This window comes from Camellia sinensis, chromosome 12 (genome assembly GCF_055761805.1).
Source record: "Camellia sinensis isolate YWXY chromosome 12, ASM5576180v1, whole genome shotgun sequence".
NCBI classification, from domain to species: Eukaryota; Viridiplantae; Streptophyta; class Magnoliopsida; order Ericales; family Theaceae; genus Camellia; species Camellia sinensis.
This window is the reverse complement of record NC_138972.1, coordinates 55,275,579-55,347,667: the sequence shown is the minus strand read 5'-3', so window position 1 is coordinate 55,347,667 and position 72,089 is coordinate 55,275,579. Positions and strand designations below refer to the sequence as shown.

Genomic DNA, 72,089 nt, shown 5'->3' with positions numbered 1-72,089 from the left:
ATGGTTCTAAGATGATCCTAGGTGTTGACACTCAACGTGTCACACCCTCAAAATATAAGATAGATTAATCATTCATAAAATCCATATTCATAGGAGAAATACTACATTTCCATTCATCAGAGTCTTCTTTACAAAAGATATTACATGCATTACATTTTCATAAACATCAATCTTGAAGCTATAGCATGTAACTCTCATTTCTATCCAACAAAAATAAGTGCCCAAAGGGCTTACAGCTTCCAAGTTAACACTTGATTACAACAAAAGAAGAGTTATAAGTCTTTACACATAAAGCCCTTGACTTGATATTTTACATTTAACACCAAACAAAAATATACAAAATGGAGACTTAAACCCTTAAACCTTCCAAGCTATGTCCTTGGAGGTGACATGTCTCCAGTACCTGAAAAATGGTGTCCCAAGTAGGGTGAGCCAAAGCCCGGTAGAGATACGCTAAACAGTATATGAGAATTAACTAAAACATTAGCATCCGATAAATGTTTAACACTTAAAAACCAACTTACACATTTTCCATAATCAATTAACATTGACATCACACTTCCATTCACTTACACTTATTTGCCCAAGCCAATTCATGAACATAGTTCATCATCATCTAAACCATTCCAAATGAGACTACAACTCACTTATTAATACTTCAATCATAAACATTTATTCACACACTTCCATTTCTTTGCCATTTTACGGAACTACGTCCGAGGGAACCGGCACCCAAATATATATAAGATTTTGGGACTTTCACCCTGGACACTCCGGCCAACTTAATTATCAATGGAGTCCATGCCCTATCTCCTCCCAAACAATGGAGTACATCCTCTATCTCCTCCCAAACAAAGATACATATACAATGTATTTAAACACGTTGTCATATACAATGACTAATTAAATTACATATTCAATGCTTTAATTCGACCGTCATATTCAATGACATAATCCAATTGATTAGTTTCAATTCACCCAATCATAATGTAGTTTCTACAACAATCATGGCTATCCTCCACCGATAGCCCAAAACAAATATTTCTAAACAGATAAATAAATCTATCAAAAGATAATTTATCACTTTTTCAAAGATGAGTAATTCATTAATCCAACTTCACCATTTAATCACAAGTTCCTTCAATTCCATAATTTCCAAGCCAATCTTGTTATTTATGCACATAACTTATTTAATCAATTTATGGTAAATCTTCCCCTTCATCAAATATTATACCGAAGACCAAATTTCATCAATTCTTCTCAAGCCTTAACATATTCAAGACCCCTCATGCCCATAAAGGACTCAAATAGGAAACCCCTCTTTATATACATAGGAACCAACCAAAAATTTACTAAAAACCTTCTAAAGTCATACCATCTATACAAGATGACAATATCTATGTTAAAACCTATATAGGAGAGTAGAATATCTCTACCTCAAGCTTAGAAGAGGAAGAATGAAGAAAAACCCAAAAGTCGACGAAGGAGAAACCAAGCTTTGCTTCGATCAAAATGAAGCCCTTGACAAGCTCAACACTTTATTTCAAATGAGCAAGGTGAGTAGAGGCCTTCAAGCAAGTAGATCTAAGGATTTATAAGTGAAAAGTGCCTTTTGAGAGAGAGAGAGAGAGAGAGAATGTTTCACGGTTTAGAGAGAGGAACGAGAAGAAAAAGTAAAGGAAAAGGTTAAGTGAGGACCTATTTATAATACTAGGTCAAAAATAGGAATAAGCCCCAAAGTCAACCCAAAATATCTAGTCAAAATATCCTCAAAAAGCAAGTCCAAACCGGCAAAAAAAAATATGGAAAAAGTTGTAGGTGTCGACCCTTAGACAGGAGGGGGTCGACCCTATTTTCCAGCAACCAACACACAGACGTAAGAGGGTCGACCCTCTCCCAGTCTGGTGTCTACCCTATCTTTCAGTAACCAACACACAGACATAAGAGGGTTGACCCTCTCCCAGTATATTGTCTACCCTATCTTCTAGCAACACTACCAGAACTTCACCAACAGGTAAGGGTCAACCCTAGGAAGGCTGGTGTCGACCTTAGAATGGAATTTCTAAGTCTCCAAGGAACTTTTGACAATAATAAATGCAAACAACCAAACCCAACAAGTTTAAATTGGATTGTACTCCTCCAAAACCAACCCAAAACAACACCAAAGGTTCCCAAAATAGAATAAAGAGTTCAAAAACACTTACCTAAAGTTTTAAAGGACACAAGTGCTACACAACGGCCTAAGTGTAAGAGGTGCAAAGGTCTAACCTAGGTGCGAGGCAGTAAAGATAGATGGCCTAGGTTCAACACACAAAGCAATGAATAAAGCATGAATCTAACACTTAGGCAAAACATAATAGTATCAAGATAAGACATAAACCTTTACTTAGACAAAATGAATCAAAGTTTGCAGATGCAAGGTTTACAAGACAAAATCATGTAAATTCTCATAAACATGACTAAGATAAGAATGAGGATTGTTATAGCCTTAGAGCATTTACAATGGAGTGACTAAAATTGTATATTATGTGACAAAAAGAAATAAAAGTAGAATTCAAAAATGTATGTTTAGAATTTCTAAATTTAGAAATTGAATGGTATTACAATGAATATGTTAGAATGAGTGTCAAAATGTGTGTTAAAAATTTCTTAATTCAGAAATTGAATGGTATTACAATGAATATGTTAAGAATGAGTGTTAAGTGATATGTATAGCGCAAATGGTTGTCCGTGTAATTTACCTCTTGTGTTATTTTGGTTCATGTATTTTTAATTGGCTCGATTTTGACCTTAAATTTATGACTTTGTTTTAATTTGATCCAATTGATTACTACTCTTAGCATTTTTTTTTTATGAAAAACACGTACATAAGTGTCACTTGTCATTTTTTTGGAGCAAAATTATAAACTTACTCATCTCAATTAGTTAATCTCAACTAGTTTAATAATAATTTTTCTTAAAAAACATTAACAATATTATTAATTGGACCAAATTGAAACAAAAAGGTTTAAAATTGAGTCAATTGAAAGTGTAGAGATCAAAATGACACAAGAAATAAAATGTAAGGACTACCGGTGTAATTTGCACATATATGTGTATGTGTGTGTGTGTGTATTACATACAAAGAGAATAATAAAAAAAATAAGAAAAATGTCAGAAATCCCAACATTTATATCAAGAGTCTTGCCAAATGTCTCACGTGAGTGTGGGTAAAAGATTTGGTAGTTTTCTTTGTATCCCTAGCATTGTTAAAAAAATTCACTATGTTTGGTTTCAATTTTTTGAAAATTGAATTTTTTATTTTTTGTGTATTTTTTTATTTTTAGTTAACATGTTTAAAATTTTAAGTAATTTTGTTACTTTTTAGATACACCTTACTTAGATGTATTTAAAAAGTAAAATATTTGTAAAAAAAATATTTTTAAAAATTAATAAATACACAAGAATACGATTTTTTTTTTTTTTTGTATTTTTTGATATTTAGTGAATTTTTTTAAAATTTCAAAAATATTATATTTTTTAAGTGTATTTATATTAAGTGTATTTAAAAATTAAAATAAAATCAATAAAAATACAAAAAATAAAAAATTTCAATTTTTTAAAAAAAATGACTCTTGAAAATTCGAACAAACAAGCTCATCGCATAGTTTTGACTCTCTGTCTTGGCCTTGCTTTTTTTCTCACGCTTTTGACTTTTCTCTCCTCCCTCTCCTCTCTATCCCATTGAGTTCACTTGCTCACTCGTCGCAGTTGACTTCAAGATGGAGAAGATTCGTGCCTTGTTTTGTTTTCTCTTGAAAAACAATTTAAAAAGAAAAAATTAAAATTTGTTTATTTGAACTTTTTTTCAAAAAAAATTAAAATTACTTTTCTTTCTACAATATATCAATCAATTATTTTTTTCCTCTCTTATTCTCTCACATCTAAGACTACAAACAATTCAAGTCGAGTCAAACTTTCATATTTTTAGATTGTTTATTAAGATTTTAATGAGTCTGAGTTCAAATTTGAACTCAATGAAATCTTAACAAATCGAATTCAAGTTGAGTTGGCTCAAGCTTGACTTGAGCTTGAGTTTGTTTATGAACTTTAACGAGGGAAAGAAATTAAAAATTTATTCTTGCGTATAAGATTAAAGTTACAATTAAAATTTTAATTAAACAATTATATATGTAATATATACAAACAATTAAAAGAAAAGTCAATATTGGATATTTGAAATAATCTAAATAAGTATACTTTTTGACTTTTTATAAAAAGATATGTAAAAAAATAAAGAGGTGATGTGACCCAAATAAGTGTGCAACTAGCTGAGTCAATGAATCGAATTTTAAAATTTTTGGGCTTGTTAATTAAGATTTTAATGAGTTCGAATTCGAACGCAATAAAAAATTGAAGAATCGAGTTGGAACGAGTTCTAATTGAGCCGAACTCGAGTTTGTTTATGAACGGCCATGTTCATTTGCAGCTCTACTCATATCATATAAATTAATTAATCACTTTTTCTCTCACATCTATATATTTAACTATCAAAAAAATAAAAAATTAAATCATCCCAAACTATAAAATTCTAAAACTATTTACAATACATACGACCAAACAAATTTTTAAATTTTATAAACTATTTTTAAAAACTAATTTTTCAAAATTATTTCATAAATACAAAGGACCTCCATTTTTTGTTTACTTACTTTACATCTGACATTAAAATAGTTTTGAATAGAAGAGGGGGGAAAAAAAAACAAACAAACATTAAAATAGTCACAAGCATATCCATTACTCATGCTCTTACGTTTCTATCTCCATTTTTATAGAAAGATGGTAGCCTTTTCTAATGTACTTACATTTCTTCAATCACTCATCTTCTTTCGTTTAATTATTTAAGTTTTTATTATATTTTTTTAATTATTTTTAGTATTTTTTTTACTATTTTAAGCAATTTTTTTTATTTTTTAGATACACTTAATATAAATACAAATAAAAAGTATGATATTTATGAAAAAAATTAAAAAATTCAGTAAATAGAAAAAATACAAAAAAAAAAAAGAGGATTCAATACATTTTCATATTATTGTGTATTTATTGATTTTTCAAATATTTTTTTACAAAAAATTATTTTTTAGGTACATTTAGCTTAGGTGCGTTTAAAAAATAAAAAATATATATTTTAAATATTAAAAGATTTACTAAAAGCAAAAAAATATGTAAAGATAACAAATTCAAATTTTAAAAAATTAAATTCCAAAAATTAGAACCAAACAAGGGGAATAATACTCCTCCAATTTGGCAAAAGAAAACATAACTTGAAGGATATTCATAGGATCCAATTTTTATTGCAAAACAAGTGAACCAAACAACTAAACCCTAAACCCAACAACTAAACAAGCCTAATTATAATAATAAACTTGAGTTCTTGAAGAGTTTGTTACAGATCAAATCTTGTATTCCCTTCGTCTCAAAATATTAGTTCTTTATTTTATTTTTTGTTGTCTTAAAATATTAGTTCATTTTAAAAAATTAATGACTAAAATAACATACAATGTGTTTGGTTTCAGTTTTCTGAATTTAAGTTTTTGAAAATTGAGTTTTTTGTTTTTCATATTTTTTTAGTGAATATTTTTAAAATTTTAAGCATTTTTTTTACTTTTTTAGATTCACCTAAAAATTAAAATATTTGTGAAAAAATATTTTACAAAATTAATAAATACACAAAAATACGAAAAATAAACTATATTTTTTATATTTTTTGTATTTTTAGTATTTAGTGAATTTTTAAAAAAAAATTAACAAAAATTATACTTTTTAAGTGTATTTGTTTTAGGTGTGTCTAAAAATTAAAAAAAAAATTGCTTAAAATATTAAAAAATTCAGTAAAAATAAAAAAATACGAAAAATAAGAAAGTATAATTTTTTTAAAAGTGTTTTTAAAAAACTGGAAACAAACATGGTGATAAATTTCTTATTTTGCCTTTATTTTAAATTCATTAACATTATTTTTGAAGTGTAATAATTGTACTACCAATAGTTTTTTTTTTTTTTTTTGTTGAAAGAAACCAATGATAGTTTTGAAAAGTTAATTAGATGTAATTAGATTATCTAAAAGTTTTGAAAAGTTAATTTTAAACCAATGCGATTGTAAAGTTTTGAAAAGTTATTTTTGATAGTTTTGATAGTTTTGAGATGTAATTAGATTATCTAAAAAAGAGTAATATTTTGGAACTGAAAGAATAACTATTTTAAGTATAGAAACAATTAAAGTACTATTTCTATGTTGGATTATAAAATGTATATCTGACGACAATTTGTAGACTTAGGCTTAATTTGGAAGCTTGATTAAAAATTAATTTTTAACTTTTTACTTATTTTAGATCACATCGTCTCTTTACTTTTTTAAATATTTTTAAAAAAAAAATTAAAAACACACTAAAAAATTAACTTTTAATCAACGTTCCAAAACAAGCCTATAACTAATAAATAATATACACATGACTTAGCACGTTTTGTAACATTTGACTTAAGTAGCTAGTAAATAATATACACACGACTTAGCACGTTTTGTAAGATTTGATTAAAGTGTACTTAATATAATTCTTAGTAGATGAAAGCATGACTTAGATTGTTGTTTGGCATGTTCTACAGTAGTATATTTTTTATCTTTTAATTTTTTGTATATTTTTTATAAAAAATTTAAAATTATATTTATTTAGATCATTCTAAACAATTATATGTATAGTAATTGCTATCTTCTTAATATTAAACTATACTAGTGAGACTAAAAAAAAAATATATATGCTCATTTTTTTTCTTGGAACTGATGAAGGCCACTAAGCTTGCTCTACGTGCACAACATAGAAGACACTGGAGTTCGGATGAGAATTTCTCCCAATAAACTACTTCTGAGAGAGAGTTCTTGATATTTGAATGTTTAGATATTACATATGCTTCCTTTCCTATTTTTTTTTTGAAAAAATTAGAATATATTTTAATACATAACTTATTTCATGAATTAGGAAATTTATTGAAAAATTAATCTAATTAGGATTGATTTGCTGGTGGATCATAATAATATTTTTTAAAAATTTGAACATAATCTTCAAAAAGACAAATATTACATAATTATAATTTTGTCAAAATATAATTTGCATTGTCTTACAAATTAGAATCTCCTGCAAAACCACAAAAATTTTCTTTTATGATTTTTGCAAACTCGGCTAAGATTGTATCAAGTGTGAGAAAATTAGCCAACAAAGCTATTTTTTGGCCTTTTCCAATTTTAGATTTTTTTTCACTGTCTTAACCATTGCAACACATAATATGGTAAAAACTGTTGTGATAAAATTTTAAAAGAAAATTGAAAAATTGGTTATAATACATTTTCCAATCGAAAAGGCTTTTCCAAAAAACGTAGAAAATATAAATGAAAATCAGGAAAAAAGAACAAAACTTTTTTAAAAAAGAAAAAGTATATTCGAAAAAAAAAAACCAATAAATGTTGCAAAAAAAAAAAACTTATAAATGTTACATTTATAACGAAGAATGTCACTATGCACCCGAATGTCCAAAAGAGGGAAAAAATGCAAAGAAAATGATCAAAGTTCTTGAAGAATAAGATTTTGAAATAATATATGGTAAAAAAAATTCTGATGAAAAAGAAATCTTATTTACAAACTTCGGAAAAGAAAAAAAATTTACCGAAGAAGAATTAACAAAATTCGAAAAAATACAATAAGTTGTTATGCCAGAAATTTACAAACTTTCAAAATTTAACTTTTTTTCAATAGGAGTGTTTGAACAATACAGTGCCAACACTCAAGCAAAATGGTCAGAAGAAGGAAATATTGATATTCTTTTTTTTAATAAGAAAAAAGTTGCAAGATGGAAAAAGAAATATCCTGAAATTCAATATATTCATATTGGATTAATACAAGTAACCATAACAGCCTTATTCCACCAAGGGATAGATACTCCTATTTTGACAGTAATTTTTAATAAAAGATTTTCCGACCCAATGAAAGCCATCATTGGAGGAATTTAATCTAATTTGGCAAATAGAGCAGTTTAGTTTAATGTTAGACCAAATTTCTTTATTTCCATAAATGATCCTATCTTGAAGACACAATCAGAATAAGAATTAAAATACAAGGATTAGAAATGAAATCTAATTCATATGATTTTGCTACTCGTTGGAAAACAATTCACAAATTGACCAAATTTCCTGAAACAAAAACAAGATCAAACGATAATAAAATCGTTGAAATCTTTGAACCTAGACTATTTGACACGGTAATCCAACCACGTCTAATGAATTAGAGTGATTTAGAAGTCCCTTGCCAATGGTTAATCCATGACCTAGTGGAACAAGGAGAATCTTCTAAAACAAAAAATTCAGCACAAATGCAAATACAAGCATCAGGAAAAAATTTATATATTTAAATCATTGTCAAAATTAAGCATTGGTGAATCAAGTAATAATTCTAATCAAAAATCTATTACTTTAACAAATGTTCAAATTCCTATTTTTCCAGGAACAAGAAGACAATCTGAACATATTAAATCTGCATATATATATCATTTTCAAACAAAAAATGATGATATTATTTTTTCTCCTAGCCAAGTAAAAAGAAGATAGACATATGTATTAAAAACATTTAATTTTGCAGTTTATAAATCCTATAGTCTCAGTGTTCTCATAGACACAGGAGTTACAATCAGCTCATATAAATGGAATGTCATACCAAAAGAAAAATGGACATTAATGAAACATCCAATTTTACTGGAATTGATGGCAACCATACTTCCATACAATTCAAGACTAAAAATATAGCTATTTGGTTAAATGATAGCAAGTTCATTATACCAAAAATTTTATGTCTTCCTTATATGCATGGAGATTTCCTTCTTGGAAATAATTTTATCTATAAATACCTTCCAATGCAAATACAAGAAAAAGCCATTTCATTAAGTATAAACAATGTCTTAATTCATATTCCATTGTTAGAACAACATAAATATATTTGTAATAAAGAGTTTGCGCCCGTTCCGCGTGGTGATTTAACTCCAATCATCAAAACTATTGATGAATCACATTGGATTTATAGAATTCTAGAAGAAAATTTTAGTGAAAATCCATTAAAACTATGGCAATGTAGTCCGCGTTATTGTAGTTTGAAATTAAAAGACCCTAATGTTATCATTAGAGTAAGATCAATAATCTATACTAGACAAGATATAGATGAATTTGATATTCAACTTCAGGAACTTTTAGACAAAAAGTTAATCGAAGAAACTAGAAGCCCTCACTCTAGTCAAGCTTTTATATGGTAAGAAACCATGCTGAAATTAAAAGAGGAAAAGTCAGAATGGTAGTCAACTATAAACGGCTAAATGAATATTTAAAATTTGATGGATATTTTATTCCAATAAAAGATGTTTTAATTAACTTAACCAAAGGATAAAAAAATCTTTAGCAAAATTTGATTGTAGGAGTGAATTTTGGCAAATTCAATTGACTGAAGAATAAAAAAAATTGACAGCTTTCAGTACACCTAGAGAATATTACCATTGGAATGTTATGCCTTTTGGGTTAAATGTAGCACCACAGGTATTTCAACGGTAGATGGATACAATTTTTAAAAATCGTAAAGATTGTTGTGTAGTTTATATTGATGACATACTTATCTTTTCTAAAACCTGGGAGGAGCGTAAGAAACATTTAAAATTATTTTGTGAAAAATTTCAAAAATATGGAATTATTTTGTTTCCAAAAAAGATTGAACTAGAAAAAGAATCAATTGAATTTTTTGGAATAATTTTAGACCAGAAAGGTTTAAAATTACAAGAACATATTTTGTCCAAAGTACGAGATTTTCCTGATACTCTTGAAAATATAACACAATTACAAAGTTTATTAGGTATTTTAAATCGTGAACGAAATTTGATCAAAAATCTTTCAAAAATAGAAATTCCTTGGTTAACCAAATTAAGAAAAAATGTTATTTTTGAATGGACAGCAAAAGATGTTGCTTTAATTAAACAAATTAAAGAAAATGTTAAAATTTTACCAGATGTTTATCTTCCTAAAACATGTGATAAATTAATTTTTAAAACAGATGCCTCAAAAGCATGCTGAGGATGTGTTCTTAAAGCAATACCAAGTAACTTATGGCATGATAAAGAGATACCTTTATCAGAAAATGGGATTAGGCCAAGAAAAAATCCAATACCCATAAAATTACAAAAAGAACTAATTTGTGGATATAACTCTGGAACATTTAAACCAAATGAACATAAATTGAAAAAGAATTACTTGCAATAAAATTGACAATAAAAAGTTTTCATATTTATTAAGCCCTATAAAATTTTACTGTACGCACTGATAATAAGGCAGTAAGAAATTTCTTGATTCATAAAAAATCTATTGAACAAGGAAGAAGATTAGCCTGATATAATAAAATTTCTAAATATATTTTTGAGGTAGAACATCTTAAAGGTACTAACAATTTTTTTGCAGATTTTCTTAGTAGGAATTGTTTCAAAAAATTAAATTACTAAACAAGTAATTTTAATTTTTGCAAAAGACCTCTAGACCAAGAGAAAAAATGGACAAGGGTAAGTAACCCGCTCAAGGAGATTGGTGACAATTGCTAAAAAAGCAATCCCCATACAAGAAAAAGTTTATGTTGTGTTTGTAGGAAGACAACTTGGAATTTACACAGAATGGAATAATTGCAATAAACAAGATTGGGGATTTCTAGGAGCAAACTTTAAATCCTACGATAGCATGACCAAAGCTAAAAAAAGCTTTTTACAGTGCACCAGCTATGCCTGTTTATCAAAATATTTTTTGTCAAATGAGAACTAACCCAGTTCCAACTAATATTCAGACATCTAAACCAAATGAATCTGAAATAAAAGATTTTTTCAACCATGATATATCAAGAGAAATTTATACAGAACTCAATGGAGTTTGGAAAACTCACATTGTAGACAACAAAGTGAAATTTCGAAAACATATGGGAGTTCTGGCCAACAAATTAGCTGAGCAAACAGCTAAGTTCAAAAATTTGTAAAATCTTTGTTTCAATATCTTTAAACAAATGAATTGGAATGAAGATTTTAATTTTGAAAACATAAAAAATTTCTTCAGCTATCAAAACTTATATCTAATGAGTTTTTTGATCTAGTTTTTGAACAAATAAAAAGAATTTGTCTTTTTGAAAAAGTAAGAACTTTGCTTCGAAAAGAAATTTTTCTGTTAATAAAAAATCGAGTTGAGGATCATCGTGATAAGATTAGACAAATCTTAGAACGATCTTATGATGAATTAAATTTTAAAGATGAAATTTCCAAAATAACCATAATGGCAAATCATGACATGTGGAATTTTGAAGATATAGATTGGGGAGCTACTAATCAAGTTATTTTCCAAATTTTAGATCCAATCCAATGGATAGAATACCTAATGATCATAAAAGCAATGCTCTCATGGGTAGTTAAAGACTTTCAATGAAGTAAATATTTTACTTTCTGGATCTCCAGTACAATTGGTTGGCGAGAACGAGAACATTTTTTCTAGCCATACCAAATTTGGTATCTCAAAGAAACTGAAGATTTTGAATTTGAAGATGATTATTTGGATGAAGATCGCAGGAGGAAGCGATTGGAAACTATTCAAAAACTTTCTTTAATAGAATATTTGATAGACAGTCTAATATCTGTTTCACAAGCAGCTTCTAATACCCATGGCTCAGCAAAATTGTCATTCATGGTCACAGATGGTAGAATACTATTTATAACTCATTTTCCCATAATATATCAAAGGTCTCCTACACAAATTAATGAGGCTCTTGGCATGTTATTAAATCTCAAAAAGAGAAATAATTTGGACCTTCCGTTGGAACTAGCCATGACCACGGATGATGTAGAACAATTTCGGAATGAGCGATACAGCCAGGATCCTGATTCCCCTCTATTAGAGATTGATGAAGAGTATCACAATCTCATCAACAGGATGGAAGCATAATGGACCCCACTATCACATGCAGCAGTCTCTTGATCGACTCCAACCTTATCCAGGACATGTGGAGCAACCTGCATTATTAGACAGAAAATGGTCAGACAAATTCTTTCAGCCGACGCTATATGACAAATAAGATCAACCAAATCTTATCTATATCCGTCTATCTCTTTGAACAACGGGGAGGCTAGACAGTGTATATAATTGTAGTTTTTCCTTTAGACTTTTTTGTCTCTTTGTATTTATTTTTATGTAGACATTTTCTAAAGCCTATGCTTAGGCTTGACTAGGTAGTTGGAATTTTGGGCAAACTTTGGCTAAAAGTCTAACCAAGTTAGGTATGCATTAATTTTTTGGTTTTGTTTGTATCCATCAATTGTATTCTATAAATTGGATTTCATGCCAACATAATAGACAATGTAAATTCTCTCCATCCTTTTTTTGCCTACTTCGTCTCTAACGTCTATTAACTCCATAACTCCATCATAACTCCATAATAAAACTCCAGAATAAAAATAGTAGTGGAAAGCTCCTTTCCTTTTGTGTAATTAGTTTTGAATTGTACGGAAATATGGTTGCCATCAATTCCACAAAAGGAGCTCTGATACCAATTACACAAAAGGAAACAAGCTTTCCACTACAGTTTTTATTCTGGAGTTTTATTATGGAGTTATGGAGTTATGACACCTTAGAGACGAAGTAGGTAACAAAATGATGGAGAAAATTTACATTGTCTATTATGTTGGTGTGAAAGCCAAATTATAGAATACAATTGATGGATACAAACAAAACCAAAAACTTAATGCATATCTAACTTGGTTAGACTTTCGGCCAAAGTTTACACAAAATTCCAACTACCTAGTCAAGCCTAGTCATAGGCTTTACAAAATGTCTACATAAAAATAAATACAAAGAGACAAAAAAGTCTAAAGGAAAAACTACAATTATTTGCCATATTCTGAGAAGCTACAATTATATACACTATCTAGCCTCCCCATTGTTCAAAGAGATAGACGGTTATAGATAAGGTTTGGTTGATCTTATTTGTCGTGTAGCGCCAGCTGAAAGGATTTGTCTGACCATTTTTTGCCTAATAATGCAGGTTGCTCCATGTGTCCTGGATAAGGTTGGAGTCGATCAAGAGACTGCTGCATGTGATAGTTACTATGCTTTTATTCTGTTGATGAGATTGTGATACTCTTCATCAGTCTCTGATGGAGAAAAATCAGGATCCTGGCTGTATCACTCATTCTGAAACTGTTCTACATCATCTGCGGTCATGGCTAGTTCCAACGGAAGATCCAAATTATTTCTCTTAATGAAATTTAATTACATGTCAAAAGGCTCTTTAATTTTTATAGGAGACCCCTGATATGTTATAAGAAAATGAGTTACACATAGTATTCTATCATCTGTGATCATGAATGACAATTTTGCTGAGCCATGGATATTAGAAGTTGTTTGTGAAACAGATATTGGACTGTCTATCCAATATTCTGTTAAAGAAAGTTTTTGAATAGTTTCCAATCGCTCTCTCCTGCGATCTTTATCCAAATAATCATCTTCAAATTCAAAATCTTCAATTTCTTTGAGATACCAAATTTGGTATGGCTGGAAAAAATGTTCTCGTTCTTGCCAACCAATTGTACTAGAGATCCAGAAAGTAAAATATTTACTTCATCGGAAGCCTTTTACTACCCATGAGAGCATTGCTTTTATGATCATTGGATATTCTATCCATTGGATTGGATCTAAAATTTGGAAAATAACTTGATTAGTTGTTCCCCAATCTATATCTTCAAAATTTCACATGTCATGATTTGCCATGATGGTTATTTTAGAAATTCCATCTTTAAAATTTAATTTATTATAGGATCGCTCTAAGATTTGTCTAATCTTATCACGATGATCCTTAACTCGATTTTTTATTAACAGAAAAATTTCTTTTGGAAGCAAAGTTCTTGCTTTTTCAAAAAGACAAATTCTTTTTATTTGTTAAAAAATTGGATCAGAAAACTCATCTGATATGAGGTCTGATAGCTAAAGTTTATTTTTTTGAAATTAAAATCTTCATTCCAATGCTTTGTTTAAGGATATTGAAACAAAGATTTTGCAAATCTTTTAACTTAGCTGTTTGCTCAGCTAATTTGTTGGCCAGAACTTCCATGTGTTTTCAAAATTTTACTTTGTTGTCTACAATGTGAGTTTTCCGAACTCCATTGAGTTATGTATAAATTTCTATGGAAATACTAGGGTTGAAAAAAAAATTATTTCAAATTCATCTGGTTTAGATGTCTGAATATTAGTCGAAATTAGGTTAGTTCTCATTTAACAAAAATTGTTTTGATAAACAGGCATAACTGGTGCACTATAAAAAGCTTTTTTAGCTTTGGTCACGCTATCATAAGATTTAAAGCTTACTCCTGAAAATTCCAAAACTTGCTTATTGCAAGCATTCCATTCTGTGTAAATTTCAGGTTGTCTTTCTACAAACACAACATAAACATTTTCTTGTTTGGAGATTGCTTTTTTAACAATTGTCAACCAATCTCCTTAAGAAGGCTGCTTACCCTTGTCCATTTTAAAATTACTTGTTTAGTAATTTAATTTTTTGAAACAATTCCTACTAAGAAAATCTGCAAGAAAATTGTTAGTACCTTTAAGATGTTCTACCTCAAAAATATATCCAGAAATTTTATTATACTAGGCTAATCTTCTTCCTTGTTCAATAGGTTTTTTATTGATCAAGAAATCTCTTACTGCCTTATTATCAGTGCGTAAAATAAAATTTTCTAGGGCTAAATAAATATGAAAACTTTTTATTGCCAATTTTGTTGCAAGTAATTCTTTTTCAAAAATAATAATATATTTCTATTCATTTGGTTTAAATGTTCAAGAGTTATATCCACAAATTAGTTCTTCTTTTTGTAATTTTATGGGTATTGAATTTTTTCTTGGTCTAATCCCATTTTTTGATAAAGGTATCTCTTTATCATGCTATAAATTGCTTGGTATTGCTTTAAGAACATATCCAGCATGCTTTTGAGGCATCTATTTCTAAAATTAATTTATCACTTGTTTTAAGAAGATAAACATCTAGTAAAGTTTTAACATTTTCTTTAATTTGTTTAATTAAAGCAACATCTTCTGTTGTCCATTCAAAAATAACATTTTTCCTTAATTTGGTTAACCAAGAAATTTCTATTTTTGAAAGATTTTTGATAAAATTTCGTCCATAATTTAAAATACCTAATAAACTTTGTAATTGTGTTATATTTTCAAGAGTATCAAGAAAATCTCATACTTTGGACAAAATATGTTCTTGTAATTTTAAACATTTCTAGTCTAAAATTATTCCCAAAAATTCAATTGATTCTTTGTCTAGTTCAATCTTTTTTGGAGACAAAATAATTCCATGTTTTTGAAATTTTTCACAAAGAAATTTTAAATGTTTCTTATGCTCCTCTCAAGTTTTAGAGAAGATAAATATGTCATCAATATAAACTACACAACAATCTTTAAGATCTTTAAAAATTATATCCATCCACCGTTGAAATACTTGTGGTGCTATATTTAACCAAAAATGACATTCTAGTGGTAATGTCCTCTGGGTGTACTGAAAGCTGTCAATTTTTTTTATTTTTCAATCAACTGAATTTGCTAAAATCCACTCTTACAATCAAATTTGCTAAAGATTTTTGATCCTTTGGTTAAGTTAATAAAAATATCTTTTATTGGAATAAAATATCCATCAAATTCTAAATTTTCATTTAGCCGTTTATAGTTGACTACCATTCTGGCTTTTCCTCTTTTAATTTCAGCATGGTTTCTTACCATAAAAGTTGGACTAGAGTGAGGGCTTCTAGTTTCTTTGATTAACTTTTTCTCTAAAAGTTCCTGAAATTGAATATCAAATTTATCTATATCTTGTCTAGTATAGATTGTTGATCTTACTCTAATGATAACATTAGGGTCTTTTAATTTTAAACTACAATAACGCGGACTATGTTGCCATGATTTTAATGGATTTTCACTAAAATTTTCTTCCATAATTGTAGCAACCCTTACTTTACTCTAGTCATGCTTACTTGTATTTACACGATCTTGTCTTGTTAAGTTGCATTGCAAACCTTGATTTGTTTCGTATGAGTGTTGCTTGCATGTCTTGTTCCTTACTTGGTGTGAGTTTAGCCGAGGTCATCTTAAGCCTACGTTACACCCTTGAACTTCTTACACCTAGGACCGTCTTGGAACCACTTTGGTTGACCTCCACCCTCACCCTGACATGTTGGCCGAGATGTCATTATCTAAGCCAAGGTGTTCATCACCAAGGCCGGGATGTGTATTATCTAGGCCGAGATATTATACCAGGTGATCTTGTCCCTGGACTGGTACGACCTAAACCGAGGTGTGGCACATATAGGCCAAGGTGTGGCACAACTAGGCCAAGTGTCGTCCTTCCTAGCCGAGATCATTGAGACTTTACTTTCCGAAGCTTTGTCCTAGCCGAGATCATTACCCGCTGGAGTGCCTTTGTTACCTTGCTTGTCATACACACTTTGTTATAGCCTTGTCTTGTCTTTCTATCACCTTTTGAGGAAGTCCAATTCGGTAGTGCCACGTGTCCCAGCAGAGGGTTTAGGCAGCCGGCAGAGTTAGAAATGTATCATTTTGTGTCATATCTCTTGCATGGTAGAGAGAGAAGCTTTAGGAAGAGGAGAGGAAGTTGGAGTGAGAGAGCTAGATCCCAAGCTTGATCTTTAGAGTTCGAGCCGTATAATCTGTGTTTGAGGTTAGAATCTTGATTTACTCTTGTTATTCCTTGTGTTGATTCGATTGCATTGCATGATTCACAAGCCATGCATTGATTTAAAGTTGTTTTAGAAAGAGAAAATGATATTCTTATGTTCTTGAGATAAAACCGTGTTTTGATCCGAAAGTTTATATCAAGATCCATGTTTTTTTGTGTTTGTTTCCATGAAATTCTCAAGTATGGGTACCCAGGTCCATGTTTTCAAACTCATCTCATGAAAACTCAGATTTCGAATGAAGAAGTTATGATTTTAGCATTTCATGTTCTTGTTCTTCATGTCCTTCTAGAGGGAAACCCAGATTTTCCCAGACTTTATTTCTTTGAATGCGGTCGTCGGGAACACACCTCGGCCAAGGGGTGTGGGACCTTGGCCTAGACCTGGTTAGTACCCAGCATGTTTTCCGAGATGAAAAGGCAGTGTTGTAACTCCCAGCATGTTTTGCTTTGTTTTCACTTGATTTTGAAAGAAATGCCGAGATCCTTTCCTGTCATGCAAAGCTTGTTTTAGGGATGCATTTCATACGCATCTTTGAGCATCTCTTCTTATCTTCTTGAAACGCATTTAATGGGATTTATTATGTGCTTGTAGGCCTTGGATCCTTGCTTCTAATTCTTGCACCCGAAGAGCTATGTGAGTGGTATTTTTAATAAAGTTATGTTATAAAGTTTTGATAAAGCTTTGCTTTACTTTGTTTTGGAAAAAGTATTTGTTGAGCATGAATGAATACCCCTATTTTGTGTATCAAGTATTAGCCTTGTTTTGGATGACATTCTTGAAAAGTCCGTACGTGCTAGGAGACTTTAAACCTTTGTAGCACAAGTCTGTACGTGCTAGGGGACTTTAAACCTTTGTAGCACAAGTCCGTACGCGCTAGGAGACTCTAAACCTTTATAGCACAAGTCCTTACGTGCTAAAGGACTCTAAGCTTTTGTAGCACATTTGCTTAATGTCATCCCTTGTATTATATTGATGTTAGTAAGCATCCCTTGAAGATTTGAAAGACTTGATAGATGGACTTGGTTCATCCCTTGTTTTGTACAAGTTATGCTATGTATTGTTTAGAAAAGAAATCTTGAGTATCATTCATGCAAAACCTTTATTACTGGTATCATTCACTGAGTATTCAAGCTCACCCTCTCTTATATATATGTAGGTGATGAACAAGAAGGCGGCGACGCCTAGATAATTGTTTGCAACTTGTTTTGGATTCGCATTTTTGTAGCATCTTGAAGATCGTGCTTGTTGGCTTGTAGTTACTTCTTTTGTTTATGTCGGCTTGAGAAGCCTTTTGATCAAGATGTATTTTGTACCTTACTTTATTGTATCCAAGTTGTAAGTTACATTAACATGTATGACATTTCATTTGATCTATGCACATCTCTTATGGACTATTTAGATTTTAATTTATTGCTTCCGCACATATAAGCCCCATATGTATACTCTGATTGTGTGTGAATCTTTGTAAGTTGGCCTTTGGTAATCTCGGATTACTGGCCATTACGGCACCATTCTACTAGGGGCGGGATGGGGTCGTGACAGATTGGTATCGAGCACGAGTTCCTTATAGTACGTTATTCACACGCTTTGAGTCCTAAAGAGCTTAGGATTTCCCTTAGAATGATATTAGGATTTGCATCATATTGCTTACTATTTGACAAGGTGTGTATCATCTCGGCATAACTATTTGTTACTTGCATACATGTTATTCATTCATTTTGTTTTAAAATCATATTTTGCATACTCCTAGCATCATGAGAAGGGTAAGACCTCCAGTTGGCCGAGATCATTCTGAAGACAGATTAGACAGACTAGAAAGGTTGGTCAAAGGTTTGGTCCGCGAGTTGAGACAGCCTAGGCCACAGGATGCTAGTACTACCTCTACCTAGGCCGAGCAGACAAACGGCCGACATACAGTTCCACCTCCACCTCCTCCAGTGTCGCAAGTGCCTCCACAGCAAGCCTTATATAGGGACGGCACCATAGCCTTGATCAGAGAGTTCAAAAAGATGAAACCGCCGAGGTTCTAAGGGGGTATAGAGTCGATGAAGGCCGAAGCATGGGTTTTGGAAATGGAGAAGTTATTTGAGATTTTTCCCAGCACCGACGCCCAAAAGGTGTCATTAGCAGCATTCACGTTGGACGATGACGCACGAAGATAGTGGATGATGGTCCGAGAAGGCAACCCAGGTTTGACTTAGGCTAGATTTTTGGAGTTGTTCTACAACAAGCATTTCCCCATTAGTGTCCAAGACCGTAAGACCACGGAGTTCCAGCCTTTGACACAAGGCAACAAGACAGTGGCGGAATACGACCGTGCTTTTACCGAGTTGGCAAGATATGCGCCCCATATGGTCGATGACGAATATAGAAAAGCTAGGAAGTTCGAAAGTGGGTTGCGTGGACCGATACAGGACCGAGTGAACATGCTCAACATGCCAACTTACGCCTGAGTGTTAGACAAGGCCATCTTAGCAGAAGCTAACCTGAACCGATACCAGAGTTCAGGAGAGAACCAGAAGAAGAGACAGAATTACGACAATCGCCAAGGAGCATTTGATGCCAGGAAGAAAACGAACATAGGCAGTTCAAGCAACTCAAGACAGGAAGGTGGCACTAGGCCGACATTTTCAAGTTGCGGGAAGCCACATTCTGAAGTTTGTCGTTGGGCGTCTGGAGCTTGTTTTGAATGTGGTGAGGTAGGTCATCGTGTGAAAGACTATCCAAAGGCAAAGGCTGATGATGGTAAGAAGAATGGGAACACCTCGGACCCAGCGCAGAAAGGCAATGTCGGGAAAGGACAGATAAGGCAGGGCAGAGTTTTTGCTCTAGTGCCAAGAGACACCCAGAACGCCGAGACAGTAGTGTCAGGTATACTTCCCATTTGCTCTCAAGATACATATACATTGATTGATTCGGGTTCTACTCATTCATTTGTGTCTACTGAGTTTGCCGAGAAGTTGAATAGGGAATTAGAACCCCTTGATTATGTGTTATCTGTGTCTACTCCGTCTAGAAGAACTATGACTGTTACATCCATTTATAGAGCATGTGTTGTTATGATTGAGAATGTTGAATTATTAGTTGATTTGATGCCGTTGGACATAACTCATTTTGATGTTATATTGGGGATGGATTGGTTAGTAGCGAATCATGTATCCATAAATTGTGTTTCCAAACGTGTCACGTTGAAACCCCCCAACCACGCCGAGGTTACATTTCAGGGAAAAGGGGTAGTATCTCCACCTTACTTGATCTCCTCCATGAGAGCTTATAAATTGATCAAAAAGGGGTGTCAAGGTTATCTGTGTAGTATACTAAGTGATTTGAATGGAAGCGTTGAGTTAGCCAGCATCCCGATTGTTAGAGAGTTCCCTGACGTCTTTCCAAATGATTTGCCTGGTCACCTGGTCGATAGGGAAATAGAATTTATGGTTGATGTTACGTCGAGAACCCAGCCTATCTCTAAAACACCCTATAGAATGGCCCCAGCCGAGCTTAAGGAGTTGAAGGTGCAATTACAAGAGTTGTTAGATAAGGGCTTTATTAGGCCGAGTACTTCACCTTGGGGAGCACCAATTTTATTTGTGAAGAAAAAGGATGGTACATTTCGTCTTTGTATTGATTATCGAGAACTGAACAAAGTGACCATTAAGAATAAGTACCCATTGCCAAGGATCGATGATTTGCTTGATCAACTACAAGGAGCACGAGTCTTTTCTAAGATCAATCTCAGGTCGAGCTACCACCAGCTCAAGGTTAAAGCCGAGGATGTTGAGAAGACTGCTTTTCGGACAAGGTATGGCCACTACGAATTTTTGGTTATTCCCTTCGGAGTAACTAATGCTCCTACAGCATTCATAGATCTGATGAATAGGGTCTTCAAGCCGTACCTAGACGAGTTCGTGGTTATTTTCATCGACGATATATTGATCCATTCCAAGAGTGAAGCTGAGCATAAGAAGCATATGAGACTCGGCCTATAGATTCTGAGAGATAGAAGATTATATGCCAAGCTTAGCAAGTGTGAGTTTTAGCTTCCCAGCATTTCGTTTTTGGGGCATGTGATTAATGAAGAAGGTATTTCAGTCGATCCTAATAAGATTGAAGCCGTTGTAAATTGGTCGACACCGACCAATGTGTCCGAGGTTCGTCGTTTTCTGGGTTTGGCTAGTTATTACAGAAAGTTTGTGAAGGATTTTTCAAAGATCGCAATACCTTTAACACAACTAACTCAGAAAGGAGTGGCGTATGAATGGACCGAGGATAGGGAATCGGCCTTCCGGGAGCTAAAGACGAGGTTAGTCACAGCACCAGTTCTTGTCCTGCCGACAGGTAATGAGGGGTTTCAGATTTATAGTGATGCATCACATAAGGGCTTGGGTTGTGTATTAATGCAAGGGGGTAAAGTCATAGCATATGCATCTCGTCAATTGAAACCCCATGAAAAGAACTATCCCACCCATGATCTAGAATTAGCAGTCGTAGTATTTGCTTTGAAGATTTGGCGTCATTACTTGTATGAAGCTTCTTGCCAAGTTTTCACAGATCACAAGAGTTTGAAGTACTTGTTCACTCAGAAAGAACTGAGTATGAGGCAAAGAAGATGGCTTGAGTTATTGAAGGATTACGACATGCAGATTCAGTATCATCCAGGTAAGGCAAACTCAGTGGCTGATGCGTTAAGCAGGAAGTTAGTTGGGAATTCAGCTTATTTGTCAATGATTTTAGTGGAGCCGACTATCATTGAGGAAGTGAAGACCAGGCAGATGGAAGACAGATTCTTTAGGAAGGTGATTAATGAAATTGTCACTAAGCCGAGGTTAGGGTATACCGTTGAAAATCAGGAACTCAAGTTTGAAGGAAGATTGTGCGTAGCCGACGTCCCAGAGTTAAAAAGGAAGATTTTGCATGAAGCCCATGGTTCCAGATTTGCAGTACATCCAGGGAACACCAAGATGTATCAAGATGTGAGGCAGACATTTTGGTGGCCAAATATGAAGAGAGAAATAGCCGAGTTTGTATCTCAGTGCCTATATTGTCAACAAGTGAAAGCAGAGCACTAGAGGCCAGTAGGACTTCTTCAACTTTGTCGATTCCCGAGTGGAAATGGGAGCATATCTCCATGGATTTTGTAATTGGTTTGCCGAGGACACAGAAGGGTATGGATTCAATTTGGGTTGTAGTCGATAGATTAACTAAGTCAGCACACTTCTTGCCTGTTAAGACTACCTTTAATGCCGATCAACTCACTTTGTTGTATATGAACGAGATCGTTAGACTTCATAGAGTGCCGATGTCCATTGTGTTAGACCGAGATCCAAAATTTGTTTCTAGATTTTGACAGAGTCTACAAGGAGCTTTGGGAACAGAGTTGAGATTTAGCACAGCTTTTCATCCCCAGACCGATAGGCAAACAGAGGGAACAATTTAGACGCTTGAAGATATGCTCAGACTATGTGTATTGGACTTCAAGGGAAGTTGGGAAGTGTATTTGTCGTTGGTGGAATTCGTCTACAACAACAGTTATCAAGCTAGCATTGGCATGGCACCGTATAAAGCTCTCTATGGAAGGAAGTACAGATCGCTGATATGTTGGACCGAAGTTGGAGACAAAGCTTTAATCGGTCCCGAACTGGTTCAAGTGACAACCGAGAAGATTGAACTTATCCGACAAAGAATTAGGGCTGCTCAAAGTCGACAGAAGAGTTACGCCGACCAGAGGAGAAAAGAGTTAGAATTTGAAGTTGGAGATCATGTACTCTTAAAGATTTCACCGATGAAAGGAGTTTCAAGATTTGGGAAGAAAGGTAAGTTGGCACCTCGTTACATTGGGCCATTTGAAATTCTTGAAAGAGTTAACCCAGTTGCCTATAGACTTGCTTTGCCACCAGAATTAAGCCAAGTCCACAATGTGTTTCATGTTTCCATGTTAAGGAAGTATATTCGGGACCCATTGCATGTGATTGATCACTCTGGGATCGTGGTTAATGAAGATCTAGGCTACGAGGAGAAGTCGATGAGAATTATCGATAGATAAGTGAAACAGTTGAGAAACAAGTCGATACCGATGGTGAAGGTTAAATGGAAAGAGCATTATGGCAAGGATGCTATATGGGAAATGGAAAAAGAAATGAAAATCCAACATCCAGAATTGTTTGTGGGGCAAGGTAACTCAAGTTTGGGGACCAAACTTCTTTAAGGGGGGAAGGATGTAGCAACCCTCACTTTACTCTAGTCATGCTTACTTGTATTTACACGATCTTGTCTTGTTAAGTTTCATTGCAAACCTTGATTTGTTTCGCATGAGTGTTGCTTGCATGTCTTGTTCCTTGCTTGGTGTGAGTTTAGCTGAGGTCATCTTAAGCCTAGGTTACACCTTTGAACTTCTTACACCTAAAACCGTCTTGGAACCACTTTGGTTGACCTCCACCCTCACCCTGACATGTTGGCCGAGATGTCATTATCTAGGCCGAGGTGTTCATCACCAAGGTCGGGATGTGTATTATCTAGGCCGAGATGTTATACCAGGTGATCTTGTCCCTGGACTGGTACGACCTAGACCGAGGTGTGGTATATCTAGGCCAAGGTGTGGCACAACTAGGCCAAGTGTCGTCCTTCCTAACCGAGATCATTGAGACCTTACTTGCCGAAGCTTTGTCCTAGCTAAGATCACTACCCACCGGAGTGCCTTTGTTACCTTGCTTGTCATACACACTTTGTCATAGCCTTGTCTTGTCTTTCTATCACCTTTTGAGGAAGTCCAATCTGGTAGTGCCACGTGTCCCAACAGAGGGTTTAGTCAGCCGGCAGAGTTAGAAATGTATCATTTTGTGTCATATCTCTTGCATGGTAGAGAGAGAAGCTCTAGGAAGAGGAGAGGAAGTTGGAGTGAGAGAGCTAGATCCCAAGCTTGATCTTTAGAGTTCGAGCCGTTCAATCCGTGTTTTGAGGTTAGAATCTTGATTTACTCTTGTTATTCCTTGTGTTGATTCGATTGCATTGCATGATTCATAAGCCATACATTGATTTAAAGTTATTTTAGAAAGAGAAAATGACGTTTTTATGTTCTTGAGATAAAACCGTGTTTTGATCCGAAAGTTTATATCAAGATTCATGTTTTTTTTTGTTTGTTTTCATGAAATCCTCAAGTATGGGTACCCAGGTCCATGTTTTCAAACTCATCTCATGAAAACTCAGATTTCGAATGAAGAAGTTATGATTTTAGCATTTCATGTTCTTGTTCTTCATGTTCTTCTAGAGGGAAATCCAGATTTTTCCAGACTTCATTTCTTTGAATGTGGTCGTCGGGAACACACCTCGACCAAGGGGTGTGGGACCTCGGCCTGGACCTGGTTAGTACCCAGCATATTTTTCGAGATGAAAAGGCAGTATTGTAAGTCCCAGCATGTTTTGCTTTGTTTTGACTTAATTTTGAAAGAAACGCCGAGATCCTTTCCTATCATGTAAAGCTTGTTTTAGGGATGCATTTCATACGCATCTTTGAGCATCTCTTCTTATCTTCTTGAAACGCATTCAATGGGATTTATTATGTGCTTGTAGGCCTTGGATCCTTACTTGTAATTCCTACACCCGAAGAGCTATGTGAGTGGTATTTTTAATAAAGTTATGTTATAAAGTTTTGATAAAACTTTGCTTTGCTTTGCTTTGCTTTGTTTTGGAAAAAGTATTTGTTGAGCATGAATGAATACCCTTATTTTGTGTATCAAATATTAGCCTTGTTTTGGATAATATTCTTGGAAAGTCCGTACGTGCTAGGGGACTTTAAACCTTTGTAGCACAAGTTCATACGTGCTAGGGGACTTTAAACCTTTGTAGCACAAGTCCGTACGTGCTAGGGGACTCTAAACCTTTGTAGCACAAGTCCTTACGTGCTAGAGGACTCTAAGCTTTTGTAGCACTTTTGCTTAATGTCATCCCTTGTATTATATTGATGCTAGTAAGCATCCCTTGAAGATTTGAAAGACTTGATAGATGGACTTGGTTCATCTCTTGTTTTGTATAAGTTATGCTATGTATTGTTTAGAAAAGAGATATTGAGTATCATTCATGCAAAACCTTTATTACTGGTATCATTCACTGAGTATCCAAGCTCACCCTCTCTTATATATATGTAGGTGATAAGCAAGAAGGCGACGACGCCTAGATGATTGTTTGCAACTTGTTTTGGATTCGCATTTTTGTAGCATCTTGAAGATCATGCTTTTTGGCTTGTAGTTACTTCTTTTGTCTATGTCGGCTTGAGAAGCCTTTTGATCAAGATGTATTTTGTACCTTACTTTATTGCATCTAAGTTATAAGTTACATTAAGATGTATGACATTTCATTTGATCTATGCACAGCTCTTATGGACTATTTAGATTTTAATTTATTGATTCCGCACATGTAGGCCCCATATGTATACTCTAATTGTGTGTGAATCTTTGTAAGTTGGCCTTTGGTAATCTCGGATTACTGGCCATCACGGCACCATTCTACTAGGGGCGGGATGGGGTCGTGACAATAATTCTATAAATCCAATGTGATTCATCAATAGTTTTGATGATGAGAGTTAAATCACCACATGGAACGGGTGCAAACTCTTTATTACAAATATATTTATGTTATTCTAATAATAGAATATGAATTAAGACATTGTTTATGCTTAATGAAATGGCTTTTTCTTATATTTGCATTGGAAGGTATTTATAGATAAAATTATTTCCAAAAAGAAAATCTCCATGCATATAAGAGAAACATAGAATATTTGTTATAATGAACTTAGTATCATTTAACCAAATAGCTATATTTTTAACCTTGAATTGTATGGAAGTGTGGTTGCGTCAATTCCAGTAACCAAAGTTGGATGTTTCATTAATGTCCATTTTTCTTTTGGTATGGCATTTCATTAATGAGTTGATTGTAACTCCTATATCTATGAGAACACTGAGGCTATAGGATTTATAACCTGAAAAATTAAATGTTCCCAAAACATATTTGTATCTTCTTTTTCCTTGGCTAGGAAAAAAAATAATATCATCATTTTTTGTTTGAAAATGATACATATATGCAGACTTAATATGTTTAGATTGTCTTCTTGTTCCTAAAAAAATAAGAATCTAAACATTTGTTAAAGTAATAGATTCTTGATTAGAATTATTACTTGATTCACCAATGCTTAATTTTGACAATGATTTGTTAGGAGAATCTTTTTCAAATACAGAAGTTGATCTTTTAAGTTTTGGAACTGTATTTTGAATATATAAATTTTTTCCTAATGCTTGTATTTGCATTTGTGTAGGATTTTTTATTTTAGAAGATTCTCCTTGTTCCACTAGGTCATGGATTAACCATTGTCGAACGACTTCTAAATCACTCTAATTCATTAGTTGTAGTTGGATTACCGTGTCAAATGGTGTAAGTTCAAAGATTTCAACGATTTTATTATCGTTTGATCATGTTTTCGTTTCAAGAAATTTGGTCAATTTGTGATTTGTTTTCTAACGAATAGTCAAATCATGTGAATTAGATTTCATTTCTAATCCTTGATTCTTATTCTGACTGTGTCCTCAAGTTTAGGATTATTTATGGAAATAAAAAAATTTGGTCTAACATTAAACTAAACTACTCCATTAGCTAAATTAGATTAAATTCCTCCAATGATGGCGTTCATTTGGTCGGAAAATCTTTTACCAAAAATTACTGTCAAAATAGGAGTATCTATCCCTTGGTGGAATAAGGTTGTTATGGTTACTTGTATTAATCCAATATAAATATATTGAATTTCAGGATATTTCTTTTTCCATCTTACAACTTTTTTCTTATCAAAAAAAGGAATATCAATATTTCCTTCTTCTGACCATTTTGATATTTGAAAGTTGATATTTCAATCTTGCTGAAAAGAAGTTGATATTTGAAAGTTTGTAAATTTCTGACACAACAACTTCTTGCATTTTTTCGAATTTTGTTAATTCTTCTTGTGTAAAAGTTTTTTCTTCTCCAATTACATCTTCAAGTCGAATGGCTTGTAATTCTTCTGGAGATATACTATTTGCTTCTTGTCTTGACTATTAATATTTGTCATCATGAAAATTAGTTCTTCATCTGAACTTTCTTCATCACTAGAAATTTCGTATAAGATTTCTTCTTCATTAGAAATTTTTTTGCCATATATTATTTCAAAATCTTATTCTTCAAGAACTTTGATCATTTTCTTTGCACTTTTTTCCCTTTTTGGACAATCGGGTATATAGTGACCTTTGTTACAAATGTAACATTTACAAAATTTAATTTTTTGCAGAAGACCTCTATACTAAGAGGAAAAAATGGTCAAGGGTAAGCAACCCGCTCAAGGAGATTGGGTGACAATTGCTAAAAAAACAATCCCCAGACAAGAAAAACTTTATGTTGTGTTTGCAGGATGACAACTTGGAATTTACCCATAATGGAATGATTGTAATAAGCATGTTTGGGGATTTCCAAGAGTAAGATTTAAATCCTATGATAGCATGACCAAAGGTAAAAAAAACTTTTTACAGTGCACTAGCTATACCTATTTATCAAAATATTTTTTGTCAAATGAGAGCTAACCCAGTTCCAACTAATATTCAGACATTTAAACCAGATGAATCTGAAATAAAAGATTTTTTTAACCCTGATATATCCAGAGAAATTTATACAGAACTTAATGGAGTTTGGAAAACTCGCTGGAGTTTGGAAAACTCACATTGTAGACCCCTCCAGTCTTTAGCCTCCACTCTTTGATTGATCATATTTGAGAGCCTCTCCATACATAAGACGAAAAGGTAAGGAGATAGAGGGTCTCCTTGCCGAAGTCCCTTACTGGGTTTAAATTCTTCAAGTGGTTCTCTATTCCAAAGAATTGTAGTACTCAAGCTTGTGACACAATTCATCACCAATTCTATAAACTTACAATCAATTTTGAATTCGAAGAGAGTTTGTTCAAGAAATTCCTAGGAAATGTTATCGTAAGCATTTTCCAAATCAATCTTAAGAATCATGTGGCCTGCCTTACCTTTCATCTTCCTCAAAGTATGGATAGCTTCTTGGGTTATGATAATTGTTATCCCAAGTAAGCAACCCAATAGGGGGGATGAATTGGGTTCTTAAAAAAATTTTACAATATTAAAAATTATAAACACAATATTCAGGATTTTAACAAATAAAAAACAGAATAATAATTATCAATATAAAAATAAGAGAGATAGGGAGAGAAAATCAAACACTAAGATTTATAGTGGTTCGGCACCCCAGGCCTATGTCCACTCCCCAAGGAACCTCCTTGAGAATTTCTTTACTATCAAAATGAATTAATACACCACCAAGTCTTCACCAAGCTTGGGAATTTTGCACAAGACTTACTCTTATCTATTGAGTCTCACTCAACAATAAATGTCTTACCCTTACAAAAATCTCTCACAAAAATAATGAATAAAAATAAGTGGTACTTAAACCCTCTTTTACAATAATTCTCTCACAAAGAGTAAATATGAAAGTGTAAGAACAAAAGCTACACTTAGATCTGAAAATGAAAGAGCAGATTACGATATACTCAAAATTTTGGAGCACACAAAATTTTTTTTCTCTTCAAGTTCTTGATTTTTCTCCACACACAACACTTTTATTTATATCCAAAAATATATCTGTTGGATGAGACAGACGCTCCTTGAGACGTCAGCTGAATTCAATGAAAATCTGTAATCTTGAAAATTTGAGCACCTTTAAGCTTTTAGTCAAATTTGTACTAAAAAGCAAAAAGAAAAGCTAATTGAAATTATGTCATGTATGACTTTTCACATGCAAATATATATGATACAATCAATGTTGTGTAAAAAAAAATAATTGCTCCCGTGATGTATGCTATTTGTATTATGTGCATTATATATATAATGTTCTAATCAAATATTTGCATACACAGAAAATTCTCTTTAAATAATATTTATGATAGATCTGAAAATATATGCCTTCTTTAAATTATTGTATATGTTGTAGAGATTTTAAACTAAATATATCATACCACTCCATATCAATTTTTTCAAAAGAAGATAGCCCATCAATATCAAATTTATCAAAATAATACAAAGTGATCAGCTTAATTTTTCAAAAAGTGAATAGTAAAGTTTTCAAAATATTTTCATTTAAATAATATTTATAACAAATATATCATACAATTTATATTTTAAAAAGATAATATTTTGTGTCAAATAATATAGAATATGTATATTAAAAAATCTAAAATTTTTAAATAATATTTTAGACATCATCAAAATTAAACAATATAATTAACAATAATGTTGTCACTGGTGGATCTCCCCGGAATGAAGCTGCTTTGGTTTGGACTGATAATACCATTGAGCAAGGATCTTAATCTGCTGACCAATATCTTAGTAAAGATTTTGTAAGTGACATTACATAGACGAATAGGGCGAAATTGTTTGACAGATTCAAGGTTGTCAACTTTAGGTATAAGGGCTATAAGGGTTCTATTAATATCAAGTGGAATGGTTCTAGCAGAGAAGCATTTGCGCACAAATTCAAACACAGATCCCTCAACAATGTCCGAAAAAGTGTGGTAGAAAAAAGCTTGGAATCCATCTCTCCCTGAAGCTTTAAAAACTTTAATGTTCTTGACAGCTCTCCAAACTTCCTCATGAGTAATGTTTCTAACAAGGTCAAGGTTATCCTCAGCACTAATATGTTTAGCCAGATTATTCCAGTGGGAAAGTGCAGTAGTAGATGTAAAAGAAAAGAGGTTTTTGAAATAATTAGTCACCAGGACTTTCAACTCGATATGATTATCCACCCACACACCAACATCATTTTTTAGAACTTCAATCTTAGACCTTCTTCTTCTGATGATGGTAGAAAGATGAAAAAATTTAGTGTTTCTCTCTCCCTAGGTAATCCAATTAGTACGAGACTTTTGAAACCACAACAATTCCTCTTGATAAAGGACTTCACTGAATTGATCAATAAGCTGGTTTTCTAGACAGTGAAGGTTATGGGAGTAATGGATGTCTTGAGCAAATTGGATGCCATTTATACGTCCCAGGAGCCATCTTTTTTTCTTGAAAATATTGCCAAACACAGTTCTATTCCAATCTGTAGCCGAAGTGGCCAAGGAATTAAGATTATCTAAGAGATGATGGTGACTGAAAGGCAATCACTGTTCCTCAACAAGTCTACGAAAACCATTATGAGTAATCCAAGCAGCTTGAAATTTAAAAGGTTTAGTAGGAGAAAAAGAAGAGGTTAAAGAGTTACCTTGAGTGAAGACCATAAGTGGTGAATGATCCGAATACGTGCGTGGGAGATTGCGAATATAACCCTCAGGAAACAGAGTTCGTCATTCCGTGTTACAAAGAGCTCGATCTAGTCTGACAATGGTGTTAGCCCACCCTTTACGATTGTTAGTCCAAGTAAGTCTTGGCCCCACATAACCCATATCCATAAAATTACAATCGTTGATTCATTTTGCAAATTTTTTACTTCTCCTACGAGTTTGGCTAAGGTTCTGGCTTTGATTTTGTGTAACTGAAAAGCTACTTTTTTCCTCAGAGCTAGAGTAGTCATTGAAATCACCTGCAACCAGCTATGGTTCTTGGGTGTTTTGGGCTACAAATTCAAGTCCTTCCCATAACTCATCCCTCAACCGGCTGTTTGGACTGGCATACACTACAGAGAGCACCCACGTTGGATAGTCTTGTCTTTAGATGGTTGCAGTAATCATTCAGGAGTTTGCTTCCGTTACTCAAACATTTGCTTGACTGGGATCCCAAAGCATCCATATTCCCCTATTTCGGCCAATTGGGTCTACATGAGTTGAAGCCATGAACCCTAAGTGATTAAAATACATACCCATAGTATTGAGTTCTACCTTTGTTTTTAGGAGGATGATTATACTTGGCTTATGAAGCCTCACAATGTCCCTCAGATTTCTCTTGAATCGATCGTTTTCGGCACCCCTACAGTTCCAAAGAAGAATATCCATGGATGATAGATGGAGTTGTGGTATTTCCTCCTCTTCAGTAAGGCCTAAGACAATTTTTTCCATCTTCAAACTGTCTTCTAGTGTTTCCAAAGGCTTCACCAACACAATGTGATTCATATTGTGTGCATCCGTCTCCCTCCATGGTTGAATCAGTAATTTCACTTCGTTTCTCCACCAATCTATGCCGACGTGGTGATAAGCTTCTTTTCTTGGCTCTAAAAACATCAGAGCTCTGAATTGATCCACTCGGTGTTTCACCATTGAGACCTCTTCTACTATTTCCTCCATCTTCTCTCTCAAACAAATCTGGAGGTTTTCGATTTTTGGGTTTGTAGGAGCTATCAAGAGCAAGCTCTGGTTTCTTTTCTTGTGGAGGATCAGTAAAGTGACTGAGGAGGGGGTTTTCTTGACCAGCTAGTTGACCAGAGCTGACACCTCTGGTACTAGAGTTTGAGTCCGGATTCTCGGCCGCCCTTATCGGCGGCCGTCCCAGCAGCCCCCCAAAACAACGTCGTTTTGGGGGTTTTTTTGATTTTTTTTTTCTTTCTTCTTCCTCGTTCTGGCCGAACCAGAGGGGAGGGGAGGGGAGGGGAGGGGAAGAAGAGAGAGAGGGGGAGGGGAGGGGAGCCGCCGGTGGGCCGGACTGGAGGGGGCCATAATCATCGGGGGAGGAGGAGGAGGAGGCGGAGGCGGGCCGGAGGCGGAGGCGAGGCGACGATCGGACGGCTGGACGACCTACGACGGCGGAGGCGAGGCAAGGCGACGATCGGACGACCTGCGACGGCGACCCTCCCCTCCCCTTCCTCTCTCTTTTCTTCCTCTCCCCTCCCCTCCCCTCTGCTCTGGTTCGGCCAGAACGAAGAAGAAGAAAAGAAAAAAAAAATTTCAAAAACCCCCAAAACGACGTCGTTTTGGGGGGCTGCCGGGTAGGGCCGCCGAGTAGGGCGGCCGAGGATCCGGATTCCTAGAGTTTATCCCTTTCAATTTTTTGTTGGATTGTTTCTCATGTGTTCTCATTGCTATTCCATTCGGCCCTTTTTCAATGGCCTTTAGCTTGTCTTTATTACTTACCGTGTGAGTTTGGGCTTTGTCTTTCACCATTGTTTGGTTGATCTCCATTTGATTTACTGATGGGCCTTGGTCTTTATCATTAGGAATTCCTCATATCGCATCATTAGTTGCCTTTGCATTTGTTGTCTCCTGAACCTGTTGTGGGCTGGACATCTCAACTGGGATTTACTCTTCTTGTAGGACTTCAAATTTATTACCTTTTGGATGGGATTTACAGTTGTGTCTTCCTCAGCCTCGTTGGATTTGAAGTCAGGTTGCCATTTTCGCACAGTAACATAGTGGTCCATGACTACCCAGGGTCCACTAGTCTAGACTTTAGAGTAATCATCCATCATTTCAAACTTAACAATGAAAAAACCATTTCCAATGTCCAGCACCTCAAAGTTCGCTTGAAGGCTCCATATTCTTTGCATTCGAGTGCCAAAAAGATTATACCCAATATTTTTGCCCAGTAATCGCACGATAAGGCACTTCTTCCATGGTTCCCTAACCTTCTTTAGCAGACCAGAGGAGATTTTGACTACTGGGTTGGACCCATTACCGATGATTTCCATACCTCCCTCTAGGTCTCCATCATCTTCCATTTCCTCATCCAAAGTGAGGTGGTCCGTATCACAATCAAAGCTTTTCTCCTTATCATTCTCATTGAATCTGGATCGCAAGAGCACTTGTTTGAAGGACTACTCTTTAATCTGGGTATGTAGCTTTCCATTATCAGCATTAGTTGGGTCCTTTGTTGCATTCTGGTCCAACAACGCCTCATTCATTTGTGCATCAACCCCATGACTATCAATCGAGTTCGTGACAGTTGGTTCTGGCTCTTTCACCTTTTTGTTGCTTCGATCAAGATGATCTTGTTCCTCCGATGTGCGTCAAAGTTCCTCAGAGCTCTCTCTAACGGTCATATTTTAGAGAGAGAAACTGACTTATAATTAATAGAAATTATGGATGACGAAAGAAATGAAATTAACAGAAAACTACAATATAGTAGTCATAAAGACATCTCCAACTCTTCACTATTTTCTTATCTAATTTGATTTCAAATTTAAATAAAATAAAATAAAATAACTTGATTTAATATAAATTACTTCAAATTTTTCATTAAATTTTTGTCAAAATCTTTGTTAAAAAAAATTCATTCTTATCCCAAATCTATTTTTTTCATCAAATTTGATGAAGAAAAATAATCTTTAATACTTTATGTTTTTAAATTTGGGGAAATTACGCTCACATTGTACCAGTAAAAAATATTTACAAAAAAAATAATAAAATATTATAAATATTAATAATTAAATTCATAAATTTTTTCATTTTTTTTGCAAATAGCTTTTACTTCACTGATGTGTTATTCTGCCTTTAAATTTTACAACAATGATTCATCCCACTAAAAGCATCACCACTAATAGCACTAATGCATTAAAAAGGTAAAAAAAAAAAAATACAACTCCAAGACCAAAATATCACATCATTAATGGCGGGACCCACTGCCACCTAATTAGTGGGAGCACTAATTAGTGCTCCCAAGTATTTTTCTAAATTTTATTAAACTCAAATTTGATATAAAAAAAAAAAATTGATGAATCTTTAGTATGATGGAAAAAAATGTTTCTGCCTTATTTTAATAAACATTTTATAAAAAGATTAGAGAAATGGGATTATTTCTATAAATTCTACGTATAAAACTAGTTAGAATTAAAAAAATAAAAACTTGATCAAAGTAGGGGTTGTTTGGAATTTGCTAATATTTTTTTTCAATAGTTCCGATTGGTAACTCGAAAATAATAAGGCTCAAATGACCCACATTCAAAATGACGTCATTTTTTATTATTATTATTATTCATCTTGCTTGGTTTCTCTTTTCAGAAAATTCTACTTTCTTATTTTTCGTATTTTTTAAAATATTTTAAGTAATTTTTTTACTTTTTAGACACACCTAACATAAATACACCTAAAAAGTAAAAAAATTGTAAAAAAAATCTTTTAAAAATTTACTAAATACCAAAAATATAAAAAAAAATATATAAGAATTCAGTACATTTTTTGTATTTCTATGTATTTATTAATTTTTTAAAATATTTTTTCACAAATTTTTTACTTTTTAGATATATCTAACTAAGGTGCATCTAAAAAAGTAAAAAAAATATATTTAAAATTTAAAAAATATTCACTAAAAATAAAAGAATACGAAAACCAAAAAATTCAGTTTTCAAAAACTTAATCTAGAAAGCTCAAACCAAACACATTAATTATTTTTTTTTTTCACATTTTTCTAAAGATAAAGAAGATGAAGGTGAAAAAGAAGAAAAAGAAACAAGAAAGAGAGAAGGAGCTGGGAAGAGACAGAGAGAGAGATACATCAATATCAACAATATCTTCATCAACACATCATTATCATCAACAACATCTTTATCAATATCATCATCATTATCATCAACACATCATAATCATCAACAATTTTCTTTTTTCCCTTTATTTTCAGATCCAGATCCACTAGTAAAAAAAAAAAAATAGAGAAAACAGATTCTGAAAGAGGCGATTGGTGATACCCACCGATGCCGCCACCAGCAGAGAGAGAAAGATGTCACCATCACTGTCAATCTTCCTTCTTTTCCTCCTCCGCCATCATCGCCATCACTGTCTTCTTCTCTTCTTCCTCCATCTCTCCATCTCTTATCCTTCTTCTCTTTCTTCTCTTCTCTCTTATCTCTCTCGCCTCTCCTCTTCCCTCTATCCGTATTCAAAAGCTAAGGGAAATTTCTTTTTACCTAAAACGACGTCATTTGGGATATTCGAACTAATTTTTTCGAGTTACGAAATATTATTGTTTTTTTAATTATTTACTAAAAAACATATTAAAAAATTAAAAAATAATATAATTTAAATAAATATAATTATTTAAATCATTCTCAAACAACGCCTAATCAAAACACATTCTCCAATAAAAGTCAGCAGAAGTAAAGATCAGTCCCGACTCCGGACCTGTTTCTTCATCCACTCTCCCAACAAACATCAATGGCGATCCGCAAAACCCCAAAGAGCAAGCAAAAACCCAGATCTGGAATCCTCATACTCACAGTCTCCATTGCAGTAATTGCTTTCTTGTGCCTTATTTCTTCTCTCAATTCTACAAATGGGTTCTCATTTTCCTCTACAAAAAACTCAGATAACTTGTACTATCACAGACCTTACAATAGCTCTGAAAAGTACTTGTTCTGGGGTAATAGAATCGACTGTCCTGGAAAGCATTGCCAGTCCTGTGAGGGTTTGGGTCATCAAGAGTCCAGCCTCAGGTGTGCCCTTGAAGAAGCCATGTTTCTTCAGAGGTATCTACTTTTGATTTTGTTTGTTGGTAGAGTTGTTTGTGAATGTGACCTTTTTTTTTTCTTTTTTTTTTTAAATTTAAATTTTATTATTATTTTTAGTTTTGAGTTGAGGTTGAAGAACTACAGGTGAATTGGGTTTTTAGCAAATGGGTTTTTGTCAGGATTGTTGTGACTTTTCTAATTTCTTCTTTCTTCTTTCTTCTTAATCATTGAAAGATAATTTGGGAAACAATGCATGGGCTTTTTGACGGTTTGTTTATAGAAGGTGACATGTAATGACTTGAGTGATGTGCATTTTAGTAAGATTTGCTGGTTTAGAATGTCAATAAATTTTCAAGGATTTTAAAGATAGGTATAATCACTATGCTTGGTCTTGTTATTTGCACTTTCCATTATTTCCCAATTGAGAATTTATGATGCTGGATTTTCTTTCTTTGTGTTAGGTTCTCAGGGTATCCATCTGAAACTGGATCAATCCCTTCTGCCTTTAGGGGGAAAAAAATTATGGCTATGCTGTAATAAAACCAGTTAAATTTTGGAATAATTTGGTTAAAGAATTAGAAAATCTGGCAATTTAACTGTTTTCACATTTGACTTGGAGTTTGAAGATGAAAATTTCAGAAACTTGAGGGCTGTTTGGGAAGTAATATTTTAGCCTAATTTAGGCTAAAATTCACAAAAAGACAAAATAGGCCAAAATAGTTAGGCCAAGTTTGGCATGTCCAGGAAAAGTCAAAAAGTTACTCAAAAAGTTACTCAAAAAGTTAACACTATTCACCAAAAGTCAACAATTACGGCTGCACAACTCTCAATCCTAATTTTCTCTTACAAACCAATTTTTACAATTTTTTATTACACATTTTTCCAAAAAGTCAAAAAATTAACCCAAACATCTATATTTTCTTCCTCAATTTTTTAGTCCAAAAAGACAAAAAGTACGCTCATTTAGAACACCCCAAACAACCCCTTAATAAGATAAAATGTCACATTAAATCCATAATCATTTCACTTTTTCTCTCACAAGCATCACTTCCAATTACAAAAAAATCCAATCATCTTTCTAAATACAAAAATTTTAGGCTACTAAAATAGCAACTTCCCAAACACCCACTTTGTTTCTGTAAAATCTGGAAGTCGAACCCATGAATATGACTATTTAATGTTTAGAGCAAATGAGATCTGGACAAAAATTGACCTTTAGATTTTTATGAATTGAAGGCATATAAATTGAGTTTATTTGCATTTCCAAAGCTTGTTTAGTTTGCGTAATTTGATTTCATTTCATGTTCTTAGAAATAAGATGCCTGTAAAATCCAGAAGGACTAGGGCACCATTGCCATTGGTCTGAGACTAAGTAATTATCACGATCTTAGTGATAAGGGTTCTGATTCCACGACTCTTTCTTGTTGCAGAACTTTTGTGATGCCTTCTAGGATGTGTATTAGTCCAATACATAACAAGAAAGGAATTCTTTATCAGTCAGACAATGCAACTTCACAGGAAAGGTAAGTTTCATGTGGCTTATTTTGCAATGAATCTTCTGTTAGACGTTAGTGATATTGCAACATTGCTGAACTATAAATTATTTTACTTGCGGTTACGATTCTTTGTTAAAAAAACAACAATTTGAGGCTTATGGTTCACTGCATAGTACAAACACTGACAGAGGATTGGTGTCTTACATGTATATCAGGTGTTTCCTAGTTTGCTTATCAATACAAGGGTAAATTACAAATACACCCCCTAAGATATGCTTAAAATACAGATTGGCCCTTTGGTTTGAAAAATTACAAATACCCCTTTATTAGAATTTTTTATTTAACAGAATTAACTAAAGAAATGAAATTCGTAATTGCTCTCCTATACAATAATAAAATTACTTAAATTATTAATTGAAACATATTTTTAATATCGTTAAAAACTGTTAATTGACTTGATGATTTATTAATAAAATGGGCGATTTGTTATGAAATTAGAAATCTCAGGGGGGTGGAATGTAATTTTCAAAACCAAATAATCAAATTTGAGGAGGTGTATTTGTAATTTACCCTCAATAAAATGAACCAGGACATGATTGTTGCACTTGAAATTGAACTTGTCGCATGAGTTATATGTTGGCATGGCATGGCCAAAATTAAAAAAATATGGCTGCCACTGTATGCTAATATTTGCTTTATTTTACTTATTAGGTGGGCGGCTAACTCCTGTGCCATGGATTCTTTGTATGATCTGGAACTCATCTCCAACACTGTTCCTGTAATATTAGACAATTCTGAAGCATGGCATCAGGCCCTGTCAACAAGTATGATGCTGGGGAGCAGAGGGATTGCTCACGTACAAGGAGTTAGTCGGGCTGATCTCAAAGAGAAAAGTCGATACTCAAACATCTTGCTCATTAATCAAACTGCTAGTCCTCTTTCATGGTAAACTCATTATCCCTCTTGTGGTTAACTTGTGTTCTCATATTATAAGAGCACAATGGTGCCCATCGTGACTCAATATGTGTGTGGATATTTACCGAAAGAGTGATCAAGGCTGGGCTAGATTCTTACTGATTTACAAAAATAAACTAATTTAGGTTTGTGCTGAAAAGAAAAACCATCTTAAATTAGTTCAGACTTCATAGCCAGTGATATTTTTTTATAATTTTTGTTTGTAATATAGCATGTAACATATCCTCCTTGTGAAAATTATAGTTGATTGGCAACCTTTTTAAATTCTTGATAATTTTTTGTAGATATTAATCATGGTAACTATTCATTCAGGTTTATGGAGTGCAAGGATCGAAACAACCGCAGTGCTGTAATGTTGTCATATTCATTTCTTCCGTCAATGGCTGCGAAGAAACTACGAGATGCCGCAGAAAAGGTTAGTAATCAAAATATTATTATCTACTCAGTTATGTTGAAATGGGGCACAATTTACCTCATTTGTGCTATTTCTACTGGCTGCTAGAAAATGAAACATGCTTCTGATCACAATATGTATGCTTCGACATATTTTTCTTGTATTCAAGTGTGTCAACATTATTCATTAACTTGGTCCAATCATTTAGGCTATATCATTTTTGTGCATAAAGTATTCCGTTTGAAACTAATGCAGACATGTGCAAGGGTCCTGATATCATTAGTTTAACAAATGTCACTACGTTATATGGACTCGGTTACGAGTGTCGAGTGTGGGTATCAAGCCTCCTAAACTCTAAATCTTGGGATATGGGGATATGTATCCAATAGTTGGATATGGGTACAACATTGACACGTCTTGAATATTTAAATGTGGTGTATAGTATATAATATTATGACATTATTATTTAGGAATGTAAGGGGTGACCATTGGTTCAATGGTAAAAACTTTGGCCTAATGACTTTGAGGTTATGGGTTCAAGTCTCAGGACAACCACTTTGTCATTATGCCAAAAGTTAGGTGTGTAGAAACACACATTAATGTGTACTAATTGGGCGTTGTTTTTTATTATTATTTAGGAATGTACTTCAAATTAAATCACATTCATTTGAGAGAGTAGAATATTTTTTACTATCAAATGTGAGCTGTTTTTTTTCTACGAACATCATAGGAAATTAGAGGGTCCAAGTGTCTAGTATGAGTATGGAGGTTGAACGCGTATTTTATACCCTTGCTCTTGTCATATTTGGTGGACCCAAGTATGCAAGGGAGAATCAACCAAACCCTCTTAGATATCTCTCATATTTGGTCGTCATAGGTATGCAAGGGAGAATCAAACAGTCCATGTAACATTAATAGGTGGTAGATATTTCTCATAGTGTGCGAAAATTTATATAGCTCATAAATTAGCGCATGTTTGAGAAACTTTACTTTTGGGTTGGTTTTGTTCAAAACCAAATCCTCTTAAGTATCCTAGTGAAAACAAATTTTCATTGAAATGGTTCCATCACAAAGAAATTAATTTGGTAAAATTCATTTTAAAAGGCTCAAAGTTCACCCTTTCATCATATATTATGTTCATTAGTCCATATATCATAAAAATGCTGCTGTGTCAACGAAAGACAATCTTGCCACTTTTTCTTTGTTTAACCAAAAGTCAAATCAAAATTCAAAAAAATCCATGACGAGATTTTTCTTTTTAAAACCCTAGAAAACTCAAAGATTAATTTTTGAGGAAAACATAGTTTATGTATAGAGAGAGTGGAGAATTTTGAAATCCAAGTGGTCACAAAATTCATATCATTTCAAGAAGATTTGAAATATATATATATATATATATATTAATATGTTACTTGATTCTAGAAGATGAATAAGGTGAAGATGATGGTGGTGTTGTAGTAGCGACAATGCTCCGTCAAAGTCTTTTGATTGATAAAGCTTTGAGGTTTAAAAGTTCGAGGGAAAAAATCATATAAAGAAGTTCATTCATATGTTCATTAATTTATTTGTCATAAAAAATGATATTGTGTCAGTGCAAGAAAGCCTTACCGTTTTTCCCTTGTTAAAATCTAAATTCTAAAATTCCTGACAAGATTTTTCTTTTTAAAACACTAGAAAACTGAACATTTAATTTATTAGGAAAACATAATTTACGGATAAAAAGAATGGAGAATTTTGAAACCCAATGGTTACAAAATTCATATTGTTTCAAGAAGATTAAGACAAAAAGAAAAAAATGATTAATCTGTTATTTGATGGTGGTGGTGCTGCAGTTATAATGATCTTTGAAAGTCTTCTAATCATGATAATGCTCCATCAAAACTCTGACTGAGGTTTCAAAGTTTGAGGGCGAAATTCAAATAAAATGAAGCGATTAGAGAGTTTTGTTGTTATGCAAATGGGAAAACTAAATTCCATAAAACCAAACCCCAAATGATTTATGTTCTACCCTTTTTTACTCCAAAAATGGTCCCAAGGACCCTAGTTAACAGCTTGTGCAACGTTACCAAATGAAGGCCCAAGTTGACAATTGAAAAGCCCACCCAAGTTGACAATTGAAAAGCCCAATCCACACTTCTTCTTAAAACCCAAGTATTAAGGAGAAGGAAACTGGAGCCTTATAAGCAGTATAGATGGGGTAATTCCAGGTGATGTGAGATATATTCCAACACATCCTCCTGGACCACAACAAATAGTAGCCGGACAAACGGAACATCAGTCACATGTCCAACTAAGTTCTGATGCCAAATTAAAAAGCCCAACCAAGCTCTGATGCCAAATTGAAAAACCCAATCCACACTTCTTAAAATTCAAGTATTAAAGAGAGGGAAACTGGAGCCTTATAACCATTATAGATGAGGCAACTCTAGGCGATGTGGAACACATTCCAACAGACTATGCCCAAGGTATACCCAAGGTATACCCAATAAAACCAGTTTTGGGGTTTCCTAAACCACCTCTTAAAGTATCATGGACTTTGCATTAATTCTTGTAGGTTAAGAAATTCTTATTTCATATTTTAATATGTGTTTAGCAAGGTAAAATAAAAGATTGAGATGTTCCTAGTGACAACAAAATCAAAACATGGACATGGCTCCAAAGCGGACCTCTTTTATTGTCACGCCTCAGATTCTGTAAAATAAACTGATATATTATTGATTGATATTGATTACAAGATTGATGTATTGATGTCTTGTATTACAAATCAGAGTGGCATTATATAGGAGAGGGTTTGGGTAGTAGGTGTAGTGTAGTGGAGGTGGTAGGTGAAGTGGGTGCTAGTGGAGATGGTAGGTGGAGGAGTAAATTGGTAAATTCTAACAGCCCCCCGCAAACTCAAGGAGGATAGAAACTAACCAACTTGAGTTTGAAGAGAGAAACAAAACAAGAAAATACATAAAAATAAAAAAGGATAGGAGACACTGTATGGTCGTGTCAGACCGTGGGTGAAGACACTGTATGGGGTGTCATAACGTTGTAGAGGACACTGTATGGTGGTGTCAGACCGATGTAGAAGACAGTTTATGGGGTCATGTCGGACCGTTGTAGAAGACAGTTTATGGGGTCATGTCGGACCGTTTGTAGAAGACAGTTTATGGAGTCTTGTCGGACCCTTAAAGGAGCTAACCGGAATCAATGTCGGGACAGTTTACAGAGTCTTGTCGGACCCTTGAAAAAGCTAACCGGAATCAAATGTCGGGACAGTTTACAGAGTCTTGTCGGACCCTTGTAGAAACTAACCGGAATCTATGTCGGGACAGTTTACAGAGTCTTGTCGGACCCTTGAAAAAGCTAACCGGTATCAATGTCGGGACAGTTTACAGAGTCTTGTCGGACCCTTGAAAAAATCGCATCCTCAAAAGGTGCGCCCAATTTTTCAAAAAGGCGTGCCATCAAAAGGCGTGCCCAATCCATAAAAAGGCGTGCCATCAAAAGGCGTGCCCAATTCATCAAAAGGTGTGCCGGACATGATGGCGAGGCACGTGGGCGCCTTGGCTTGCGTGCCCGAGTTGTCGGCTAGTGGCAAGAGGCGCGTGATGCGCGTGGCTGCCTCGGCTATAAGACGGAGGCTGAGGCTGAGGCAGAGAAAAACCTGCGAGCGATAGTCTGAGAGAGATTCTGTAACACTCTGTTTTCTGAGAGAGAGTTCTGAGAGAGATACTGTGTGACACTCTGTTGCCTAGAAAATGGCTTCATCGTCTTCCCGCGGGCTGCTCACCCTCTTTCCCGACCTCAACGAGTCAACGAGAGAGAGAACTGGTGCGGTGGCACTGGAAACTCAACCAAGCGCCCCGGAGTATACTCCGTTGAACTTTCCGATGCGGTCTGTGGAGCAAAGAATGGCAGTGCTGTCGGATGTTGAGGCCAATCAGTATACTTTGAAGGCATGCGTGGAAAGCATGACGGCGGTCACAAACTTGTCGAACCGGCTGCAGAGTAGGACAAATGAGGTGCAGCAGTTAAACGGCCAGCTGGCTCTGCTCCAACGCATGTATAAGGATGCGCGAGCAGAGATAAGTGTGCTAAAGGCAGAAAACAAAGAGCTGAAGCGGAAGGCCACCGTGATGTTCCGATTTGGAGGGCCGCCATATACTGTAGGGGAGGAGCAGAGTGGAGTGATCGTGCCCAGTGGAGCGGGAAACACGGAGGCAGCACCGTTAAGGACTGCCCAGGACGGAGGAAAAAGGAAGAGACCGGCGGCAGAGTAGAGAAGGGATAAGAAAAATCCCACTGTGGGTGTGGTTGTTTGGGGTGTTTTTTTTTTTTTTTTTTTTTTTTTTTTTTTTTTTTTTTTTTTTGTAAAATGTTATGTAAAATTGTGATCGGGGTGAGTCCCGATATGAATAAAATAAGATTGGTGTGTAGTTCGTCTTCTGCGGCTTGCAATTGGTTTTTTTTTTTTTTTTTTTTTTTTTTTTTAAGAAATAAATAAAAAGAAATAAAAATAATAAATGTGGAATCAAACGAAGGAGAGAGGGGACAAGTCACATGCGTGTGTTTTGTTTTTTTTTTTTTATTTTTATTTTTTTTATTTTTAATAATAAGAATAAGAATATAGTAAAAGAAAGCAGGTGTGCTTGCATAAAAAAAAAAGAAAGGAATGGAGATTAAACAAAAGAGTAGTGGGTAAAAGAATGATGGTCTGTGCAAAAAAATAAACATAAATATATATATAGAGATATATTAAAATAAAAGAAAGTGAAGTGGAGTTGATTAAAAAAAAAATATTGACATCAAAAAATGCATGTGGGTGGATGTGTGTATTGGGTGACCTTTTACAGTGGGTGAGTCACATGGGAGAGAGAAAAGCAACACACATATGCATGTGCTCTCTCTGCCGATTTTCATGGAGCAAAATCATGATGATAATTTGCTTTTCTAGTGGTAGGGCCCACCAGCACAATTCATGGACCATTCTTTTGATTATACAACATGGAGCATCTCTGGGAAAGAAAAATAGAGAGAGAGAGAGAGCACAAACATGGGTTTGTCCAGACAGCAAGAGAGCTGGGATGAAGATGAGGCTTCCCATTTCTCTTTCTTCATCACTTGACTCCTTGAAAAATTTTGCAAGGCCCTTGAGAGCGACATTGTCCCTGTCGAAGTATGCGTACATGGCGCGATAAACATACGACACATTGTATTCCACATTGATCTGTTCGTTGATTGCAGCTTCGCACTCATCGTGGTACCTCTGGCGAGCAAGCGAAATCTGGCGGGAGATAGGGATCATGAAATCTTCTTTCTTGACCTCTTCAAATGGTTTGAAGATCACACCTGTCTGCGCCAAACTAGTCTCCGTTGAAGCCGAGACAACGAACCCATAACCCCTCTTTTTGTCCCCAAAACTCGTAACAGATGATGAGGAAGGTGAGCTGAAGCTAGGATGTGATGATAAGGGTAGTCCAAGTCTAAGACTAACCCCGTGCATGGAGGAGAGAGAAACAGCCGGACAAGTTGCCTGCGGAAACATGATTTTAGAGAAGAGAGAGAGACGTGGGCTTTGGTGATCGATGGCGCAAGTGGCGAAGAGGACGGAGGTGAGCTGAATGAGTCAGCTCGACTCGCCGGTGAAGCCGTGGACGACGGCGACTATTCCGATGATTCAGTTATGGGATTTGTGGCAGCGGATGAAAGGTATGTATAGAAAATAAACGGAATAGGTGGAGGACCGGCGGACGGCTAAGGTGAGGTTGCCGCCCGCCGGTGAAGCGAAAAATAGTAGGTTTTAAACCTGCTCTGATACCATGTAAAATAAACTGATATATTATTGATTGATATTGATTACAAGATTGATGTATTGATGTCTTGTATTACAAATCAGAGTGGCATTATATAGGAGAGGGTTTGGGTAGTAGGTGTAGTGTAGTGGAGGTGGTAGGTGAAGTGGGTGCTAGTGGAGATGGTAGGTGGAGGAGTAAATTGGTAAATTCTAACAGATTCCATAACCTGAGTCTGTCATAAGGGATAAAGGGATAGGAGACTAAGGTCAAACAAATCACAAAATTACGAGTCCCCAAGGAGGTTGACTAAGAGAAGGTCGAAGGTTGAAAGTCAACTTAGGTGAGTCAAGAAAATGGTCTTATCGTTCAAGCAGTCTCGGTTAATAGGCAAATTCAAGGGTTCGGTAACCTTATTCCTGTCCAAAGTGAATAATGGATCACAATGCAAACATGTGATGCTAACACAATTACATGATAAGTTCTCTCAATTTCCATGGGAAATCTAACATGGAACCATATATCCAATTTCATTCATTCCATGCAATCTCATAACTAAATTTCATTTTCAATACATTGGATTACAACATGTGAGTCAAAACATATGGAACCAACAAGTTATGCCCTTATGGGCTTACAACAAAGAGGCCCTTGGCTCTCAACAAATGATTGGCACTATGGCCTCACATGTATCACAAAAGAAGTCTCACGCCACTTCACTTCTTTGGGTTATTTCCCTACCTGAAAATGTGTTAGGTGATCAGATTTCACTTTATAAATTTTAGGTTTTGACCAATTTTAAGCAAGAACCACCCTAGGTTGAAGTTTAACTCCTCAATGTTCAAAATAGTCAACTCTAACACAACACAAGTTTTAATTAATAAAATGGACATAAAACCCAAATCATTACATTTATCACCAATTTTTCTTAGTCTATTTTAATCCTTAGCTATTTAATGTCGGTCGATGATCATCTTTATCTATCTTATGTGCAAATTGTCAATAAGATACATTGCAGTGAAATAGGTTAGGAAACCTTATGCTTGCAATTAGAATTTATGGTGCTTTAGGATTGTGGAAGTTTGTAGTTTTCGGCTCAGTAAGGTACAAAACTAATCAGGTTTCTTTATGATCATATTTGTGTCTTGATTTTTTTGGACAGGTTTAGTGTTCATAATGGCAGATTGTGTCATATTTGTTTCAGTTTGCACGTAGACCTGAGTTCAAATCGCCTGGTTTAAACACCTTCATTTCCTAGCAAATTGTTGGAAAGAATATTAAGATCAATAATAAGCTGGTTTGGGATAGGGAGTTGAAAAGTTTCATGGTTGAAGCTAGTCCAGAAATATTTTATAGAGCAAATGGTAGGTTCTGATATATAGGAAGCAACGAGGTCTATGCATATGCAGGAGCACTGTCCACCATTGTAGTTTGTCATGTTGTGGTGTATGGGGTGATGGTTAAATGGCTCTGCCTCTTACTTTGGAATGTCACATAGTTGAATACCTAGTGTTGGTTGCACCTTGAGTTAAAAATATGATGCAATAGTTCAGTACAACTTTTAACAAGCTGAAAGCTAATAATCAAAAAGCATAAGCTAAAAGCACCTCTCCTCCTGCTTCCCAATAATTGGTTTTGTTTCAGCTTCTTTACTTCGGCATCATAAACTATAAACAGAAAATTCACCAAATGCTCTGGCACAAACTTATAAAAAATATAAAAACACTTACTATAAGCAGCTCCATAAGCTGCACCAAACACCTCCTTTATGTGGATTAAGTCAACTAAGCAAGTTAAATAATTGGCCAGCTCTATTACCAATTCAATGGCTGGCTTCTTTGGCCAAAACAGTGTACGACTGTCAAGTGCTCTTTACAGTTTAAGTTTTCAACTGTTTTTTGACAGCCATTGTTGCTTTGGCAATGGTTCCAGTCTGATTAATTATACTGGTTATGGTTGATGCATTTTTGCCCCCAAAATTCTCCATTTTATCAGGTTTTTTTCTGTCATTTATGTCTTGCCTTGGGAATATGATTTGAATGAGGAGAATATATTAGGAAAGTGCTGTGGTCCCCAATTAGACCACATTTTTTATCTGGTCACAGATTTTAGATTGATAGCAGGGAATGTGGATTTTTCCAAATAGCTACATACTTTGTTAATGGATTGTATGAATAATAATTCTGCACTGTTATTCTAACTCATTCACTGCCGCTTGCTCATTATTTGCAGAATGTAATTTTGCATAGATAATTTATAAATACTTTTGTTATCAACATTTGATTCATTTGTATGAACTTATTTTAAAAAAATAAAAAATAAAATAAAAAAGGAGTAATATTGTAAGACCTACAGATTAAGGCGCTTCTTGGCGATTACGATGCTATTCATGTTCGTCGAGGTGATAAATTAAAAACTAGGAAGGACAGCTTTGGCATTGATAAGGCCTTGCATCCCCATCTTGACCGGGACACTCGTCCAGAATTCATTCTTTGTAGAATTTCAAAATGGGTTCCACCAGGACGAACACTTTTCATTGCTTCAAATGAGAGGACACCGGGTTTCTTTTCGCCTCTTGGTATCAGGTAAATCTTTTTCTTTTTCTTTTTCTTCTTCTTCTTCTTTTTTCTTTTTTTGCAATTTTTTTTTGCAATTTTTTTGTTTATGGTTCTTTCACTTTTCTTATCCTATGTACTAGCAGGAATATTGTCTGAGACTGAATATTTCTCAGCTATTGTTTAGGCTCCATAGAATACATCATTAAAACTCTTAGATTGCTCTAAAAGAGAACTGAATGTTGGAACCAAGGACAGATCCAGATTCAAATTTTGATAGGGGCAAATACACATGTAACTTCACATTTATTGAAATTATCTTACTAATTACTAGTATAATATACATAGTTTTTTACAATTTGAGATGTTCCTAGATCCTTCCTTGTTTCCAACCCCTACTGTTAAATTCACCTCTTCTGACCCATAAATAAGTAGGCTGAGCTGACCTTTTCGCTGGGGTCGAATGTCTTCAGGTATAAGTTGGCATATTCATCAAATTACAGCAGTATATTGGATCGGTTCATTGAGAACAATTACCAGTTGTTCATGATAGAAAGGCTTATCATAATGGGAGCCAAAACAATCATAAAAACATTCAAGCAAGAAGAGACAGATCTAAGCCTTACTGACGATCCAAAGAAAAATACAAAGTCATGGCAAATTCCTGTTTATACAATGGATGGGGAGGGGTGCTGATCGTGCCTCACTAAAAGGCTCCCGAGTTTTTCTAGGATTTTTTCGCATCACCTAGCTCATCACGCTTGATCAATTTTCTTGCGCACATGGCACTTCGAGACATTGAACAAATAAGAAGTGCTTTGAAAGCTCTGCATAGATTTGGAGATCATGAGGAATATGTGGAGAGGTGACTGGTTTGCTGATAGTGTAAGGTGTGGAGTGAACTACAGTATGGAATATTATTTGATTGTATATATATATACAGGGAGTTTGAGCAGCCCAATTGTTCTGATTTTTTAAGCTATATATATGCATCAAGTTTTGGTTGGGTTGTCAATTAATCTTCTTGGTTATTCCCACGAGATGAAAATGCAGTTAAGGAAGGATTTTTTGTGTGGCTTATTGGTTGTGGCAGGCCTGCAGCTGCCATTTGTTTTGGAGGCTGGTGATATCATTGATGAGCAATCTTTTGATCAATAGTTTCCTTTTTTTTGTTATATTAAGAATTGGATATTGTTTTTGCATAGATTTGTTTGATTCTAGTGTGTATTTTTACTACTTTTAGTATAGAGAACCTGGATTTACTAGTTGCAATGATGAGGATCTTTGATCTTTGATCTTTGATCTTTGATCTTTGATTTAGTGTGTGTTTGGGAAATCATGAAATTTCAATGTTTTACAGTTTCTGCCCAATAACTAAGAAATTTTAAATGAAAAATGAGAAATTTCTTGATTTTTAAGTAACTGGGCAATTTGTCAACTTTTATGTGTTTGAGAAATTGTAAAATTTGAGTCTTGAGATTTGTGAATGAGACTGAAATTTCAGTATAATTTTATAGTTTCTTCTATCATCACAATAGATTTGTTTAAGCATTTAGTTATTGCTGAAGTAACAAGCTTGCCGGAGAAATTCATTTGAAAAATATATGAAACACAAATATAAAGAAATGGATTTAGCCTAATGATTGTTGTTGATGATACTGGATTATTCATCTCATCTACGGGAAGAGGAGGGGAAGTTCAGGAAAAAAAAACTGGAAACCAACTCTTTGCAATTATTTTTCAAAATTTTATTCCTTCAATAATTTTAGGTAACATTCCACTGAAATGCAATTATTTTTTTATTCCTTTCATTTATTTGTAATTTGTCCCAAGTAGAATAAATATTTTACAAACATAACTCCCAGGATTTGACGAAACAAAATAATTATAAAAAAAAATCCTTCGAAAAAGTTGTATGCTCTCACCTTCAGAAGGCACTCAATTTTTTTCTTTTTTTTTAAATTATATATTTTTGTTTTGATTGACATAAGTTAATAGTTACTTGTTAGATCAGCTTCTAATCTTCTTTGGAAGTACTTAAGTTCACTATGTCACAAGGCATGGTCTTTTTCTTTGTAGCATATCTAGTCTACTCCTAAAGAATGGGAAAAGGAGAGCTGCTAAAAACACAACAGATGGTGGGTTAAACAAATAACAGCTAATGAAACTACCACAATATCCCTTACGCTATATTTGGTTGGGGAATTTAAGAAGGGATTTAGAAAGAGAAAGATAAAAGATGTGTGAAATTATGTAAAATATAAGTATATTTTATTTACATTTCATCTATCTTTTCTATTTTTCTTTTCAAATCTCTCTTCAAATTTTCCAACCAAATACAGGATTAGGAGGTTTGAATTCTAACCTCTCATATGAGAGTGTTGGGTAATGTCAATTGGAATAGAAGTCCTTGGCAGTTAAGGTCCTCTTATGTCATACAGATAGTATTGCGACCTTGTTTGCAAGAATTACTTTCACATCTGGGATGGAGCCAATTAAGGCCCAAGAGGGGCATATGTCTCTCCTCAACCATATAAAAATTATACTTAAGTTTTGTCTCCTCTAAAATTATATATTTCCTTTAAATTTGTTAAATTTTTAACTCATTTCGTTTATCTTTTTTTAAAAATAAGAAGCTACGTATCTGTTTAATTTTTTAGTGTTTGATCAAATAAAATAGGACTTTTATGTTGTTAATAAGATCATTTGAAATGTTAACATTGTCACAATGTTGGTAAACAATGGATTGGTTGTTTGAATTATTAAGTTAAAAAAAGGGAAAATTAATGAAATATCCCTCTCCAACTTTGTGTAATAGGAGAGGTCCAAATTTTTTTTTTTTATTAGCTAAGGTTCCTCAATAAAATTTCTCTATGATCATACTAGAAAATTTTCAAAATTTCTTTGTAATCATATCAGAGAAATTTCTCTGTGTTAGGGCCGAAATTTTTCTGAGTCAGGCATAGATTTTTCTGAGTCAAATTTTCTCTGTGAAAATATTGAGGAACCCCAATTACTATAAAAATATTATATGTTCTTTATTTTATAAAATCTTAATATCAAAGACCTTTAAAAAAAATTCTCCGGTGTTCTTGTTGGACCGAATTTTCCGGACCCAATGATATTGCTCATAGATTTGACCCAAAAAAATTACAGTGATCTATAAAACCCTGCAAGGCGGAACTAAGATTTATACATTTGAGATTTGTCTAGTTTGATCTCATTTATATCACGAACAAAAAATTGTAGGTGATAAACTTCGAACTCGGTTGCACCTTACGATCTTCTACCATATTCCTGCTTTATGCCTAATCATGAACTAAGTGTGGGCTAAAAAACGTAAATTTCTTTACTCTCTCTCTCTAAACCTGAAAAATTATATATTTTAGCGAGCTACAAGACTGCATATATATAGGCTACGGTAGAGACCATTAGGAGTAGATTAGGATTAGGACTCCCTATAAAATTAGGAAAACTTAATTCAACTTGAATTATAATTTATAATTACATAAATTATATTACATGCCACTAAATAATTATAATTGAACTTCCATCTTAATCTCCAAATTATGTTTCGAGCTCCACATTATTAAATGCTTATTTATCTCTCCACGTTAAGATTATTAATATCCGTCAATTAAATGAATTACTGACAATTCTAATTAATTGACTTCTAATATTTCCTTGAGACCTTCCACTTAACTTATTTGATATGTCGGATACAAAATCCGTTTAACATAATCAAAACTTATAAACTTCTTCAAGGGGGTATTATCAATCCCTAACAGGGACGTGGATTCTATCAATAATGAATATTCGCCATACACGTAAAGCGATCACCTAACTCACTAAACTTATTGACCCATAAAGAATTTCACTTTTTTATTAATCAAAATGACCAACACTATACACGTGATTATTAATTATTTTCAGATAAGAGAATAAGCACTCATAGTGCCTGTTTGGTGCAGCTTAAAAGTTGCTTATTTCAGCTTTCAGCTTAATTTAAGCTATTTTGATGTGTTTGGTTTAGCTTATAACTTATAGCTTTTTGAAAGTCAGAAATCAACTTATTCTTTGAATGGGACAAGAGATGCTTAATTTATAAGTCAGAAATCAGCTTATGTTCATAGTTATAAGCTATAAGCTGTTTAGGTATAAGCTATAAGCACTTTCCCATAGCTCTACCAAACAGGGCCATAATAACTATGGGATGTAAATTGTCTCATCTAATCAGTACATAAACAATTATCCCAAAACAGTCCTACTCAATACACACAGAGCGTACTAGTACAATGAGTTGAAACTTTACCGTTTCCCGTAGTCAAGATAGACCTACTCAAACACCATGCTATAGTCTACCGATGGTGTGTCCAAATCTATCTTAGAACATAAACTACTTATATTCTATAAGAACTAGTGATCTGATCTTACATGCGTAAGTCGTACTCCACACACCAAATCATATACTTTATAGAATAAAAGACACATATACAAATCATTAGACATATTATATAATACAACTATTACTCATAATGATTCTCATTAAAACTGAAATAATTGATATTATTAAAACCAAATACTAAAACCTATTATACAAAAACATGACTTTTAGTATATTTTTCTAACACTTTCAACAAACTTGATACACCATTGACATCAGCAGCACAGACATAAATTGATCCTTTATTTGCTTCACAAGAAAATCTAAGAAAACATCTCTTTTATTATATGTATTTTACTTGCATTTAATATATATATATTTTTTTATTTTCGTACTCTTATTGGCTGATAGATTTTTAGACTAGTGTTACATTAGTTTGTTGTAGGGATAGATATTCTACTGTAATAGTTTAAATTATTAATTTTTTAAAAAAATTAATTAAAAAATCCATTGTCAAATATTTTGTATGTCGATTAGTATATAACATATTTTTATATTTTAATAAATCATTTTATTTAGACATTTGATTCACCAAACTTTAATTATCATATTTAAGGTATTTTATGAATAATTTTACCATTACAAATATTTTTTGAACCCTTAGTAACTTAGGGTGCGTTTGTTTGGACGGACTGGATAAGGGAGGATTGTAATCCATCGGACTATTAGTCCTGCGATACATTGTCCTGGGACTATTTGGTTGGACTAAATTTGCATCCTATATTTGTTTAGTCATGGGATTAGATGTCTGGATTGGACTATTTTTAGTTATCCAATGTTTGTTTGGAATATTATGGAGAAGGATAAATGCTCAAATGACTATTTTATCCTTTTCAATTATTTACTAAGTAATAGAAATATTAAACATAGCTTTAATATTTTAATTATTTTTAGCTAGATTAAATAAAAATTTGTTTTATTTTATTTTTTGCACAATATTTTAATTATTTTAATTTATTATTTTCAATTAAATTAAATTTATAATTTATAATTTATATTTTTTATTTAATATATAATTTTAAATTAACGACAATAAAAAATAAATTTATTTAATATATAAATTAAATTTTCAACAACACTAAAAAAATTTAATTTATAAGGCCATAATTTATAATTTATTATTTTTAAATAAATTTAATTTATAATTTATATTTTTTATTTAATATATAATTTTAAATTAACAACACTAAAAAAATAATTTAATTTAATATGTAAATTTGATTTTTTAACAACACTAAAAAAATTTAATTTATAAGGCCATAATTTATAATTTATCATTTTTAATTAAATTTAATTTATAATTTATAATTAAAATTTTTTATTTAATATATAATTTTAAATTAACAACACTAAAAAAATAATTTGTAAATGTTCAAAAGACTATTTATCCTTTTCTAATTGCTTGCTAAGTAATAGCATGAAGGGTAAAATGAACATTTCACAAAATAATCCCATGGGATACCAATCCCACAAAAATTTTCAAACAAACAATGGACTATTAGTCCGGTGGGACTAATAGTCCAATCCCACACGCTTATCCCTCAAAACAAACATTTACTATTTTGGACTATTTTGTACTTTTATATATTGAAGGGTTATGTGGGGAGTGTTAAATTATTATACTTTTAACTTTTTATGAAAAAATGTGAAATATGGATTTGGTTGAAGTGATGTTGTAGAGAGGTGACATGACTCAAATAAGAAGTGATGTGACCCAAATAAGATAATGTGCTAAAATAACATGTGCTATTTTAGCACATGCCAAACAACTACTAAATTTTAAAAATTCATAATTTTTGTTGTACATAATTTTTTTAATGAAATTTATATTTTTAAAACATATTAACGAGATCTATCAAACAAGATCTCACTTGAATATGTAATTTTATAAAATAAAAATAAATAATAAATTTGAGAGTGTGAATGTTCACATTATATTCACACTATCAATGTAAACATTAATATATATTTCACCCTATTATTATTAGGGATATTTTGATAACTATAGCACCCATAGAACTTAGGGTGTTCGGGCCAAAAGTCCAAAATTGAATTTTATTCATCCAAAGTTTCAGGCGTTGATTTTATTTGTCCATAAGGACAAACTCCCACAAAATGACCAAAATACCCTTCCTTATATATATATATATATACATAGTCCAAACCCTAACAACACACACATACACACACACTCTCTCTCTCTCTTACTCTCTCATTCCTCTGCCTCCCACGTCGATGTCGTCGCCGACACCGACGCCTCCTTCTCCACCACCGTGATTGTTGCCATGGCCACCTCCGTCACCACCCTCTCTCTCTCTCTCTCACTCTTGTCTTCTTCTCTTCACTGATCTTCCCTTATCCATGTCGGCGAGACACCTCCAACAAACATAGAGATTCAAGTCTTCACCGATCTTCACCTTATTCTCTTCCTTCGTGGTCCACAGGCGTTGAAAGAATCGTTGACTTTCTTAGTCTCAGTCACTGTCAAGCTCACCGTCCAGAACCACTAGGACAAGGTCACTCTCTCTCTCCTCTCCGACCTCGCCACCATTGTGAACTTCTACAAAGCTAGAGAGTTAAGTTCTCTCTCTCTCTCTCTCTCTCACTCTCTCTCTCTCTCTCTCTCCATTTCAGTTCTAGATCTAAGGCGTGTCTCTCTCCTTCATTTCTCATATCCATCCAATTACAACTCACAAAGCCACCGTCTACCAGTTCTTCGTTTCTAAGGTCAATTTCTAGGGCATATAATATATATATATATATATATATGTAATTGTTTATGATTTGTGTTGATGATTGATTAGGCAGATTTACGATGTGACGTCCTAAAAATCGGGAACATCAAAGAATATATTAACAAATAAATACACGGTTTATCTAAGGTTATAAGAGAAGAAAATATCACTAATGTGTCCTTTGGTTAATAACCAAGTAAAATCCCAAGAAGGTCGGAGGAGTCAATATAACCTCCTTTCTAAGTCCAACTACTTTAGATAGCAAAGCTGCCTCTTGACAAAGTACTAACACAAGGCCTACATAAGTTGACAGAGTACAAGGATAGGTTACAAATGATATATATAATAATTACAAAATCATGTCTTAAATACAACAAGTAATTAATACTTACAATCTCAAAACGTGTTTACAAAACTAGTTCCGAACTCTCATAGGGTAGTCATGCGTCTTCAAATACTTCAGCTTTGCCTTTGACCAGTTTAATAGTCCTCAATACCTGGCATGAAACGCCATGAGTTTTTGAATGCCTAGTAAACGCACACATAACCTGTCCTTTTTGCTCAATCCAATACACCATCACAATTATAACAAGCAAGTAATGAAGAATGATAATCATTCAATAATAAAGAGTTACAAAGTTAGATGTTAGTAATTTAGAAATTTCCCAAAGAGATTTCATCCTCCCAACCACAAGAATTGGACACCGGACTACTTGGAACTCCCCATTTTGCTGCTTTGCAGAACTTACCACAGATGCCTACAATGGTTACATACTACGCAACGCCATCGGTGGACCTTAAAAAGGACGGCGAAAAGAAAAAGGTTTTATCATCCTGAATCTAATCTTATCCTTCCAAAAAAAATTTTATCCTCCTAAATATCCCATATGGACCCAATTTTATCTCACCAAATCAAATCATCACAAAGAGTCAGAATACATTCGTTCCATTTTAGGACTTACGCGATAACTGCTTGCGCAAGACTTAACCTTTAATTAGGGAGCACATCTCATCAATTCACACATAACACTTTATCAGCTCATCATTATTCAAGTAATCAACAATCTAATACCATCCCAATTAAAGTTTCCGTTAAGTTAGATATCTTAAATTAAAGTTAGAACAACTTAACAAGATAGTAATATCTACATAAGCATGAGCATCATCAAATGAAGAAGATAAGAAACATAACCATAATACATGCAATATCATACCAAGATACGATCATATACTAATAAGCATATTCATGAAGACAAGAACATAAAACACTAATGCAAAACTAAATTTCTAGATCTAGTACCATTTAAAGATTAAAATCAAAATGACTATTTTAGATTTTTTTTTTTTCCCGAGCCTAACCTTCATATGGTTCGTAGATGATTTTATCTAGTTTTCAGAAAAAATTTTAGAAATGGAATAGCTTTTCTAGACTTTTAGTTATTTAAGAAACACTCTAGCGCTGTCCAAATTCGTCGACCATTACGAAAATCGGATGCTCTTTTAAATTGCTCACTCTTTTTCAATGAAACCAATTTCCTTAAACGATAACTGTTTAAGGAAGTTTTGGACATAAAACTGAGGTCCAGGAGGTTTCCCTATATTTTTCTATAATTTTTGAAAGTTGGCTATAAAACTGGTTTTTATGCATAATACTTAAAATAAGAAGATTGGTGACAAAAGAGGCCAACTAAGGAAAAAATTTCACTTCTTTTATTATGAAAACATACTAAATAATGTATCAATAAGTCATATTTTAGAGAATATGATTTCAAACTTCTAATAACATATTATTTAGTATGTTATGAAAACATACTAAATAATAGTTTTGCATCTATTAAGAGAAAACATGAGTAGAAGGATCAAAGCTCAACTCATCAACTTTGAACATATGAACACCATTACAACACATCTGAAAATATGATTTCAAATTTCTAATAACATATATTTGAAAAAGAAAATAGAAGGAGAGATGGTAATATGGCTTACTTGAAGCTTGGTTGAATTGCTAACAAAACCTTCTCTTTTTCTCTTTTCCTTCACCAAGCTCACTCTCTTGCCCTCTCTTTCGTCTCAGCTAAATATGTAAGTGTGTGAGTGTGTTTTGTGCTAAAATATGTAGAGAGAATTTGTGTATTTATAGAAAAATTGGTGCGAAAAGTCCAAATTGCCCTTTGGTTGGAAATATATTGGATATTTTTTCTTTAGTTTGAATTCAATGAAATGTAGGATGATTATGAAGCATAATTGTATACCAAAACATGATCTAGTCAGGGTTAGGGCTTAAATAAACTAACTTGGTTACAAGTATAAGACATATACATAATGTATTTGTATTTTGGTCAAATATTCTTCCTAAAATCAAACAATTTGTCTCCAAAGTACATATATATATATATATATATATATTCAAGGTGGTGACCGGCCCATATGGGGTGGATTTGAGGGGATATATATATATATGTAAAAGTAATAATTTGGGGTCAATTTGTAATTCAAGAAAAATGTGAGGGCTAAGGTCTTAATTTATGAATTGGAACATTTATGTAGTATTTAATTTGATTAGGATTTGAAAATTCAATTCAGTTAAAATTTCATTATTTAGGATTAAACGGTGAATCATACTAAGAACCGAAAACCAGGATTTTTGTGTGTAAAATATAATTAAAAAATTAATTTAATTATTATTAGGGTTTAGGAAATGATTCCTGAGCTCCAGGTTCAATTCGGTGTGTTTAGTTTCAGTTTTCTAAATTCAGTTTTCTGAAAATTGAGTTTTTTATCTTTTGTATTTTTTTATTTTTAGTGAATATTTTTAAAATTTTAAGCAATTTTTTTTACTTTTTTAGATGCACCTTACTTAGATATATCCAAATAGTAAAATGTTTGTGAAAAAATATTTCAAAAAATTAATAAATACACAAAAATACAAAAAAAAGTACTGAATTTTGTTTTTTTTTTATATATTTTTTGCTATTTAGTGTATTTTTTAAAGATTTTTTTCACAAATATTGTTCTTTTCAAGTGTATTTATGTTAGGTGTGTCTAAAAATTAAAAAAAAAAATTGCTTAAAATATTAAAAAAATTCATTGAAAACAATACAATACAGAAAATAAAAAAGTAGAATTTTCTGAAAACTAAAACCAAACAAGCTTATTAGGGTTTTCAAGTTTTCGGTTGGCGCGCATGTTCGACTCTATAACTAAAATTGAAGACAAATAAGGATTTGATGGTCTTTATTGAAAGAATTCAAAAGTTAAGAATTTAATAGGTTTTACAAAGGTTAGGGGCCTCACAAAATACCCCCCTTAAATAAATTTCATTCTCGAAATTTCAAACATTCTTCATGTCTTGAAATGTTGTAGGTAATTGGTCCGCATTCCATCCTTGTACTTCTTGGTAGATTCTGCCATCGTATATTAATCAGTCGGATCATTTTCTTCTCTTAAGTTCTTCTCCTTTTTGTCCAAAGCCACCATTGCTCTCGTTTTGAATCGAATTTCTCCCCAATTAATGATGTAAGAAGATGCGTTAATCTTCCGCGTTATTTGAAAATTCTGAACTATTCGTTGCTACTTCAGTGTGAGGGCTTGTATTACAAATTCCCGATTTGGTGATCTATACTATTGTTAAGAATTGATCCTTTGGTAATTTGCTGATGCCATTGCGTTTGTCAATGGAAACTAATATATCCCCCCTTTAAATAATAAAAGTGTTCAATTGGATGGGTGAGTCATCTCCTTCTTTTGGTAACTATCAATAATTGCTAAAGTACGAGTAACGAATCTATTTCTAAGATGAGGTCAGAGTCGGGTATGTTCATGTCTCAAAAATTGCACAAATAATTCCTATGACCTAACACATACTGCAGATATAAAGGAATGTGACAAACAAAATATGTACCCAAAAGTTCTAAGATTGGATTAAATAAAGGAAATTAACACCATCTACGTTCAGGTTACAAAAAGTCATTCCAAAAGAGTTCTAACTGCTTAGTTACATTTTTCTAGGTTAACCAAGGCTTGTATTGTATTTCTTGCTCTCGGGGTACTGTTTAGTGAGGTCTTCGTCTTCTTCTTGTAGTGCAAATATTCTTCCGATTGGCCTCTAATTATTATTGAGCCCAGGTTTCTTGTTGCCTCCTTCCCTCTGGTATTGTCAACTGACTGATCCTAGCTTGTTCTTCCATGGCTTCTGCCCATCAATCCCTTACGCGTTTGCTTTTATACATTTTTCTTAATTTCATGGTTGGACGAGTTGCGGACACTCATTCTTCTTGCGCTCTAGTTACTAGCAATAGTAACACTAGATTGGCCAAGCTGATCTTGCTTGAAAGTTTTCCCTCTGGTACTGTTGTTACGGTTATTGTTGTAGTTATGGTGCCCTAGAGTACAGTTTTTGTACTGCATGCCTGTGGCTGTTCCTTTCTGGTCCCACATGGGATTGACTTTCTTTTTTCAAGCTCCAAATCTGTCTGGTATCCACCACCTCTCGTTTTACGTTAAGTGTTGTGTCCACCACATCTGCAAAAGTGGAAAGTCGCAAGGGCAAAACCCTTCCTCTGGTTATAAGGTCTAGACCCCACTCAAATTTTCGTGATTTCTCTTCATCATCGACTACGTATTGAGTCACATAATGAGCCAACTCCTCAAAGTTTGCCACATATTGGGTCACTGTCATCGTGCCTTGCTCTAGCAATTGAAACTCACGAATTCTCTCATGTCTAACAGTGTTTGGAAAGTACTTCCTTAGAAACAATTCTTTAAATTGCACCCAAGTCATAGTCGTGATGTCCCTAGATTCCTTGATTAAGGTCCACAAATGGTCTGTCTCACATTCTAACTGGTAAATGGCCAAAGCGATCTTGTCTATATACTCGACCATTCCCATTGTCTCCATCATCTTCTCAATTTGTCGAATCCAGTTTTCAGCGATCTTAGGATTGAGCTCACCAATGAAGATCGATAGCCTCTGTTTGCGAAACTCGAATAATAAATGTGTCTTCTTATTCTAGCGCGTTCTCTTCAGCCTTCCTAATTCTTCCAAAATTTGATTTTTGATATTCCCGGGTAAGTTGTCCATGGGTGCAGAGGTGTGATTATTGACCCCGGGTGTTCTGTTCTTGCTAATCTTTACGCCATCGTTGTGGTTGGTGTTGTCGTTGTTACCAATGTAATTGTCTGCTCGTGTATGGTTCACCATCTGCCAATGTACAGTTAGGTGTAGGTTAGGGTTTTGCTAACGCAGTTAGTCAAGGGAATTACTAAGGTGAAATGCTTCTAATTCAAGTAAGTTCTAATATGCTTCCTAACGTAGTCCTACTCAACTACTTATTCTGTTACCATTCTCAGTCATTCTGGGACAAACTACATGTCTTAATTCATTTATCAAGATTCTACTTCTTCATTGTGAAAGTTTGGTTCTGTTGGTCTTATTTGAAATGCTTTATTTAGCTCTCCAATTCCGATGCTGGAATTGTTAGCACACCACTATACAGCTTCACGAGCCAACGTTGCCATGCCCGAAATCCGAAGAAACATCCTAAAGTTGGTTAAGCAAATTTTGATTTTTAATGTCTTTTGGTTGATAGAGTAAATAGTGTTATAATAATATAACATAGTCGAAGTAAGGTAGTCTCTAACCGCAGGTCAAAACGGGTGGGTAAGGGTTGAATCTAGGCTCTGATACCACGTTGTGATGCCCCAAAAACCGAGAACATCAGCGAATATATTAACAAATAAATACACGGTTTATCTAAGATTACAAGAGAAGAAACATCATTAATATGTCTTTTGGTTAATAACCAAGTAAGATCCCAAGAAGATCGGAGGAATCAATATAACCTTTCTTCTAAGTCTAACCACCTTAGATAGTAAAGCTACCTTTTTGACAAATCTTGACAAAGTATTAACACAGGTTACAAATGATATATATAACAATTACAAAGTCATGTCTTAAATACAACAAGCGATTAATCACTTACAATCTCAAAACGTGTTTACAAAACTAGTTCCTAACTCTCATAGGGTAGCCATACGTTTTCAAATACTTCAGTTTTGCCTTTGATCGGTCTAATAGTTCTCAATACCTGGCATGAAACGCCATGAGTTCTGAATGCCCAGTAAACGCACACACACAGAGTCTTTGTTTCCCAATCCAATACACCATCACAATTATAATAAACAAGTAATGAAGCATGATAATCATTCAAAAATAAAGGGTTACAAGGTTAGATGTTAGTAATCTAGAAATCCCTAAAAGATATTTTATCCTTCCAACCGCAAAAATTAGACACTGGACTATTCGGAACTCCCCCTTTTGCTATTTTACAGAACTTACCACAGATGCCTGCAACAGTTACATACCACACAGTGCCATTGGTGGACCTCAAAAGGAACGGCGAAAAGAAAAAGGTTTTATCATCTTGAATCCAACCTTATCCTTCAAAAAAAAAAAAAAAAATGTATCCTCCTAAATGTCCCATCTGGACCCAACCTTATCTCACCGAATCAAATCATCGCAAAGAGTCCGAATATGTCCGTTCCATTCCAGGGTTTACGCGATAGAATAATGCTAGGGATCATGAAAAAAATATCACGGAGATTTTTCATCCTTTGATTAATGTGTGGTGTTTTATTGTATGTGTAATCCAAAAGTGAAGAATCTTTCATGATCATATTCATGACATCTTTTTCATGATTCCTAGTATTACTCTTACATGATAACTGCTTGCGCAAGACTTAACCTTTAATTAGAGAGCACATCCCATCAATCCATACATAACACATTATCATCTCTTTATTATTCAAGTGATTGAAAACCTAATACCACCCCAATTAAAATTTCTGTTGAGTTAGATATCTTAAATTAAAGTTAGAACAACTTAACAAGATAGTAATATCCATACAAGCATGAGCATCATCAAATGAAGAAGATAAGGAATATAACCATAACACATGCAATGTCATACCAAGACATGATCATATACTAATAAGCATATTCATGAAGACAAGAGTATAAAACACCAATGCAAAACTAAATTTCCAAATTCAATACCATTTAAAAATTAAAATCAAAAGGACCATTTCAGAATTTTTTTTTTTTCTCGAGCATGGCCTTCCACTGGTTCATAGATAATTTTATCTAGTTTTCAGAACATTTTTTGGAAATGGAATATCTTTTCCAGACTTTTAGTTATTTTGGAAGTACTCCAGCGTTGTCCAAATTCGTCGACCATTACAAAAATCGGATTTTCTTTCAAACTGCTCCCTCTTTTTCAATGAAACCAATTTTCTTTGAAAGATAACTGTTTAAGGAAGTTTTTGAAATAAAACTAAGGTCCAGGAGATTTTCCTACATGTGTCTATAATTTTCGAAAGTTGGTTGTAAAACTATTTTTTCATGCATAATACTCAAAATAAGAAGATTGGTGATAAAAGAGACCAACTAAGAGAAATTTTTCACTTCTTTTGTGATGAAAACATACTAAATAATGTATCAATAACTCATATTTTTAGAGAGATGGTGTGCCTTTGGAAATGATGTGAGATATGGAAAGAAAAATGTAGTTTTGCATCTATTAAGAGAAAATATGAGTAAAAGAAGGATCAAAGCTTAACTCATCAACTCTGAACATATAAACACCATTACAACACATCTGAAAATATGATTTCAAACTTCTAATAACATGTATTTGAAAAAGGAAATAGAAGGAGAGATAATAATGTGGCTTACTTGAGGTTTGATTGAATTGCTAACAAAACCTTCTCTTTCTCTCATTTCCTTCACCAAGCTCACTCTCTTGCCCTCTCTTTCCTCTCAGCTGAATATGTAAGTGTGTAAGTGTGTTTTGTGCTCAAAAGTGTAAAGAGAATTTGTGTATTTACAGTAAAATTGGTGTGAAAAGTCCAAATTACCCTCTGGTTGGAAATAGATTGGATATTTTGAATTTAGTTTGAATTCAATGGAATGTAAGTCTAATTGTGTACCAAAACATGATCTAGTTAGGGTTAGAGCTTAAGTAAACTAACTTGGTTACAAGTACAAGACATATACATAATGCATTTGTACCTTGGTCAAATATTCTTTCGAAAATCAATCAATTTGTCTCCGAAGTACATATATATATATATATATATATATATTCAAGGGGGTGGCCGCCCATGTGGGGTGGATTTGAGGGGATTTTTTCTTAATTTTTATGTACAAATGGTATCTAATTGGAAGATATTTGTGTACAAAATAAATCTGAAGTATAAATATATATATATATGTAAAAGTACTAATTTGGAGTCAATTTGTAATTCAAAAAATATGTGAGGGCCAAGGTCTTAATTTATGAATTGGAACATTTATGTAGTATTTAATTTAATTAGTATTTGAAAATTCAATTCTGTTAAAGTTTCTTTATTTCGGATTAAACGGTGAATCATACCGAGAACCGGAAACCTAGGATTTTTGTGTGTAAAATATAATTAAAAAATTAATTTAATTATTATTAGGGTTTTGGAAATAATTCCTAAGCTCCAGGTTCAATAATGGTTTTCGAGTTTTTGGTTAGCGCGCATGTTCAACTCTATAACTAAAATTGAAGACAAATAAGGATTTAATGGTCTTTATTGAAATAATTCAAAATTCAATGACTTTATAGTTTTACAAAGGTTAGGGTCCTCACAACCTAACCCCCTTAAATAAATTTTGTTCTCGAAATTTCAAACATTCTTTATGTTTTGAAATGTTGTAGGTAATTGGTCCGCATTGCATCCTTGCACTCCTGGGTAGATTTTGCCAACGTATATTAATCACTTGGATCATCTTCTTCTCTTAAGTTCTTCTCCCTTTTGTCCCAAGCCACCATTGGTCTCGTTCTAATAATAGCATTTTGAATCAAATTTCTCTCTAATTAATGATGTAAGGAGATGCGTTAATCTTCCGCGTTATTTGAAAATTCTGAACTATTCATTGCTGCTTTAGTGTGAGAACTTATATTGCCAAATTCCCGATTTGGTGATCTATACTCTGGTTAAGAATTGATCCTTTGTTAATTTACTGATGCCATTGCGTTTGTCGATGGAAACTAATCTAACCCCCTTAAATAATAAAAGCATTCCATTGGATGGGTGAGTCATCTCCTTTTTTTGGTAACTATCGATAATTGATAAGATACGAGTAATTAATCTATTTCTAAGATGAGGTCGGAGTCAGGTATCTTCGTGCCTTGAAAATTGCGCGTCAGTCAAATAATTACATACTTTTTATTTTTCCATTTTTTTTTTTTGTTTGGGTGAATTGTGTTCGGTGATGGTGGTGGTAGTGGAATGGAGTGGATATTTCTTTGAATAATTTTATGTGTATTGAGTTTGTGGTTTGATCAATAATAATAGTAATAATATTGTTATTGTTTGGTATTGGTGTGACAGACAGAAAGACATACAGACAGACGGTGAACAAAGAGAGAAAAAGGAAATGTATGAGAGATTATTAATATATATATATATATATATATATAGTCAGAATATGGAGGAAACAACAATAGTAGTAGAAGGAGAAGCAAGGTTAGCGTCACATGTGCTTCTAAATAGTGAACCCAATCATGGAAGCAGAGAGAGAGATATAGAAAAGAGTTGTGAAGTGGATTTGTTTTTTTAACAGATAAAAGAATTTCAACAGATAATAAAAACATAGTTTTGGTAAATTTGAGCAAATAGCAAATAATAATATCAACGAATAGGTTGAGATAAAAAATGAACAGATAAAAAAATTAATAGATAGGAAAATAATTTGAACAGACAGAAAGAGAAATCCACAGACAAATTTTAAATATAGATAGAGAGCGAAAGTTGCAGATTTTAAACAGATAGAGAGAGAAACCCACATATTTTGAACAGATAGGGGAAAAAATCAATAGATAGATATAAATTTGAACATATAGTCAAAAAATTTGAAGAGATAGATATAGATTTGAACAAATAGTAAAAAAAAAAAGTCAACAGATAAATTAAGGGATAAAATTGAAAACAAAATGCCCTCCAAAACCATAACAAAGATTTCTCACCAACAAAAAATATCCACTGGACATAATGCCCTATACCCTTCTTAGATTGGATTTATCACAAACAATGTTTCAGAAAGTGGTGTTATATAACGGTTGCAGCTGTTTTGTAGCGATTGTGGTGGTAAGCGCTACCCATTACACCTGCTTTTACGATGTGACAAAAATTTGCATGTGTAACAGTAGTTTCAGTGTTACATAATAGCCATAGCGGTACCGTAACAATCCATTACACACCATTACACACCATTACAATATTCTAAATAGCTTCCTTTTTAAAAAAATAATATTAGAAATCTTACAAAAAAATAACGAATACCCAAGTGATCCAAACCCAAATAAAAAACCTTGTATGGATTTTTTTTTATAATTTATTTTTAATTTTTATTTCATTATATTAGCATGTAAAATAAAAAATATATAAAATAGTGGTTGTATTTATATTTATAATTATTTCATTTAATTTTTAATTATAAATATTTTTTATTTTGTTACTATAATGTGTTGTCTAAAAAACATCTTTAAAAAAAAGCACTTATTTTTTTAATCATTTGATTTAACACTTAATTGTAAATAATTTTATTTAGTTAACTGTAAAGTGTTGTCTAAAAAAATGTCTTTTAAAAAAATCATTACCTCAAAAATAATTTTTATTTATGGCATTATTTTTTTTTATAAACATTTCATTTAATAATTGTAAATATTTTTTATTTAGTTATTTCAAGTATTGGTCAAAAATAATTTTATAGACATGTAAAATCAATATTTTTTAAAGTCATTAACTATTAAAATAAAATGTAAAAAGTTCCTTTTATGGTGATTTAAAAATATGAAATATATTATATCATACTTAAAAACTAATAAAAATTTATCAAAATCTATTTTAAACCCTAATAAATATGATTTTGAAGGGAAAAAAAATATGCATATAGGTAAAAAAAAATTTAAATTGTGCAAAAAATTAAAAAATCTATTGTTCCGGTTACTGCAACTGTTGCACTACGGCTTTTAACCGCAACTGCCCACTTCAACCGTTATGGCAACCACAACTGCTTTTCGAAACTTTGATTACAAATTTTGTTTAGAACTTATTAAACAATAAGAAAATAATTTAAATTAAGTAAAACATAAGTAGATAAAAAAAAATTTATGATTAAATGGGTCATTTTTTTATTATTATTTACCAAACCAAACAAAACTAAATCAATCAATATTTTGTCTTAATTTTGACTCCTTCGCAAAAATCATGGCTCTGCCGCCATTTATCACATCCTTATCGCAGTATTTGTATTTTTGGTTGGCTTCTCACTGGAGAATTATGAAGGCCAATCTGATTTTGATTCAAGAATGACTTATGAGACAATGCTGGCACATAGACTCACCATACAACTACCCAAGGCAAAAAAGTCCACAGAAATTGAGAGCAATTTCGACAAAGGCTTGTTTGTGGGTTATCTATTAATTTTTAGTGCTTGAGATCGACACCAACATGATCTTATATTCAAATATCATACTCGTTTACCTCATATTCATCAAAAATCCTCTTTTCATTTCACACTCAAATCCTAAATTTGTCCAAACCACAGTCAAATCTCATCATCTAGACACAATAGCAAATAACTAAGCTAAAAACCATATTAGAGTGTAGAAAATCCCTCCCTCAAGTTTTGAAGAGAATCTGAGATGAAACCTCAAAATCTACAGTGTCGAAACTCGATTTCCACCGCACACAATGAAGCCCTCGAGGTGATAACCAATTTTGGTGAAGAACTTAGGCTTAAATCCCAATGGATTTGAAGAAATCAAAGAGAGAAGATGACTTCTAGAGAGAGAAGTTCTAAACTTGAAAATTTAGAGAGTTTTAGAGAGAGAGAGGGGGTAGCAAAAAGTGATCTGAAACCCTAATTTACGGACTAATATAACAAGGTCGCTCGAGCGTGAAATACACTTTTCCGTAAGCAATTTCGAATGCATTTTGCATTTTTACTTTCGGCGAGCTGACCGGGTAGCTCGACCCCCGAAGTTGACCGGGTCAAAATTGGGATCGCTACAAAAAAGGTAATGAACTAAACTATTTTAAGCAATCAAAATAATAAAAAAAATAAAAGACACAACCTATTAAATAATAAAATAAAGAATTAGATATGCTAAATAATTTTTTTTTTGAATCGCCGCACGTGCACTAACGGGGGCCGCACGTGCGGCTGGTGCTCCGTCCAGAATTGTTTTCCAGGTTTTTTTTTTTTTTTTTTTTAAGATGAACCTTGAACAATGACAGGGACAACAAAAAGAAAAGCTTCATCAAACTAAAATAAACTAAACTACAAGTTAAGATTGAAATAAGAAAAACACAAATCTACACAAAAAGAAGGATTTACCTTGAAAGAGTGAAGAAAGAGAAAGAAAGGATGGAGATTTGTCGGAAAAAATGGTGGTCGCCGGATATCGCCGGACGGAGAGAAGGTAGGGTGCCGGTGGTAAAGTGGTGGTGAGAAGCGGTTGGATGAAGGTTGGTGAAGGTGGCAAGAAGAATAAAGAAAGTTGGTGGTGGTGGAGTTTGAGTGAAAGAGAAAGGGAGGAAGAATATGATAAGGTAAAGAGAGAGAGAGAGAGAAAGAGAGAGAGAGAGAGAGAGAGAGGGGTAGAGAGAATGAATTTGAGAGATAGTCAAAGTGGGTCTAGGGTTAGATAATCATTTTTTTTTTTGAAGAAATAGAAAAATAAATAAATAAATAAAAAAAGAAAACAAAGAAAAGATAGTATGATGCTAATGAGAATCCAGTAGTGGCGGTGACGGGAAATGCTGCTCAAACAAAGCGTGCATCAATGTCCGCATCTCGAACACTTCGTCATGAACCCGAGCATCGAGCTAGTCAAAACACTGCTGGCTCGACCCCCAATATGTATAAAAGTCAGTTTGCAGGGATGTAATTGACTGTTGCGCGATGTGGTGCAGTGCAGCATAGCCGCCGCACGTGCGACCTGGGTCCCATACGTGCGTGATAATTCTTGAAACACAAATTTGCTACTGCTTTATATGTACGAGTGGGGCATGGTGCGCAAGTGTCTCTGCGCATGCGGCATACTCTCCTATACGTGCAGCACTACGTTGATTTAAAAAAAAAAATTTGATTTGTTTATTGCAGTTTTTTTTCTTCTTATTATTATGATTTATTTATTATTATTTCTCTTCAAATAAATAAATAAATAAAATTTGATTATGTAACCCTAGATCCACTTTGACTATCACTCAGATTCATTCTCTCTACCTCTCGCTCTCTGTCTCTACCTTATCATCTTTTTCCTTTCTTGCTCTTTCACTGAAACCCCACCACCACTAACTTTCTTCATTCTTCTTTCCACCATCACCAACCTTCACTCAACCTCTCCTCACCACCACTCTACCACCGGTGCCCTACCTTCTCTCCGTCCGACGACCACTATTTTTTCCGGCGAATCTCCATTCTTTCTCTCTCTTTCTTCACTATTTCAAGGTAAATCCTTCTTTTTGTGTAAATTTGTGTTTTTCTTCTTTCAATCTTAACTTGTAGTTGAGTTTATTTTAGTTTAATGGAGATTTTCTTTTTGTTGTCCTTGTCATTGTTCAAGGTTCATCTTAAAAAAATAAAAATAAAAAAATAAAAAAACTGGAAAACAATTCTAGGCGGAGCCCCAACCGCACATGCGGCCCTGTCAGCGCACGTGCAGCTGAAAATCTAAGTGATTCGTGATTAGATCAAGATTAAAATATTTCAAATCCCAAAAATCCAAAACACACAATCTAAATCAACAAGCACTTACGAAAGTGATTTAGATTGTTTGTTTTTCAGATTAAATAATAAATCGACACAAACGATTTTTACGTGGAAAAAACCACAATTGGACACCTCCAACTGTGATTAAAAAACCACGGGCGAAACGCCACAAATCAATCCACTACTGAAGTAAAAAGATTACAAAGATATCATACAAATTACCCAACTCAGTCAATCTGTCGTCGAATCTTCTGTAACTCTTTTTCCACGACTTCGTCTCGGAACTGATCAATCTTGAAGTTGATTCCACAACCTCACTCACATATAGAATCAAACACCTCTTGAAACTATACGCTAGAATCTTCGGAATCCACCGAAGAGAACTCTCTCTTGAATTTAAAGAAACCAACTCCTTGATGTATGTATTTTAGATCATGAGTGAAGAACTCTTCTCAAGACATCAAGGAAAACTCACCAAAATCTCTCCACAAGAAAACCTCAGAAAATCTCAAAGTAGATCTAAAAAGTAATCCTAAAGTTTGGAGAAACCAACTACTTATAGAATTCCGGATTCTGAAGCTCGCTCGAGCGAAGCTTATCTCGCTCGAGCGAGAAGCTTATCTCGCGTGACTTCCATAATTACCTTCGCTCGAGCCATAAAGTCTTCGCTCGAGCGAGGAATAAACTCTTTCAGGTTTGTACGCAGAAGCAGTTCTTCGCTCGAGCCTCCAATGCTTCGCTCGAGCGCACAATGACCTCTTTCAGGTTTGCAGCCAGACTCAGTCCTTCGCTCGAGCGAGGCCTTATTCGCTAGAGCGAGCAACACAAAACAGCACAGAAATTACAACTCGATTACACAAGTTTGTTCGTGGAATTGACAAGACTTAGGGACCTAACAATCTCCCCCTTTGTCAATACCCGGACAAAACTTCCTAACACAATTTCCTAAACAGACGAACTAGCTAAAACGATTACAACTCAAAGCAAACGAACTAGCTAAAACTATTACAACTCAAGGCAAACCAACTATGCATCCAATCTCAAAACAAACTGGAACTAACATCTTGAAACAATAAACCAAACTTGAGGAAAACCTGTAATGAAAGCTAACTCCATCAAACCTGAAATGTAACAACCAAAACAAACCATCAAGATATAACACAAAAACATATAGATAAAAACATATAGCACCCAATATCCATATCAATAATAGCCACATCATATAAACGTCCAAATGCTCATCTGCAAAAAGAAATCATGAGTACCAAAACTACTCCCCCTTTTTGTCCGGGAGTGACCCAAAAACAACAACAGGCAGATATAGCATAAAAAACTATCCAGAGTAAGAACAAAAACTGTCCAATAGAAGCATATGCCAAAAGCTAAGAAGGAGAAGATGGTGGCTGCTGCAACTGAAGAAGAGAAAGAATCTGAGCAAGCACGGCACTCTGCTCATCAAGGCGGCCATCAAAAGCATCAAGACGTGTAGCCAAAAGATCAAGGCGACGTGTAACAGACTGCTCAAAGTGCTGTAGCTGGCCACGAAATGAGCGAGGACGGAGCTCAGGAAGATCAGGGGCACCGGCATTGGCGGCCTCAAACTCCTCTTCCTCGGCAAGGGGATCATCATTACCTGCACCAGAACTCCCAACCCCCGACACACTCCCTCTCCATGAGCCTGACTCTGAGAGACTGTCAATTTAGTAATGGGTTTGATAGGGTAAGCAAACTCATCATCATCAAAAGAAAGAACATCAAGGGCAGTGAGAAAACGAGTAAGCAAACACTCATAAGGAAGCCCCAAAGATTTTCTGCCCTCAGAAACCCCAATCATTTTTGAAACAATCATTTCCGGAAGGTCAATAGGTAGTCGGTGATGAATACAATACAGAACATAACCTTGGTTCTGAGTAATATGCGAGGAATGGGTGGTGACATAAAGATTCGCACACACGATGATATTCAAGAGACGGAACCGAGGAAGCAACTCATTTTGCTTAAGGAGATCCCCAGTGATCCAAGTCCGGTCAACACCACATAACTCAGAAGCAACACAATTAAAATCAACACCTGACCGGGTAAGAAACGGAAAATGACAATTACGAACTTCAGGAAGACCAAGTAAAATCCGAAACACATCCCCAGTGATAACAAGTGACTTCTTCCTAACCCAAGTCTCAAAGGATGCCGGAAGTTCTTTGCGAATGGAATGGATATTGCAATAGAATTCCCGGATGAGACTCAAATTTTGTGGCCCGGAGAAATGCAACACTTGATCTCCGCCTAACGTATCAAATAAAGACCGAATGGGAATAACCTCAAAGGCATTTGGGAGGATATTGCGCTCTAAATGTACGGTACGAGATGCAAAAGACTCCCTAAACAACTTAGATTTTTCTTTAGATGGGAACTTTTCAGAGTTGAAGGAAGAACGAGAAACCGTAGCTTTACGACGCTTGGATGACTCAGCCATGACTAATACAACCCAAACAGAGCAATATAGACAAGAGCCCAGAAAGACAAGGAATATCCAATAAACAACACCAGAAAACCCCCAAAACAAAACACAAAGAGCCAGTCAAAACAAATTAGTCCAACAGGGGTTAGAAAAACAGGGAAACTCGTAACATTAGCATAAAAGAAATGAAATGAGTAGCAGTGCTAAAGAGACAAACAATCAGCCACAGAGAAAACAAGATATTACAGCCATTATAGAATCGAAACATCAATGTATGAAACCATAGAGAGAAAACACATTACAATCACATAATGGCAATATATGTATATGTAAATAAAAGCCCCAATGTTAAACTCTTAACAAAACCCCAATGGTAAACCCTAAGCACAATGGAGAGTGCAATGGACAAAATCATGAACCCTCGATGCAAGAGTGAGGCTCGAAAATTAGGGGAAAGAACCACAACCAACAAAAAAAACCTAGAGTCTAACAAAGAACAACTACAACCACATCGCAACCCAAGTACCAGAAAAAAGAAAAGAAACCGAAGAAAGGGTAAAAAAAAACTTACCAGAAAACGGAGAGAGATGATGAAGAACCAAAAAACTCCGAAATCAAGAGGGATAAAAAACAGAAGATCGCAGCAAAGATAACCACGAAAAACCCTAGGGGAGAAAGAGAGAGAAAAGACGAAAGGGGGGAAAAGATGAACTGAATAGGCACAGAAGCAGAATTTGAACCGCGAAAGGTCGCTCGAGCGAATACTTTCTCGCTCGAGCGAGAGCTAAAAATGCCCAGGCGGTCGCTCGAGCTAAAAAGGGGTCAGTCGAGCCAAAAAACATGTTCTCAGGTCTAATGCAGTGGCAAAAGCACGCTCGAGCGAGGCAATTGTGGCTCGAGCCAAGAAGGAAAAAAAAAAACCACACCAAATTTTTTTTTTTTTTTTAATAGAAAAACAACACGAGACTCAAAATCAAGAGGTGAGACCCGAAACAAGAATAGATGATCATATTTAGCCAAAAGGGAATACTAAGATGAAATAATCTACAATTCATGAATCCTGCGAACTTGCAATTTTAAAAAAAAATGACACTGGAAATCATGAGCAAAGCAGATAAAATATAATCAATGATCATAAGCTACATGAGAATGTACAACTCAAAAACCACTATGAGAGCTCACATAAAAAGTGTGTGTGTGCAATCCATGAGAGGTCACTGAGCTAGAGTTAATCCTAGTAGTGATCGGATGGCTGGACCTCCATCAAGAGTAACTCAACAATACAGTGAAAAGTCAAACCACTAGGAATCACGGGGTATTTGTTGAGTAAATGCGGAGGCTCCCCCTCAATCAAAGAGTCCCTGTTTTTTTTTTTTTTTGGTGGGCACTCACTGGTGGCTTTCACTCTCAAGAGTATGGAAACCAAACCAGAGAAGAATGAAATCATAAAGGATGGCCTGGTTGGTGCCTCTGAGGTAGCCTTTTCCTAATGCCCGGACTTCAAGGAACTGAGGGAGAAACCGTGGAAGTGAAAACAGATGGTAGATGGTTAAGAGACTCAACATCACCTATGATATGCTAGTATCGGTCAATTCCACAGTAAAAGTACAAGAAACACTGTTAGTGGTCCATAGAGAACTTTGATCACATGTGCGGAAACCCCTGCAGCAATTAATCTCAAGGATGTGTACAGAATGAGATCATGAGGTTAATGAGCATGGGCATTCAAAATGAGCTATGACCAATGAACAATGAGATCTTGTAAGCAGCATGAGTAGTGTAAAAAAAATTGGATGCAAGTAAACAGATATTAATGATAATGAGATTATCACATCCAAGCATTCATAAGGCACAAACATTTACACCTACTCAAGAAACAAGTAACACTCTAGTGATCGAGCATGACACCCAAGGTCTTTCTAAGGAACTCAAACCGAAGAAGATCAAGGGGTTTTGTAAAAATATCAGCTTTTTGATGCTCAGTGGGAATGTGCTCAAGAACAACAAGGCCCTCTTCCACTAACTCTCGAATAAAATGATGACGAATGTCAATGTGTTTGGTGCGAGAGTGTTGGACAGGATTTTTTGAAATGTTTATGGCACTTGTGTTATCACAGAAAAGAGTAAGAGTGTTCTGTTCTATCCCATAATCATGAAGCATTTGCTTCATCCACAACATTTGAGCACAACAACTCCCTGCAGCAATGTACTCAGCCTCAGCAGTCGAAAGAGAG

General features: G+C 34.0%; 1 protein-coding gene across 1 annotated transcript; it reads left to right on the top strand.

Moving 5' to 3' along the window:
* The first annotated feature begins 34,822 nt into the window (after positions 1–34,822).
* On the top strand, positions 34,823–47,724 carry LOC114259828 (uncharacterized). The gene is made up of 6 exons (XM_028199888.2): positions 34,823–35,232; positions 36,645–36,737; positions 37,422–37,655; positions 37,998–38,100; positions 46,215–46,444; positions 46,888–47,724. Exons 1-6 carry the CDS (start codon positions 34,922–34,924, stop codon positions 47,108–47,110), a joined length of 1,194 nt encoding a protein of 397 aa, XP_028055689.1. The 5' UTR covers positions 34,823–34,921; the 3' UTR covers positions 47,111–47,724.
* Positions 47,725–72,089: the final 24,365 nt, after the last annotated feature.

Coding starts and splice junctions, on each gene's coding strand:
- LOC114259828 (XM_028199888.2), top strand. CDS start 34,922: ATGGCGATCCGCAAAACCCCAAAGAGCAAGCAAAAACCCAGATCTGGA. Junction 37,656..37,997: donor ACTGCTAGTCCTCTTTCATG/GTAAACTCATTA, acceptor CTATTCATTCAG/GTTTATGGAGTGCAAGGATC. Junction 46,445..46,887: donor TTTTCGCCTCTTGGTATCAG/GTAAATCTTTTT, acceptor GAATGTCTTCAG/GTATAAGTTGGCATATTCAT.